The sequence below is a fragment of the Monodelphis domestica genome, chromosome 5 (genome assembly GCF_027887165.1).
Source record: "Monodelphis domestica isolate mMonDom1 chromosome 5, mMonDom1.pri, whole genome shotgun sequence".
NCBI classification, from domain to species: Eukaryota; Metazoa; Chordata; class Mammalia; order Didelphimorphia; family Didelphidae; genus Monodelphis; species Monodelphis domestica.
Genome location: NC_077231.1, coordinates 299,601,798 through 299,673,886, shown reverse-complemented (window position 1 = coordinate 299,673,886; position 72,089 = coordinate 299,601,798). Strand labels below are relative to the sequence as shown.

At 38.5% G+C, this 72,089-nt stretch overlaps 3 long non-coding RNA genes across 3 annotated transcripts; 1 reads left to right on the top strand and 2 right to left on the bottom strand.

The window, feature by feature from the left end:
• Positions 1 to 6,190: 6,190 nt before the first annotated feature.
• LOC130454670 (uncharacterized) lies at positions 6,191 to 9,399 on the bottom strand. Its single transcript, XR_008912496.1, has 2 exons — positions 9,244 to 9,399; positions 6,191 to 6,473 (listed from the first exon to the last, which is right to left on the bottom strand). It is a non-coding gene; the product is annotated as an uncharacterized LOC130454670 (long non-coding RNA).
• A 10,851-nt stretch (positions 9,400 to 20,250) lies between these two features.
• LOC103093076 (uncharacterized) lies at positions 20,251 to 61,449 on the top strand. The gene is made up of 3 exons (XR_001625285.2): positions 20,251 to 20,668; positions 37,297 to 37,616; positions 61,351 to 61,449. It is a non-coding gene; the product is annotated as an uncharacterized LOC103093076 (long non-coding RNA).
• Positions 61,438 to 70,231, bottom strand: LOC103093196 (uncharacterized). Its single transcript, XR_473618.2, has 2 exons — positions 70,067 to 70,231; positions 61,438 to 61,665 (listed from the first exon to the last, which is right to left on the bottom strand). It is a non-coding gene; the product is annotated as an uncharacterized LOC103093196 (long non-coding RNA).
• Between the last annotated feature and the right edge of the window lie 1,858 nt (positions 70,232 to 72,089).

Genomic DNA, 72,089 nt, shown 5'->3' with positions numbered 1-72,089 from the left:
CCTGGACCTGTGCTTGGCTAGGGGCAGCCAGCATGGAAGCTTGATGGCTTGAACCCTGGACTAGATCTTACCTTAAATTAGTAAGGATGAAATTGATCTCCCTCTCCTCCCTCTCCCTCTCACTCTGCCTTTGCTTCTCCCTCTCCCTCTGTCTTTCCTTCTCCCTCTCCCTCTCCCTTTCCGTTTCCCTCCTTCTCTCTCTCTCTCTCTCTCTCTCTCTCTCTCTCTCTCTCTCTCTCTCTCTCTCTCTCTCATATTATTAGTAAATGCTTATAACTCTGGCCAGACTACTCTTTTATTTGATATCCTGGATTATTACATTGCTGAGAATAGCCAAGTTTTCAGAGATAATTATCATCCAATATTGTTGTTATTGTGTACAATGTTCTCCCAATTCTGCATATTTCGCTCTGCATCAGTTCTGTACAGATCTTTCCAGCATTTTCTGAAATTATTTTACTTATTTCTTATGGCATAATAGTATTCCATTACTAACAGGCACCACAATTTGTTCAGCCATTCCTCAATTGATGAACGTCCCCTCATTTTCCAATTCTTTGGCACTACGAAAAGAACAGCTATGAATATTTTTTTTTGTATAAGTAGGGCCTTTCCCTTTTTTATGATCTCTTTGGGATACAGATGCAATAGGGGCATTACTGGACCAAGGGATATGCACAGTTTTATAGCCCTTTGGGTATAGTTTTAGATTGCCTTCCAGAATGGTTGGATCAATTCGCAACTCCACCAACAGTACATTAGTGTCCCAATTTTGCCATATCCTCTCCCAACATTTACCATTTTCCTTTACTGCCATATTGGCCAAACCAATAGGTGTGAGGCAGTACCTCAGCATTATTTTAATTTGTATTTCTCTAATCAAGAGTGATTTAGAACATTTTTTCATATGATTGTTGATGACTTTGATTTCTTCATCTGATAATTGCTTATTCATATCCTTTGACCATTTGTCAGTTGGTGAATGGCTTATATTCTTATAAATTTTACTTAGTTCTTTATAAATTTGAGAAATTAAACCTTTATCAGAGACATCTGTTATAAAAATCCCCCCCTTTGTTGTTTCTCTCTTAATCTAGGTTAGATTAGTTTTGTTTGTACAGAAGTTTTAAAATTTAAAATAATCAAAATTATTCATTTTACACCTTATAATACTATCTATCTCTTGTTTGGTCATAAATACTTCCCTTCTCCAAAGATTTGCCAGGTAAATTCTTTTGTGTTTCCCTAATTTAGTTTTGGTATCATTCTTTATATCTAAATTACATGTCTATTTTGACCTTATCTTGGCATTGGGTGTGAGATATTGATCTATCTGCCATTCTTGTTTTCCAATTTTCTCAGCAGTTTTTGTTAAAGAGAGAGTTCTTATTCCAAAAGCTGGGATTTTGAGGTTTATCAAACACTGGTTGCTAAAATAATTTATCTCTGTATATTATGTATCTAATCTACTTCCATTGATCTACCATTCTGTTCCTTATCCTGTTCCAGATTGTTTTAATGATTGCTGCTTTATAGTATGGTTTGAGATCTGGTACTGCTAGGCCTCCTTCCTTCACATTTTTTTTCATTAGTTCCCTTAATATTCTTGACCTTTTGTTCTTCCAGATAAATTTTGTTACTATTTTTTCTAGTTCCACAAAATAATTATTTTATAGTTTGATTAGTATGGCATTGAATACATGAATAAATTTAGGGTACAATTGTCATTTTTATTATATTAGCAAAGCCTATTCATGAGTAATTAATATTATTCCAATTATTTAGATCTGACTCTATCCATTTGAAAAGTATTTTGTAATTGTTTTCATATAATTTCTGTTTGCCTTGGCAAGTCCCAGGTTTTTATATTATTTAGAGTGATTTTAAATGGAATTTCTCTTTCTAATTTTTGCTGCTCGACTTTGTTGGTAATATATAGAAATGTTGATTATTTTTGTGGATTTATTTTGTATCCTGAAATTTTACTAAAGTTATTCAACTAGTTTTTTTAGTTGATTCTCTAGGATTCTCTAAAGTATACTATCATATCATCTGCAAAAGTGAAAGTTTCAATTCTTCATTGCCTACTTTAATTCCTTCCATTTCTTTTTTTCTTTATTGCTAAAGCTAGCATTTCTTTTCTTTTTTTTTTTAAACCCTTACCTTCCATCTTGGAGTCAATACTGTGTATTGGCTCCAAGGCAGAAAAGTGGTAAGGGCTAGGCAATGGGGATTAAGTGACTTGCCCAGGGTCACCCATCTAGGAAGTGTCTGAGGCCAGATGTGAACCTAGGACCTCCCATCTCTAGGCCTGGCTCTCAATCCACTGAGCCACCCAGCTGCCCCCTAAAGCTAGCATCTCTAATACAATATTAAATAATAGTGGTGATAATGGACATCTTGTTTCACTCCTGATCTTATTAGGAAGGCTTCCCATTATAGATAATTGCTAAAGGTTTTAGGTCAGTGGTTCTCAACCTTTCTAATGCCATGACCCTGCAGTACAGTTCCTCATGTTGCAGTGACCCCAAACCAAAAAATTATTTTGGTGGCTACTTTAAAACTGTAATTTTGCTACAGTTATGATTCGGAATGTAAATACCTGATATGCATTATGTATTCTCATTGCTACAAATTGAGAGGTTGAGAACCACTGTTTTAGGTCTATACTACTTATCATTTCAAGTTATGACCCATTTATTACTATGCTTTCTAGTGTTTCTAATAGGAATGGTTGTTATATTTTGTCAAAGATCTTTTCTGCATTCATTGAGATAACCATGTGATTTTTGTTAGTTTAGTTATTGATGTGATCAATTAGATAGGTAGTTTTCCCAATATTAAACCAGCCCTCGATTCCTGGTATAAATCCCACCTGTTCATAGTGAATGATCCTTGTGACATATTGGTATATTTTTGGTAATGTCTTATGTAAAATTTTTGCATCTATATTCATTAATGAAATTGTCCTATAATTTTCTTTCTCTATTTTCTTCCTTGCTTAGGTAACTGTACCATATTAGTTTCATAAAAAAGAATTTGGTAAGATTCCTTCTCTTCCTATTTTCCCAAATAGTTTATGTAGAATTGGGATTAATTGTTCTTTAAATGTTTGATAAAATTCACTGGCCATGGATATTTTTTCTTAAAGAGTTCATTCATTGATGGCTTGTTCAGTTTCTTTTTATGATATGTATGATATTATTTAAGGATTCTGTTTCCTCTGTTGCTAATGTGGACCATTTGTATTTTTGTAAAAATTCATGCATTTCACTTAGATTATTAAGTTTATTGGCATGTAACTGGTCAAAATAGCTTTTAATGATTGCTTTAATTGCCTTTTCATTGGTGGTGATGAGTTCATCTGTTTCATTTTTGATATTCATTATTTTGTTTTTTTCTTTCCTTTTTAAAAATAAAATTAACCAGCCCTGTTTATTTTAATTTTTTTCATTAAATAAGCTCTCAGTATTATTTATTGTTTCAATGGTTCTCTTACTTTCAATTTTATTAATTTCTCTTTTAATTTTTAGGATTTCCAATTTAATTTTTAAATGAGGATTTTTAATTTGTTCTTTTTCTAATTTTTGTAGTTGTAAGCCCAATTTACTGATCTGCATTTTCTCTATTTTACTTATGTAAGGGTTTAGAGATCTAAAATTTCCCCTCATATTGCTTTTGATGTGTCCCATAAATTTTGATATGTTGTCTATCATTGTCATTGTGTGAAAAGGGAATTCTTTATTCTCTTTGTCTATTCTGAGTTTACACTTATGACAGGGAAACCTTCATTCCCTTTGTCTATTTTTGAGTTAACAGTTTGGTTAACAATAATTTAAGTACACCTACTTAGCACCTCACTAGATTGTGAAGACAGGATTAACTCTTCTTTGTCTACTTTTGAATTGAATCAACAAAAGCTTGAATACCCTACCTTTCGCACTAGGTGGAAGAATTTACAAACCACTTAGAGAATTCACACCCTTAGAAACTCAATCAGCCAGGAATGTGTGAACCTTTTTGATGAGTATTTACTGCTCCAGAAGGTGAGAACTGGTTCCCACAGACACTGTCCCCTGGGCAGTGCTAGACAATTTGGAAGCTGTAATTGGCACCTGTGAAGAGTGAAAGGGACAAGAAGTCACCATAAAAGCCATGAATTCTTCAGTTTGAGAGAGACTTGTGGAGATAGTCTCCTGGGACTGCCTCCTGGAGATTGTCTTCTGGGGAGAGTTGGCTTGAAATCAACTTCAGAAGGTCAACTTCAGAGGTTAGTGGGCTTGAGGAGCCCACATATTATTGTCTTCATCTCCAGTCATGGAGCTACCTCTTGGAGGGAACTTCAATGAGTGAATAGCTGACTGTTCTTTCTTGACTCCTGGAGAGAGTTTAATTCCAGTTGAAGGTCAACAAGTTCTGGCTCAGTCAAGCACCAGAGCAATATTTAGTTAGATAGGCTAAATATCTTCTCTACCTTTCATATTACTCTACTTTCACTCTTTCCACCCCTTTTGTAAATAAAAGCTATTAAAAGTCATTTTGACTTTGAGCAATAATCCTTTAAAATGGTGACCACCATATTATTGATAATTTTCATATTTTAGTCCAACCATTAAATTTAACTCCTACAGTTGTCATTAATAAAATTATTGGTCATTTCTATAAATTTTCTTTGACCCATCTTTTTTTTTAGCATTAGATTACTTAGTCTCCAATTAATTTTGGATTTATCTTTCCATGGAGCTTTATTGAGTATAATTTTTTTATTGCATTATGTTCTAAAAGTGATGCATTTATTATTTCTGTTTTTCTGCATTTGGTTGTGAGAGTTTTATGCCCTAATACATGCTCAGGTTTTGTGTAGGAGCCATGTACTGCTGAAAAGAAGATATGTTCCTTTCTACTCCCATTCAATTCTCTCCAGAGATTTATTAGTTCTAACTTTTCTAAGATTTCATTCTCTTCCTTTACTTCTTTCTTGTTTATTTTTTGGTTTGCTCAGAGAGCCAGATCTAGAGATGGGAAGTCCTAGGTTTAAATCTGGCCTCAGACACTTCCTGGGTGAACCTGGGCAAGTCACTTAACCTTAGGTCTTATTATTCCTTATTTTCCTAAATCTTATTATTCTTCTGCCTCAGAACTGATAGTATTGATTCTAAGACAGGAGGTAAGGGTTTATTTTTGAAAAGCAGACTTTCCCCTACATAAGACATTTTTTCCTACTAGTCTTTTTTCAGGTTAGAAATAGCATATCTATCTGAGTTTTTGGAGGAATATATTAAGCTAGGTAGAAGCACAATAAAATAAGAAAGGCCTTAAGTTATAGCTTTTTTATTTCATGTAAATAACTTTTATCATATCAAGGAAAAAATCTTTTTATTCCTTTACCTTGAAATGATTTTCAAATATGAATGAATGTGAATTTCTTGAAGGAAACTTCTTTCCTTCCTTCAAAATTGTACCTTTCATAAGAAGCCCTTTCCATTCCTCCTTAAATTTAGCATTTTCCCTTTGAGGCAACCCTCTATCTATATATCTATATCTACATATTGCTTTTACATTTGTTTGCCTGTTGTCTCCCTCCTTTATTGATTGTGAGCTATGAATATTTTGGAAATTTATTGCTATATTTTATTTACCAACATTCTTCCTTAACATATTTTTATAATAAATATTAAGTGGAGTATTAAATAATAAAATATAATTTTATAATAATAACATTAGATGATGATCTTGGCTTTTAATTTTTTTAACCTTTTTTTGGCCAGGTTTTGGGGACAAAACCATATTTGGCTCACATATTGAGCAGAGTTATATTCCACCTTTCACTATATACAGAAATGGCTTTTGTAATATTGAGATTGTATGGCCCTGGTTGGGGGGGACCCTAAATCACTTTAAATCCTTTAGTTTGTTGATATGCAAATTTAGATAATATTACTGGTAACACTGACTTCTGGGAGATACAGTAATGTTGAATTGTTGAGGTAATGAGTATAAAGATCTTTGTAAAACTTAGAGTAAATGTCAGTGATTACCATCCCTACTCTTACTGATTTGGAAGAGTTCACTTATTAATCATTCCTATTCTAGCCCCTTTCAAGGTCTTCTTAAGGATACAAACTCTACTGGGTTATGACATCACGTTATGCAGAATATAAATAGGACGATTAAGGGAGAATCATAAATCTGATATGATAATACTTTATTGCTTCACAACTAATTTGGGGAAACCTCACCCTAGACATCATAGCAACATACAGCAATATACACAAAAGGAGTAAAATGATCTCATGGCCACAGGCTACCTGCTGGGGGTATCTCGCAGTTATGTAGAGAGAACAGGTGTAAGACATTAATTAGCTCACACATCTGCAGGGTTTTCTTCAGCTGACTGAGTAACCTTCGACAATTGACAGAAAATGAAGCCTTCTGGGAATGAGCCACTGGATGCTGGGCCAAGTTTAATAGGGCTGTGGGAAGAGAAAGGAGAGAATGATCATGACAGGTCAGTGCCCAGGCCAACTAAGATCTCTATCATACTTTTTTAGAAAACTGAACTGAGTGTGTATATGTGAATGTGTTTTCAATTTTAAGTTTATTCTCTCCTGCCTGCCATAAATCATAAATGAATGAACAATCATCAATTAAGCATTTACTATGTGCCAAAAATTGTGCTAAACTCAGGGCACACAAAAAGAGGAGGAAAAAGTCCTTTTTGGGACTTTCATTCTAATAGGGTAGATAACATTTTAAAAGAAGTGGTGCCCAAGGAGGGACACGTTGGTCTGGAAAAATTACAGGGATAGCGAGCGGATTCCTTGGATAGTAGACTGGCATATCTTATTCAAGAACAACAGTGGAATTAATTTAATTAGGATTCCAAAAATGGGAGTGAGTACAGAAAGGAGGGGGAAGTAGAACAGCAAGGAAATGGGGCAAAGTGAGGGAGAGGAGACGAGTAGGGAGAGAATTAAAGCATGACCGGATTTTCCTAAAATTGTGGTTTGGGAGAGGTGGTCACTAATTAATAATTAGTAGAGACCTCATGATGAAGTTTCTCCAGGATGGGGAAAGTAGTTGGAGGAAATTGTTGGAGAGTTGGAAATTAAATAAGAATGGCTAAGGATTTCCCTGAAATTCTCTGAAATTCCCTTTCCATTGTCTCTTGCCTGCCATCACTGGCCATGTTATATCATGGAGAATACTCTGAAAAGAATGTTTCAGCAAGCAATCAAATTTTTGAGAATTCATCTAGTTTTTCCTTCCCTATGAAGAGATGAGGCTTCACTGAATTATCCAGTCTTTTTAAGAGGCTAGTCCCCTGATTTTTCTAGAAATCATTCTAAAAGGCATGACATGATAGATCCTGTGAGAGCCCAAGTGATTATAACCTGAGACAGTCCTAACTGGCAAGAAACAGGAGAAGTTCAACTCTTCCAGGACCTTTGATGTCTTTGTATGGAACTGGATTCTCTTATCATGTGACCTAAAGGTAGGAAACTGAACATTTGCTCCAACCGGCTAAATTTGGAGGATATTGACAGTGCTTGCTATCCTTCAGCAATATGAAAAACATAGTTTACACTTAGAGTAAGGAAAATGAATTGGAATAGGAAGTAGATTGAAATGAACTTCTTCCCTGTTCTTTCTTCTCAAACATACATAGGAGCTTCATGTTTGTGTTCTGAGATCTCTAGCTTCTCTTTGTGAAGTAGTATCCCTCCCCTGACTCAGAAGATGAGGTGCTTTTTGACCAATGTATGGATTATAATATGTAGTTCAGGTATATGGAATCAGAGCTATGATTTTGATTGGAGCCTTGGGAAAAAACTCACCAATAGGAGAAGCATCCCAAAGGGGCAGAAAGGGGATACAGATGATTCCTAGTGGTGAAATTCAGAGAAAATCCTTTTCACCTCCAAATTGATGGTCTTTTTTGTTTAATCAATACTATATATTGGTTTCAAGGCAGAAGAGTTGTAAGGGCTAGGCAATGAGAGTTAAGTGACTTTCCCAGGGTCACACAGCTAGGAAGTGTCTGAGGCCAGATTTGAACCCAGAACCTCCCATCTCTAAGCCTGACTCTCAGTCTACTGAGCTACCTAGCTGCCCCCTGATGATCTTAAAAAATAATACTTCCCTTTTCTCTTAGTATCAGTTCCAAGACAGAAGAGTAGCAAGGGTTAATCAATTGGGATTAAGTAATTTGCCCAGGATTACTTAGTCAAGAAGTATCTCAAGCCAGATTTGAATCCAGGACCTCTCATCTCTAGGTCTAGTTCTTGATCCACTGAACCACCTAGCTGCTCCCTCCTCACATTAAAAAAAAAAAAAAAACATCGATTGTAAGTTCAATAGGGTCAGTGAGATGAATACAAAGGTGAATATGATAAGGTCAGTAGCAGATCAGTGGCTCAGTGGACTGAGAGCCAGACCTAGAGATGGGTGGTCCTGGGTTCAAAGATGGCTTCGGATTCTTCCTGTGTAACCCTGGGCGAATCATTTAACCCCAGTTGTCTAGGACTTATTGCTCTTCTGCCTTGGAATCAATACACAATATTGATTCTTTGATGGAAGGTATGCATTTTGGAAAAAATAAGAATATGATATGTTTATCAGAGAAACACGAAGTGCTCTAAATTTATCAAAGAACTCCAAAGCTAGAAAGAAGCCTTAACATTTTCCCCTTCATTGTGCAGATGAGGAAACTGAAAATAAAAAGGGTGATTTCCTCAAATTCATGCATCTAATCAGTGATATCAGGACCCAGACCCAGATCTCTAGGTTGATTACTCTTTCTACTTTCCTATAATGTCTTTCTTCAAATCATGGCTTCTTCCACTTTGGATATACTGTATTACCTTGCTCAGATCCAAGTGGCAGGAATTTTTGAGAGTCTCTGATGATGTCTTCACTATCATAGTTACCCCTCTAGAAGGAATCAGGATGGAGGGGAGGAGGGCTTCATTCATCTAGTACCCTAATTCTGAGAGGACACTTTGGATCCTATTAATTGGACATCCTGCCTTTGCCCTATAACAGGGTATACTGGTTGTTTTATTTTTGCCTACAAGTAATAGAGCAAGCATATGTTTTGCTATAGAAAATTCTATCAGGAAAAAGAGAGACTCACATTTTTTAAAATGGGCTTCAAAAACTTCAAAATGAAGAAAAAAGGTTCATCCCTTTAATGAAAGACTAAAATAAAGAATGGGTTTAAACTGCTAAGTTGCCACTTACCTTAGGTTCAATGGCACTGCCAACTGCCTAAGAGAAGCATTCATCTAGGAGCTTTAATAGACTCTGCTGAACCTGGTGAGTGATGAATTCATGTTGGAGCCCCTATCCAGCTTCCTTTCCCTAAGGTGTCAGGCAGATGGCCTGGATACTCTCTATGATTCATGGCCATTACTCAAATTCTCCTTAGCATTCCCCCAAAATAAAACAAAAATTGTCTATTGTGCTGTCATAATACAACTCATTTGGAATCAAGGTGGAATTGCATTACATATTACTTATTGCACATCAGCTAAACTTAAATGTGCGGCACAGAAAACCCAGACATGAACCTACAAGTAGCAGATTTCCACATTCTATTTGTGTTTTAATTAAATCATTGTCATTCTATTTAATCTGTTCAGGTCATAATTTAGCTCTGTAGTTTGTTGTTGTTGTTTTACCCATATCTAAATGTAAATTCTCTTAAGCATTCTTCACAGGGCTCCTGGCCTTTGGTGAAGAGATCTCATTGTCTCATATTGTGAGATGTTTTGAAGTTTAGCAGATGGCTCATTTTACAGATGATTGATGAATAATACATTCCTAGACTCATGAAAAATAGATTTAGAATTAGAGTGGCACAAAATCAAAAGGCACTTGGGGTGTGTGCATGTCTGCATACAGGTGTGTGTATTTTTCCAAAGACTAGAGATAAAGTAAAAGTGAGCCAACTTAGATGGGCTAAGTTCTAGTTGGATTCTCAATAAAGGGCTTAGAGATGAATAATGTTGGGAAGCTTTGGGTGTTTTTTCAAGATTCTATAAGGAAAGGGAGGAGACCCCATGGAAAGAATTCTGGGATTAGAATAAAAAGAAAGGGTCTCCGAGGCAGTTGGGTGGCTCAGTGAATTGAGAACCAGGCCCAGAGATGGATGTCCTGGGTTGAAACCTGGCCTCAGAAACTTCCTAGCTGTGTGACCATGGGCAATTCACTGAACCCCATTGTCTAGCTTGTATTACTCTTCTGCCTTGGAACCTATACCCAGTATTGATTCTAAGAGGGAAGGGAAAGAAAGAAAGAAAGAAAGAAAGAAAGAAAGAAAGAAAGAAAGAAAGAAAGAAAGAAAGAAAGAAAGAAAGAAAGAAAGAAAGAAAGAAAGAAAGAAAGAAAGAAAGAAGAAAGAAAGAAAGAAAGAAAGAAAGAAAGAAAGAAAGAAAGAAAGAAAGAAAGAGAGAGAGAGAAAGAGAGAGAGAAAGAAAGAAAGAGAGAGGGAAAGAAAGAAAGAGAGAAAGAGAGAGAGAAAGAAAGAAAGAGAGAGAGAGAAAGAAAGAAAGAAAGAGAGGAAGGAAGAGAGGAAGGAAGGAAGATAAAGGAAAAAAGGAAGGAAGGAAGAAGGAAGGAAAGAAGACTATGAATTGGTTCCAAGGTGGAAGAGTAGTAAAGACTAGGCAAAAGGGGTTAAATGACTGGCCCAGGTCACACAGCTAGGAAGTTTTGTAATAGGGGACTATTTTCAATGGTAAAGTTAATAACTAAAGATCAGGCTGTTATCTTCTTTCCTCCCTTCCCCCCTTATTCCCTCCACCTTCTTGTTGATTCTCCTTCTGGTTTCTCTAAATCAACTCAGGGTGAATTTATGATGTCTCAAATGAAATACTCTTTCTCTTCTCTATCTAAGTAAGGGATTTATTGAGGAAGACAGGAAACAATAAAGAAATAGAAGGAAAGAGGGTTTGGGGTTTCCCCTAATACTAGAATGAGTCTTGGGTTGAAGGATGGTGGAATATAGTTCAACTTGGAGAAATGGGCTGATAGATCTGGAAGTTCAGTCACTATCACAACAGAGCTAACCAGTGAGAGAGAGAGAGAGAGAGAGAGAGAGAGAGAGAGAGAGAGAGAGAGAGAGAGAGATGGACTTTGTCCTTCTTTCTTCTGTCTTCAAAAGCCCAGAGACCACCTTCAGGCTTCAGTCTCCAAAAGACAAAGGAACAGTCAAAAGGTCCAGCCTTCAGTTGGTTTGCTCCTTCCTCCAACTGCTCTTTCCCCATCATATTCCAAACAGAATGCTCTAATTTGAATGACAGGTCATCAGTCTCAGCTACTCCAAGCTCTACTACCTGCTACAAACCATTCTCAATTTCTCACTTCCACAGTTTCCAAAGTCAGGTTTGAACCCAGGACTTCCTGTCTCTGGGGATGGCTCTCAATCCACTGGGCCACCCAACTACCTCCCCCACACCCTCAGTATTGATTCTAAGATGGAAGAGGAAAGTTTAAAAAAAGTCTTAGATCCCTCATATTGCTTACTTTGGTGTGACTTGAATCAAGCCACTTCACTAGCCCTTAGTTCCCTGTCTGTAGAAAGAAGGTTGGATTACATTACCCCGATATCCCTTCTAGTTCTAAATCTGGGATCCCAGAATCAATTATTGAACCAGGACTTTCAGTCTCAAATGATTCTTTCAGAGCCTTACATGTTTTCAAATAGAGATATAAATAATTTACAACTTTTTCAAGGTTAAAAAAAATCACAGGCATCCATTCCATATGATAGTAGTTATAACCCAATTATGAAATGACTGAAAAATACAATGGCAAAAAACTACTAAGTATTGAGTGATAAGTAAGTTTGTATTTAATTATTCACAACAGTATCACCATACATTTCTAAACTAGTCATTGATAGAGACAGTGTTTCATAAATGGCTAGCAGCAGGGAGATGCCATTCAAAATCTTCCTCTGACAAAAACTTCCTCTGAGCAAGTGATCTCATCTCCCTAGGCTCTAGTTTGCTCTTGTGTCAAATGAAGGGGCTGCATAGATTTGCCCCTGAAGTCATCTGCTTCTTCAGGCACTCGCACTCATACCTATGTCTTGCAAAGGGTAGAAATGTGAGGGGTTTTTATAAAAAGTTGCACTGGATTATTTAAGAATAGGGTCACCAGGAATTCAGTCAATTTCCAAAGAGATTTATTTTAACAATTTATTTATAAAATATAGAAAGAGTGAAAGTAAGAAAATCAGAGAGAGGATGGGGTAAGGTATCTAGCTTACACACTAAGTATTTGGCTCCTGCCCCTGGCTCAACCCAGGCAGAGCTAAATAGCCCTTAGCTGGAGGGACCTCAGCCTTGAGTGGAGGACCTGAGATGCAGGGAGCCCCTCTCAAGAGGGTAGGTGTCTCCTGAGGCTAGTCCCTTCAGAAAATCTAGGAAAGGAATCAGTCTTTTTCACTCATCCCACATGGTAGTTTTAAGGAAAGTAGGAGCAGTCCTAGATCCTCAGTTAGAGTTCCTCCAAAGACCTCTTCACAGGAAGTTCTTGGCATTTTTAAAGACCATTTCTTTTCATCACTTCCTGTGACTTTCTTCCATTTGGCATGTACCAATTACAGCTAAAGTTTTGCTTAGGACTGCCCAGGGGCCAGTCAGTTGATTCTGATTCATCACCCACTATCGCACATGTAGGTCACAGACCTCCCCCACTGAAGTATAAGTGGGGTGTATATGCTTTTGGTGATTAAATCTAAAAATGGGCAGGGGAGAGTTAATTGTATCTTCACAGTCTACATAAAAAATATTTTCCTCATTGTATGGAAGGTCTGTTTAATAATACTATTTAACATTTATACAATTCTTTCAAGTTTATGAAAGATTTTTACATGTTATTTCATTTGCCTAACTCATATCCCTTTGAGTTAAATACTACTATTATCCACATTTTATAGATTAGGAAATTGAGGTTGGGGGAGGTTAAGTGACTTACCTAGGATCACATGGCTAGTACACATCTGAGGAGGGCAACCTAATTACTCTTGACCCGATGTCCACAATTTTATCTGCTCTATCATACTGCTTTTATTTATAAAATTGAGATCAAAATGATAAGGTTTAGAATACACGTACATCCATGGAGCTATGGATAGAATTCTGGGCTTGGAGTGAGGAACACCTGAGTTCAAATCCAACCCCAGACACTTATTACATGTATAATCCTGGGCAAGTTACTTAGCCTCTATTTGTCCTAATTCACTAGAGAAAGGAATTCATAAATCACTCTAGTATCTTTGCCAAGAAAACCTTATGGACAATATGATCCTCAGGCTCATGAAAAGTTGGACAGAACTGAACAATGACCATAATTGTGTTTGTCCTGAAGGTCTAGATTCCTGAGACTGAGACCCATTGTGATAAAATATCTTGAAGAAAACAATTGTTGAAGTGATCTAAGTTCTGTACTGTAATCTGTCAATCAAGGAAGAGTCTCCCCCGCTCTCTCTGTCTATCCCTCTCTTTCTTCCCTCCCTCCCTTTCTCTGTCCCTCCTTCTCTTTCTTCCCCCAACATCTCTCTCCCTTTCCCTTCCCTTTTTCTCTTCCCCTTTTCTCCCCTTTCTTCCTCTCTCCCTCCACCTCCCTCTGTCTGTCTTTCTTTTTGGAGTCCTGGCATATAAAACAAACTAATAGATTAAAGGAAACTTGATTGCTTTAAAAGCTAAAACAAACCTATCCCAAACAAATATGATCCATCTACTTTCCCAAGTCCCTTAGATAATGCCAAGTAAGCCTTCAGTAGATGTCAATGTCCATTGGCCAAAGGAAGACATGTCAGGAAACGGACATTATTACAGGAGCAAAACCAATCTGAATATTCTAGAGAGGAATCATCCTTCAAAATAACAATAAAAATCATGGTGTTTAATGTACTTATAGAACACTATTAGGATCAAATGCTGGTGTCAGTTGGTGAAGTGAGTTTGGTTATTATAAAATTTTTTAACTCTAAGGTGCTACTATACTATAAGGCATTCTATGAGAGATAATAGATTGCAGAAGAAGGAGCACAGAATTTAGGTTCAGAAGACCTGGGTTCAAATGAGGGCTCAGCCACTTCTACTGACCTTCTATGAGTTTCTTAACCTTTTAGGCTTCTATTTCCTCATCTAGAAAAATGGGAGTGATCAATTAAATGACATCAAAGGTGTTTCTACATTGAAATTCTATGCACATGCTTCTACATGAACATTGGCTAAAGAAGGAATGTTGGCCGACTTCTCTTTATAGAAGAATAGTTAGCAAAATCATGAACCAGAGTTTTGTTTCTACTCTATTGTGAATTGTTTTAAACCTTTATTGGAAGTGTCAGCATGTAAAAAAACTTGTCTGAGTATGGGTTCTTTCTTTAAATATGCAACATTTATGAAATTCAAATTGCTTGCTAATTTTAAGCAGTTTCACTTATTTATGAGTAGTAGTAATGTTAATAAAGGCAAGACATATTTTTTAAAATTTATGAATTTGGACAAGAGAACTACATACCAAAGAATCATAATTTTGCTGGTTGGAAACTTCAGTGGATCTGTAACCTTACTGTATATGTGTGTGTGTGTGTGTGTGTATATATATATATATATATATATGTATATGTATATATATATACATATTTATATATTTATGTGTGCATGTGTGTATATGTATGTATGTATATGTGAAGGGTAAAGATTGTGATCTTTCCATGCCTTTTCATTCTATCTGACTTCTGTGCTTGTCTTCCTCAAGACCTCTATAGAAGATCAAACCAATGAATGAAGGGTCTTCCTTGACATCTCTTGGCTTTGTGTGGATACCAATAAGGCATGCATGTTTTCCACTATTTATCTGTTACTCTTGCTAAATAACCAGTCCATTTCTTTATCTGGTGAACACCTACCTACTTGAAGATGTTTTGAAAGTTCCTTTCCTGGTACAATTTCTCATTGTTAGATGTTTCATTGGACTTTTACCCACCATAAAACTATTCGTTGTCCTTTGGAAGACCTACAATATTAATTAGATGCATGCTTTGGTGTTTTGTGACTGGTAGCTTTGCAGCAGTGCCAGAAGAATAGGGAAAAGAATAGTCATCAATAATATTTATTAATCAGTCAGTCAGTCAGCAAGCATTTATCACTCACTGTGTGCCTATGTAAACAACTAGGGATACAAAAAGAGATGAAAGACAATCCACATGGTTAAGGAACTTATATTTGATGGGAGAAAAAGAAGTCAAACAATTATGTACATATAAGAGCTATACAGGGTAAATGAGAGGGAATGTCAGAGGGAAAGCAACGGACTGCTAATATGAGCCTTCTCTGGAGACTGTATCTTAATTAACGATTATCAAATATAAAAGAGTGGATCAGAGAAAGAAGAGGTATTAGCCACTTGTGGCCAGCTCTTCCTTTTATGCTTACAGTCCCCTAGCTGTCTCTTCTCACTGTCTTTTCCATGCCAAAGAGAGCTTTCTTTTGCAGGGACCTGAAACTTATGACCTCTGTGATGTCACTTTTCTGGGTCTCTCTGATTGGCTGGACTTGACCTCAGTCTGGATCAGAGGCCAGTCTTCCAGGTGCCAGGAGTCATGTGGGACTAGAGCAGTGGTTCTCAACCTTTCTAATGCCGTGACCCCGCAATACAGTTCCTCATGTTGCGGTGACCCCAAACCAAAGAATGATTTTGGTGGCTACTTCAAAACTGTAATTTTGCTACAGTTATGATTCGGAATGTAAATACCTGATATGCATTATGTATTCTCATTGCTACAAATTGAGAGGTTGAGAACTGCTGGCCTAGAGGCTAGGTCTTCAGGGTGCCCTCCCATAGTGCACATGTCCCCCGTATACAGATAAGCCTTAGATATTGTTCTTAATAACTCAGTTAGAAGGTGAAGCTGAATAACAACCCCCAAAGAGTAGGGCTGCATAATGGTAATTTCTTACAGGACTAAAGTGGTTCATTCCATTTGGGGATTGCTCTAATTGTTAGTACAGTGGAAGAACCAGAAAAAGCTTCTTGCAATAGTTGGGATTTGTGCTGAGACTTGAAGGAAGCCAGAGAAAGCAGAGGGAACTTTCTAGTATGGGGAACAGTTAGTGAAAAGGTGCCAGAGAGGAGAGAAACAAACAATACAAAACAACAGATGAGGAACACATCGAATCTACTCTAGAATGATGTGTAAAAGCCTGTCTTTTCCTCCTCATACTTTCATTAGGAAGTCTTTGCTTGTGGGGGACCATAATTTCCTTCCATCTTCTATTTTCATTTATCCCAATAATATCAACATAGATAAGGCTAGTTCTTAAAAACAAGTTTATTTATTTGTTTATTTGTTGCATTAAAATCCCCAGGTAACTCCCTCCCTCCCCCCCCCCCCCCCCCATTAGAGAAGGCATTATTTGACTAAAAGATCTACATATATCTAAAACTATGTCTTACTTATTTCTCTATTAGTTCTTTCCCTGGAGGTGGACACACACAAGTCATTCTTCAAACAATATTTCTGTTGCTATTTCTTGGTGCTGCTCTTTTCACTCTTCTTAACTTCAGGTAGGTCTTTCCATGTTTTTGTTTTTAATTTCACCTTCTCATCATTTCATATGGTGCAGTAGTGTTCAACATAATCATCTGCCACAACTTGCCTAGCCACTTCCCAATGGATATGATGCCCATTAAATCACTGGGTAAGGAACACAATTTAGACTTCTAAGAGACCAGTTGATGTTTAGAGATAATGTCTTATTCTTGATGCCCTCCATTCTCTTTGCATTCATCCTGCCTTCATCAGTGCAAAAATAGAAAGATGCCATGTAAGTCTGAGGACCATTTGGTATTGTTTTTGTTACCTGGGTTGCTATGGCCTACTAGTGCCAGGTCCCTCCTACTTAGTTAGGCTGGTCCTGGAAAAGAGACATGATTTGTCACCATTCCTGTGCCTGGAACTTTTCCAACTTGGTAGAATATTTTGACTTAGTTCTTTCAGAATCCGGGGGGCACCTTCAGACCAGAAATAACCAGCTCATTTCTTTTTCTGGTCACACATCTATCTGGTGATGTCTTTTCAGTTCCTTTCCCATGCCAATAATGAGGCACTGGAGTTGGATCTGGGGGAGGAAGGCCTGAATGTTCCTTGATTAGGGATATTATTAGCTGGAGTTCAACTTTTAGTTATGCCACTGACACATGCTCGGCGAGTACTCAAGCTCTTTTGTAATGTAGTGTCTTGCACACATACACATGATTCCTTGTATGTAGAGCTACTCAAGTGTGCTCAGTGATATTCCCCAAGGCCAGGGACTGTATCTTCACAGAATTACCAATCAACAAGAGCTTTCAGCTTTCACTTAGCCCAACTGCCATCTAGAAACAAATCCTTCCTGATAATATATCTGCCAAGTGAGCTTTTAGACTGTTTTTTAATATGTTCAGTGAAGAAAACTTATGAACCCCTAAAGTGGCCCATTCCATTTGGAGATTGCACTGATTGTCAGAAGCTAATTTTTTCCTTACTTTAATCTTTTCAGCATCCACTTATTTGTCCAAATTCTGCTTTCTGGAGAATAATAGAACAATTCTGATATTTTTTACATGGGGGCAATCATTCTTTTTTAAAATTACAAGTTATATTTATTTATTTACTTCTAAATTTCCCATGGTTACATGATTCTTGTTGTCTCCCTTGCCTCTTCTGTCCCCTCTCCAAGAATTGACAAGCAATTTCACTGGGTTATACATATATAATTACTCAAGTTCTATTTCTATAATATTCATTTTTTGTAGAGTAAACTTTAAAATCTCAAACCCCTAAAACATATACTCATATAAATAAGTGATAAATCATATGTTTTCTTCTGGATTTCTACTCCCATAATTTTTTCTACAGATATGGCTAGCATTCTTTCTCATAAGTCCCTCAGCATTGTCCTGGATCATTACATTGCTTTTAGTAGCAAAGTCAATCACATTGATCATCCCACAGTGTTTCAGTTACTGTGTATGATGTTTTCCTGGTTCTGCTTATTTCACTCTGCATCAGTTCATGTAGGTGTTGCCAACTGTTTTCTGTAATCATTCTGTTCACCATTCCTTATAGCACAATAGTATCCCATCACCATCCTATACCACAATTTGTTCAGCCATTCCCCAATTGAGGGACACTGGGGTAAACGTTCTCATCTATCGTTGCCCCTCAATATTGCAAATTGTCTTGCACATTGCAGATGTTTATTAAAAACTTGTTTTGTGAATGTACAAATAAATGGATGGATGTCACTACTTGATATATTATAGTGCAGCAGTTCTCAACCTCTCCATTTGTAGCAATGAGAATACATAATGCATATCAGGTATTTACATTCTGAATCATAACTGTAGCAAAATTACAGTTTTGAAGTAGCCACCAAAATAATGTTTTTTGGTTTGGTGACCCCAACATAAGGAACTGTATTGTGGGGTCACAGTATTAGAAAGGTTGAGAACCCTTGTTATAGTGAATGGTCCAATTCTATTGAAGTTATATAGCTTGGCTTCTTAACCTGGGTTGTAAACTAAAAAAAAAAAGTTTTTGATAATTATATTTCAATATGATTGGTTTTCCTTGTAATCATCTCTTTTTTATTTCATATATTTAATTCTGTATTTTGATATGGAGCCCATTGGCTTCATTAGGATGCCAAAGGGCTTTATAACAAAAAAAAATGGTTAAAGAGCTTCTATTTTGTAGAGTTTATTAGTTTATAGCAACTGGTTTCACCCCTAGATGATGACCAAGAATCAATTTAGTGGTTTTCTCCATTGAAAGTGAATATGCAGAAGAATTCAAGAACATAAGTCATCTTCTCAACTAAATAAAATTCTTTATTAGTAAACGTACCTGGTTCCTACCAACAACATGGAAATGGGTTTGGATCAAGGACACATGTGATACCCAGAGGAATCATGCGTCGGCTATGGGAGGGGTGGTGGGGGGGGGGAGGAAAATTTGTTTTTAATAAATAATGTTTGAAAATGACCAAATAAAACAATGCTTAAAAATGTACCTGGTTCCTCATAAATGTAATTATCTGATAATTGAGACTTTAAAGTAAATAATCAGCCAAGATATCCATGATTTTTTGCAATTCCCCCCATGATAAGTTCCCTATTTTGATTGAGTTAGTTCAAACAGTTAATTTGCTACATGCAGCCACTGAACCAAGTGCTAGGGATTTAGGTTATTATACATAGTTGGGGGTAGCTAGGTGGCTCAGTGAATTGGGAACCAAGCCTGGAGATGGGAGGCATTGGGTTCAAATTTGACTTTAGGCACTTCCTAACTGTGTGATCGCTTCTCCCCCAAGTCACTTAACCTCCATTGTTTAACCCTTACCACTCTTCTGCATTGGAACTAATGCATACTATTAATTCTAAGTCACAAAGGTAGGGTTTAAAAAAATGCACAGTTAAGTATAATGTACTTTGGAAGAAGGGTCCTGGCAATTAGGGAGAAAATAAGGATTGATATAGTAAGAAACTTTAGTGTGCTAACATAGGTCAGACTTTCTGGGCATTTTTCTACCCTTTCTCTTCTTTCCAGTGGCATAAAGTATCTCCATATCCCTTGTGGGCAGCAAGGTAGTACAGTGAAGAGAGTGCTGGGGCTGAAGTTAGGGAAACTCATCTTCCTGAGTTCTGATCTGACCTCAGACTCATACTAGCTGTGAGACCCTGGGCAAGTCACTTAACCCTATTTGCTTCAATTCTTCAAATGTAAAATGAACTGGAGAAGAAAATAGCAATGCATTCTAATATCTCCACTAAGAAAACTCCCAATGAGGTCATTAAGAGTCAGGCAGGCTTGAAAAATGACTGAACACCAACAAAATATTTCCTGAAGCTAGTTTTTATAAATTGGTATTTGTGCTTTGAGTTGTATGAAAAAAAAATTCTCTTCAGGTTTCCTCTGCCTTAACTCTACCAGCCTAAAATTAAACAGAATAATAAAATGGTCATTTCCTGGTTTCTTTTTGTCTCTCGGTGATTCATTCGTCCAATCAAAGGATGGCTGAGACAGAGTCAAGAACTCAACTCATTAATACTTCAGACAGGCAAGTTTTAGTTGCTCTTCCTGAAGAGGAGTTATTTAGTGACCTCTGGTCCTTTTCAAATTGACAGGAAAATTGGTTGCCTAGAAACCACACAGATTTCCTTTGACCCACACAGACACGCCCAAGCATCAACATTTTAACAGATAACAATCTATAGTTTTGTATTATGTGCCCTGACCCTTGCATTATGATGTTGCTGCAATTCTAGGTGCACAGATGGTCTTCATTTCCACTGACACTAATAACAGCAACAACCACAGCCAAGACCCACCTTGGAAAAAAATAATTAAAGGTCAAGAGTCAAGTTACTTTTAGTGTTTCCAGGCTTGTAGCATAGGTCCTCGATGTCTTAGTTTCCATATCAGTAAAAGAAGCTATTTTCTAGTTCAAATTGGGATCTATTTTAAGCTTGAAAGAGCAGCTTATGTCATGGCTTCAGGTTATTTCTTTTCTTCAGAGATATTCTTTCTGAAGAAATTTTCCTTTTAAAGTGCCCGAGACCACATCTCTGTACGCCATTTCTTTTCATCAAGATGGTGATTTTGGTGAGTTATTTCAAACTCTGAAATGAAATTTATCAATTAGGTCACAAGATGTTGCCTGGGATGGAGTGGCTAAGGGTGGGACAGCAATCTCTAGTGTCTGGAAAAGATCGAAGTGTTCTAGATGTGTGGATCTGTTTGTATCATCAGAACTAATGAAATTTTACAAGAAAGTTTCCCTATGCTATGTAATTATCAAAAGGTTTCATGTTTAATGAATGAGTTCAGAAAAATGGACAATTTTGCCTATGGGTAAGAGGACCAGACCTAGCTCTAGAGTTAGAAGGAAGTGCTGAGTCCAACCTCCTCATTTTACAGGTGAGAAAAATGAGAACCATATTTGGGGAAGTGACTTGTCCAAGGTCACATTGGTAGAGTAAAGGAATGTGGGGAGGAATGTTGTCTAGCCCTAGATTCAAAGGCAGCCTACATTATTGAAGCATTGGGAGGATTCATGAAGGAATACCCATAAGTCAGCTGAACTTCTTGAAGGGAAGCAGGTAGGAAGATGGACAAATACAACAATTTCAACATAGGCTGATATGGTTCCAAATTCTACTGTAAAGGGAAAAAAAATCACTTAATTCCAATCCCCTAATTGGAGACAACAAATAATGGAATGAAGAAAGAGTCTCTGTGTCTAGACCTAAAGGAAGTCTGGCACAAAATGAAGAAGGCAATCCTTTCCAGGTGGCACTGTCTAGAATATCTGCACAGAAGAGTGACAAATGGATGTTGTATGAGGTTGATCTGTAAGCTTTAATGGTCAATTAATGCTTTGCAGGGCTTGAAATTAGCTAATGAATGAATCGTCATGTAACTACCGAAGCCAGAGGAAACAGAAGGGTGAAGGTTGCATGGAAGAATCAGGAGGAAAGGAAAAGTTTAGGGGAGAAAGAGTAGAATTTCCTTCCTAATACTCAATTTTTTATTTCCTGTCAGACTCTTCCATCTCCATGGAGTCACAGGGTCTTTACTCTAGAATTGAAAGGATCAAAAATTTAGGTTCTTAGAGATCGTCTAAGACTGATCCAATGTCCTCACTTTACAAACAAGAAAACTGAGGTCCAGACAAATTAAGTGACCTGTTCAGGGCCCTACAGTTAATAGAAAATGAAGCCAGGATGTAAACATGTGTCCTCTGACTCTTAAGCTAAGGCTTTATTCCTTGGCCACTTGCCAATTTAGCTCTTTTTCCTAAGGCTTGAGTAAAAGAAATGGAATCCCATTGTCCTTACCTGGCAAGGTTTGAAAAGTCGAGTCCTTTTCTTTTATTCTCTTGGAGAACAGGCTTCTCATAAGTGACTGTAAGAACAGAGGAAATCTCTGATGCTTCAATTTGACGAAACCAAATTCCCAACTTACCTTTATCCTAGAATGTGAAAGTGGCAATATCCTAACCATTGTTCGACTCATGTGATCGAGGCTAGTTTTTTTTCTTAAAAGATATTGAGGCTTAAAAGATATTGTGACATGCACAAAACTAAAAATTACAACAAAACCTGGTAGAGGGCTATGATAGTTCTGCTTTCATTCTCACTTTTTAAACTTGCCATTCATTTTTGAGGGGCTTTTTTTTGTGGGAGGCTGGGAAATGACATGTACCTCACATTGTTTCCTTGTGACTTTAGTGCCCTTTGTCTCTATAATCTGATAACTTTTCTTTCAGAGTGTCTTGGAGAGTCTGAGTTATTGCTATGGTGATATTTATTTTATTTTATTTTTAATTTAAAACCCTTACCTTCCATCTTGGAGTCAATACTGTGTATTGGCTCCAAGGCAGAAGAGTGGTAAGGGCTAGGCAATGGGGGTCAAGTGACTTGCCCAGGGTCACACAGCTGGGAAGTGTCTCAGGCCAGATTTGAACCTAGGACCTCCCGTCTCTAGGACTGGCTCTCAATCCACTGAGCTACCCAGCTGCCCCCTTATGGTGATATTTATTAAAAAAACATTTAAAAAAATTTTATGGGTCATACTCTAGCAAGGCCTTTAGGGACATCAGTTCAGTCTGGGAGTAGTGTGATTCAGGAGTGTGGATATGTTGTCTCTCTGCCCATAAAAGATAGTGAGAGCCTTGTGTTTAAGTCTAGATGCCCAATCAGGTCTTCCTTAGTATTCAGTAGGAGAGACATTTAGTTTTAGACCCAAAATACAACTAGGTTGATACTATAGGTCTCTCAAAGTAAGCTCTTATTAGCTGCTGTTATATACTTGAAAATAATAAGTAACTGTCATTGCTCTTGAACATGATGTATTTACATGTATATTTGTATAAGACTGTGTGTGTATGTATGTATGAAACCCCAAAGCATTCTAATATCAGTTCACAGAATGATGGGATTGCAGATTTGTGAGGGATTGCAAAAGCCATCGAGTCTAACCCTTCCCTGTACCAGAATCACTTTTAATGCCTACTTGACAAGCAGGCACATCAGCCTTTACTAATAGATTTAAAGAGAGGGGGGGGATTCCCTACTGCCCACCTCCTTGGCACTGGATGACCTATATTCCCCCCTCTTCCCCTTCTAGTATCTCTGTGTATCTCTCTAAAGCTGGCTCTAGCTTTCTCTTTCTCCAACTCTGTCTCTCTGTCTCCCTATTTCTGCATGTCTGTCTCTGTGCCTCTTTCCATCCTTCTTCATCTCTTTTTGTGTGTCTTTCTATCTTTGACTATCCATGTTTCTCTCTATCTCTGATTGCTACTCTTTGTGCTTCTTTCTGCCTCTGTTTCTCTTCCAGTTTTTATCTCTGTCTCCCCTTCAACCTCTTTGTCTCTTTCTGTCTCCATCACTGTTTCTCTCTGCCTCTGTCTCCCTCCGTCCACTCCACCTCCACTCCTTGCAAGAGGGCTACATTTTGCTAAGGAGAGAGAGGCCCATAATTTGCTTGCCATTTTTCTCTAGCAGAAAACTCATCAATCTCTCTTTCCACCATTACTATTTATGTTTAATAACAGTAAAGCTGAAAGCTCCTTTCACAGCTCAGGTTCTGCCAACTCAGAAAACTTAGCCCATCATGAAAAAATAAACACAAAAACACAAAGGCCATATATAACCTTTGGCTATTTACTCAGCTCCTTCACAAGCTAATGGGTTTCCAGGTAGATGGAGCACTGGCCCATGGCTCTGCTCTCTCTGCATCATTGCTTTTATTGGGGATACACTATGATGAGTAAGTAGAGCAGAGGCATGAAGGGGGAAGTCTGTAGGCATCTCACAGTAGTCAAACTTCTGTATTTGAGGTCTACAGAGATGTGGTACAGCAACAGTTGAAATTTGAAAAAAAAATCCAGTAAGGAGCTATATTGTTTATATGGCACCAATCAGATTTTTTAATACCTTCATGGAATTGACAATAACTCATTCATTAATTCATTCAGTACATCATTTTGGGGTACTCATAATGTGTAAGGCTCTGGGTTAGACTAGGAAGACCCTTTGTTTTAGAATCTTGTAGACAGAAAATATTTTTGTTTTTTCTACTTTAAAAATTCAAAGAATTTTGAGAATCAGAAATGACCTCAGTAGACATTTGGTTCAACCTGTGTGCCAAAGGAATCCCTGCTTTTTAAGTACCTACTATGTGCAAAACACTGGGTTAGGCACTTGGCAGACTAAAAAAAGCAATTAAAGACAGTTTTTGCCTTCAAGGAATTTGAATTCTATTGAAGCTGGAGGGGAGAGTGATAAAAATGGTACTATAACATATTTTCAGATGTTTACAGTTCAAAATAGTGGGTGATGGAGTGGTGGTAAGGGAGGCAATACAAAGTCCTTAAAAAAAAACCCTCTAGGACTAATTGAATAGCAAGGGAACTCCATAATTGGTGTGAATCCTGGAAGGCTCCATGGAGAAGGTAGCACCTTAGGTGAACTTCAAAGGAGGATAGTTCTGAAGGATATAGACCAAGAAGGAGTAAATTCTAGGCATAGGGCATGACTTGGATAGTTATATAGAGGTTAGAGATTTAAGACTGGACTGAAGAATGAGTAGTAATAATTTTTTGGGGGGTGGGGGGACTGGAAGGAGGAGTACCTAAAGAGAAATAATGTAGAAAAGAAGCTAAAGACAATAATATTTAGTATTTATGAAGAGCCAAGTATAAGCCAGCCCTGTGCTAAAGGTTTTACAAATATCATCTTATTTGATCCTCACAACAGTCCTAGGAGGTAGATGCATTTATTACCCCCATTTTATAGCTGGGAAATTGAGACAAACAGGTTGAGTGACTTGTCCAGGATGATACAACTAGTAATGTATCCAAGACCATATTTAAACTTGGGTCTCCTTGTCTCTAGCCTTAGCACTCTATCCACTGTACAACCAATCTGCTTCTTTTTCATTTGAGGTAGATCATATAGGACCTTTAAAGCTAAGCTGTAGGGATTGTATGCTGTTTCCCCCTCATTAACTCTGCTATAAGAAGTTTAATAATCATGTTTGATTATCACAGTATTTTTCTGTCTCACCAATATCAACTTTTGTAACCCTAAATGTATTATGGGTGGACAGCTGGGTGCCATATTGGACAGAGTACTGGTGCTGACATTAGGAATACTCATCTTCCTGAGTTCAACTCTGGTTTGAGTTCTTAGCAATGTGACCCAGGGCAAAAAACTTAACCTTGTTTGCCTTGGTTTCCTTATCTTGTAAAATGAGCCAGAGAAGGAAATGGTAAACTACTCCAGGGTCTTTGCCAAGAAAACCCCAGAGGGTCTTGAAGAGTTGGATATGACAGAACAGCAGCAACATTATGATCACTGTGGACAAAATAGGGTTAAAGGATGGTGACTGGACCTACAGGTTTCATTGATATGATATGAAACTCCCAAATGAAAAAAACTTCTTCAAAACAGTACCTTCTCTGACACATATACTTTAAAAGAGTAGCCTCGAATGCTGTAAGAACTTAAATGCCAGGTTTACTCTACTAATCTGTGTCAGAGAAAGGACAAAATAAGCACTCAGTAAATATTTGTTGAAATGATCTCAAATAATGAGTAATTTTCTTGTGTGGTCTCTTAGAACCAGTTTCCTTTTATTATAATGACTTCCCTATATTTGGAGAAAATGTTCATAAATTTCAATTTTTCCATTATTCCAAATCCATTATTTGCCAAGTTGGCACATATTTTTGGATTCATCCTTAGCTCTTCCCTCTACCTTATACCATATATAAAATAAAAGGTCTAGTCTCATAGATTCAACCTATATAACATCTCTTATATCTCATACTCATAACTCAAGCATCCTAGTTCAATGCTTGTTGCTCACCCTATTACAATAGACTCCTAACTAACTGATGTCTTTCTCTAGTATCTCTCTTTTCTAATCCATCCTCCACACACCTGCCATTTTTATATTTCTTTTTTTTTTGGTGTAATTTTTTTAAATTTAATTTTATTGATTAATTAAGAAAAAATTTCCATGGTTACATGATTCATGTTCTTTCCCTTCCCTTCTCCCTTCTCCCTCCCTTAGCCAACTAGTAATTCCACTGAGTTTTACTTTTGTCATTGATCAAGGCCTATTTCCATATTATTGATATTTACATTAGGGTGATTGTTTAGAGTTTACATCCTCAGTCCTATCCCCACCAACCCATGTGATTATACAGTTGTTTTTCTTCTGTGTTTCTGCTCCCACAGTTCTTTCTCTGGATGTGGATAGTGTTTTTTCTCTTAAGTCCTCCAGAATTTTCCTGTATCACTGCATTGCTGCTAGTGGAGAAGTCCATTACATTCGATTATACCTCAGTGGGTTTGTCTGTGTACAATGTTCTCCTGGTTCTGCTCCTCTCACTCTGCATCACTTCCTGGAGGTCGTTCCAGTCTCCATGGAATTCCTCCACTTTATTATTCCTTTTTGCACAATAGTATTCCATCACCAACATATACCACAATTTGTTCAGCCATTCCCCAATTGAAGGGCATCCCCTCATTTTCTAATTTTTGGCCACCACAAAGAGCGCAGCTATGAATATTCTTGTACAAGTCTTTTTCCTTATGATCTCTTTGAGGTACAAACCCAGCAGTGATATGGCTGGATCAAAGGGCAGGCAGTCTTTTTTATATTTCTTAAGTAATGACCACATTACTCAGCTCTGCAAGAAACTCCAGTCATTCACTATTGCCTGTAGAATAAAATACCAACTCCTTGGTTTAGCATTAAAAGTCCTTTGCAATCTAGCTCCAACCTACTTTTCCAGACTTATTATACATTATTCTCCCTCTGTGCTGTTTATATTCTTGACATTTTGTTTTCCACCTCTGAGACTTTGCCCAGGCTGTGCCCCCTACTGGAAAAGTATTCCTTTCTTCTCTCTACCTCTTATACCTTAATCTTTAGTTTCCTTCAAGTTTCAGTTCAAGGATTACCTCACCCTCTAATGTCTGTCTAATGTTGCTAGTGCTACAGCTTTGGAATTCTGTTGGTATTACTTTTGTATATATTTTATATTTAATCTGTGCTCATGTTGTCTCCACAAATAGAATGCAAGTTTACTGAGGGCAAGATTTATTTCATTTTCATCTCTGTACCTTTTCCCCGTGCTTCACACAGTACCTGGCACAGAGAAGCTTATAATAAATGTTCATTAACTAAATGCATCATTGATGTACAGTTTGAGTATCAGTTTATGACCCTTACTTCCTAATTGTATATCCTCTCATTAGGGCAGCAAGGTGGTGCGGTGGATAGAGCACTGGAACTAAATTCGGGAAGACTCATCTTCTTGAGTTCAAATCTGGCCTTAGACACTAGCTGTGTGATCCTGGGCAAGTCACTTCTCCTTGTTTGCCTCAGTTTCCTCATCTATCCACTGGTCTAGAGAAGGAAATGACAAACCACTTCAGTATCTTTGCCAAGAAAATTCCAAATGGGGTCACAAAGAGTCAAACATGACTGAAAATAACTGAACAAACAACGGCAAATCACCAGGTGGAGACTGCATTTTTCAGGGATAATCAATTTTAAAGTCTACATTGGTCTTTCCTCGCTTTCAGAATTACATTAGAGAAGTGGGGCCTGCTTGTTTCATCCCATTAGTGCCTCAAACTATCTTCATGTTATCTTTACATTTCAAATTACCCTCCTCAGCAGGAAGTATTTTGCAAGATCAGTCAAGTTAGCATCTGACATTACCAAAACGTTGTCAAGTAAATTCAGCAGACATATAGGTTGGTCAAAACAGCAATGATTTAATGAAAACACACACTCTCAGAGACCTGAATCAATGCAGCCTTGGAGGCATGATGGAAAAGGCCTGGGAAATGCTCTTGTAGCAGATAAAAGCAGAGGGTTTTTTGTTTGTTTGTTTTTTAATAAAACTCTTACTTGGTCTTGGAGTCAATACTGTGTATTGGCAGAAGAGTGGTAAAGGCTAAGCAACAGGGGTTAAGTGACTTGCTCAGGGTCACACAGCTAGGAAGTATCTAAGGCTAGATTTGAACCTAGGCCCTCCCATCTCTAGGCCTGGTTCTCAATTCACTGAGCTACCCAGCTGCTCCCTGTTTGTTTGTTTTTTAAAGAAATAGCACAGTGTAGTAAACCACGTCTGAACCATAGAACCTCAAATCAACCCCCCCATCCCCCCAGGCATTTGTTGATTATGTGGCCCTGGCAAGTCTGTTTGTCGTTCTGGATCTCAGTTTCTATAATGAGGGGGTCAGATTAGATGACTTCTAGGGCCCCTTGCAGCTTAAAATAGATGGTCCTTTGATCTGAGTTCGAATACCCTATCTATATCTATTGTGAAGATAGAATTAACTCTCTTTGTCTATTTTAAGTTAATCAAATCAAGAACTTGACGAGCCCCTACTTAGCACTTAGCTAGCCATTAAGTAAGAGTTCACAAGGCACTTACTAGAGAAAACTCACACCTCCAAAGGCCACTGCCCCCTTCCCTTTCCTCCCCTCCCCCACAGTGCTAGGCAAACGGAAAGGCTGAAATTGGTTTCTGTGAAGAGGAGGAGAGACAGGCCAACCCAAGGACTGATCTATTCCTTCTGCCTTGGTGAGCCCGCTGAAGGGAGACTCTTGGAGGCAGTCACTTTTTCCTGGACTTCCTGGGCTGGAGAGGCTTGCTGTGTGAGTGATTTGGGCTAAAGTAAGAGGCTGCTGGTGGTGAATTTCTAGCGGAAGACGCCACCAGGACTTCTACGTGGAGATCCAGGACTTGAAGGAGCCCTTGCTGGGTGCTGAGCTGGACTTCTTTGGGTCACAGACCAGACAATTCTCTACCTCCTTCCTGTAGTTCCCACTTTAATATCTCTCCTTTGTTGTAAATAAAGTTGCTAACAGTTTTTCTGACTTAAGGGTTAATATTTTATTAACAGTGATCACGATCTTACTTTTATAACTCTTATTTAGTCAAAACTCATTTTAAATCTTTATATCCATCCATCCATCCATCCATCCATCCATCCATCTCTCTCTCTCTCTCTCTCTCTCTCCCTACCTCCCTATCTATCTATCTATCTATCTATCTATCTATCTATCTATCTATCTATCTAGTTTTCCTGGTTAAGTTTATTTTACTGCATTAATTAAACAATTCCATCTCTTCATCCTGTAAGACCCAATCAGCCTTGGTACTCACATTCAGCCCCTCTGCCCTGCTGATTAGAAGGCCGAGCCATGAACTCCTCAAATTCCCTTTAAGGAGGGAGCAGGGCTTGAGTTGGAAAGTTTCAGAAACTTGCAGCTTTTCCGTGGGGACCTCCTCCAAGTCTGGGAAGAGGATTCCTTGGAGATGACTGCAGACTCATGGTTTTTCCTCTGGGAGCTTTCTAGCTAGAAAGTTTCTAGCCGGGAGCTTTCTTTGCTGGGGATTTCTGACTCGAGGCTTTCTGGATGGGGATAATCCAGGACGAGGATTTTCGGTGAAGGCTTTGTGATGGGGTCCTGTATGGCTGAAGATCTTCTGCCTGAGCCCTTTCTGTCCAGAGGTTTTCTGGCTGTAAACTTTCTGGGTGGAGGGTTTCTGGTTGATGGACTTCTCATTGGAAAGTATCAACCCTCTTTAAGGTGAAGTGCGAGGGATCCTGCCCCGGGCTCTCGTTTCAGAAAAGAGTCCGCGGAGGTGGCGGCTGAAGCTATGCTGAAGGGAAGTGAGCAAACTGGGAGACCTGAAGTGAATCCGCTGGCTGGGCAGGAGGGGATGGCCGGGCGGGACCTCGACATTGCCAGTAAACCAGAAGACCCACTAGATGAGGCTGAGGAAGATTAAGACAGAACCGGAGTAGGGCAGCAAATCGGCAAAGAAGACTTCAGAGAAGACCCCCGTCAGCAGTACAGCCAGCCCTTCCACATCAAAACTCCTGCTGAGTCAGGCGAGGTGCAGCGGCCCAGCTCCAGCTTAGGCGACGGTAGTGGGAATGGTCACAGCCCCGTGGCTTCTGAAGCCTCCCGAGCATCCAGAGCCATAGCACTCGCTTCAGCCTTCATGACCTCCTCAACCTCTACAGTTGACAAAGCCTCAGAGCTCTCAGCGGGGACGGAGGGACAGCGCCGCCTATCGTGGAATGCCAAATGGCATGTTCTTTCTGTGTGAACTCGGGGCAATCTCTTCCTTCTGTGGATGGGTCTCAAGTTTTCTCAGTTGTAAGACAAAAGGGCTCAACTAGGGGAGATCGCTGAAACCCTTTCTAGATGGAAATCAATGATCTTTGAAACCCAGATTTAGTTCTGATGGCTTGCCATTCGCCCTAGCCTGTGGTTTTCCGTTGCCAATACTTGTATGAGGGTATAGATGTCCAAGGCCTAGTAATAGCCCAAATTGTGCAGAAGGTGACATTTGTCTTAAGCCCACCTCTCCCTCCTCCTGTGGGGTGTGAATCAGACTTTCTTTGTCTAGTCAGCAACTTTTATACTGATCCACCAACACCCCTACTTAACACTTTGTAAGCCATCAAGTAAGAGAAGGAGCAAGTCACTTGCTAAAATGACTGATAACTCCAGAACTCAAAGCACCCCTACTTAACACTAAGTAAGAGTGTTCTCAAGTCATTTGCTAAAGTGGGTGATAACACAGTGTCAAAAACTTGTGAATCCTATGATAAAAGGTTGCTGCCTTCAGAGGTCTATGATGAGAGTTAACACCTTTAGAGAATGAGAGGTGTGAATCCCACAGACACTGCCCCCCTGGGCAGTGCTGGGCAATTTGGAAGCTGTGATTGGCCCCTGTGAGGAGGAGAAGGGACAAGAAACCACTATAAAAGCCCTGAACTTCTTTGGCTGGGCAGTCTTCTGGAGACAATCTTCAGGAGGTGCTCTTTAGCCTCAATCTGGAGCTTGGAGGTAATTTGGGACTTGGATTGCCTCTTGGGTGAGTGAATTGCTGGCCTTCCTTTCTTGGTGTCTGAAGAGAGATTAGTTTTGGAGAGGCCTTCACTTCTTGGAGGAGGTCATGTGGGTAGAACTCCAGGTCCTCTGGTCATGGGTTAACAAGCCCTCCAGGCTGAGCCTAGCACCAGAGCAATATTTAGTGTGATGGGCTACACATCTTCTCTACCCTCTTTGTATTTCTCTACTTTCACTCTTTCCACCCTTTTTGTAAATAAAAGCTATTAAAAGTAATTTTGACTTGGGGCTATAATGTTTTTGAATTGGCAACCACAATTTTAATTTAGAATTCTGACATATTGAGTCAACCCCCTAAATTTAATTCCTTACACTTCTCTGTGACCTTCCTTTTTCTGATGACCCCATGAAGGAAGTATTTCTCTGCTCATGGTGGTTTTCCTGGTAGTTTGGTGTCAAGGAGATAGATCACTGAACTTGGACTTATAAAGTGTTTTTGAAACATTAAAGTACTACAAAAATGTTAGGTATCAACACCACCATTATCATCACTTTGAACATATTCTCTTTTATTCCAAATCTAACTCCTTCTCCAGGACCTAATGCAATTCTTACCTCTTCAGTGAATCCCTCTGACCCACAATAATCTTTTTTATTCCTAAACTCCCATGGCATTTATATCTTGATTACTTGTTTTTAAAACCCCTTACCTTCCATCATAGAATAAATATTATTGTGTATTGGTTCTAAAACAGAAAGGTGGTAAGGGCTAGGCAATGGGGTTAAGTGACTGGCCCAGGATGACACAGCTAGAAATGTCAGAGACCAGATTTGAACCCAGGACCTCCCATCTCTGGGCATGGTTCTCAATCTACTGAGCTACCTAGTTGTTCCATATGATTACTTTTTACTATGCTCACTGCCCCCTTCCACCAAGTATGTTTAATTTCACCTTGCCCATAAGTTCCTTGAGGACAATTAGTCAATTGACAAGTATTGGTTATTCACCTACTCTGTACTGGGCAATATGTTGGCAATAAATAGATAGGATGTAAAGAATGAAACAAAGCCTACTCTTAAGAAGCTCGCATGGCAGAGTACATAACTTAAATGTCTTTTGCACTCAAGCCTATCACACTGGAAAGAATGATGAACATATAGTTAGAAAGACTGGGTAAAAATCCTAACAGTTATGTGATTTTGGGTAAATAATTTTATAACTTTAAGCTTAAGTATTTTCATCTCTGAAATGGACATGATAATTCTACTTACCTTATAGGATTGTCATAAGTTTTAAGAGAAAATGTGGAAAGATGACTGTGATACACTAAACAAATATAAGCATTTGTTGCTGTTGTCATTAGTGTTGAAATGATATTTGTCGAGTTGAATTTAATTGGGACCTGAATAGAGAAATGGCAGACATTAGAAATGCATTCCATCCTGGCTGACAAGTGATAGGAGATCTGGGAACCATAATATCCTTTTTGCCTATTAAAGTTCCATGTGGCCAGAAATGAGAAAGACAGTTCACATCAGTATGGAAATAGCTTGCATTTGATAGAAGAGAAGATAACATGACTGGGATATGGAGGAATAATTGTGGGGTAAACAGAATGGTTTTCTTTGGCAAACTCTACACATCAATGGAATGGTGGTTACATATACTTGAGAAGAGTTAATGAACCAATAGACAGTTGTCTGGAATCATTATGGCCACTGGCCCTCAATTTTGCATTTGCTCAGAATTTCCTAGTAGTTCCCAGACATTCCCAGACATGCCAGACAGCAAAACCACACCCTAGAGGAAATGCTGGCCAGTCAAGTGACAGAATACCACAATATTTGAGCTCTCCTCTTCCTACTCCTACTATTAACCTATGAATCCTTGACCATATGGTGGCTCTGTTCTCTAGCCTTGAAAACTACAGCATCCTATTTATGCAATTTAATCTTTAATCCTAAAACTCCATTAATTCACCAGCCACTAATTTATCACTAATAAATGCTAATGGGTTGACTTATTGATATCATATTTGGTTATTCAGACATATGGCTGAAGATTATAGAATAGCCTGTTCACTGAAGAATCGAAATGAAAGGGAGAGGAGTAGAGCAAATGAACTCATTTATTCATTAAGGATTCTTAAGCAGCATTTGTTACATGCCAGACATCACACTAGCCTTGGCAATATAAAGGAAAAACACAGATCAGACCCTACCTTCAAGGAGCTCACATTTTACTGGGAGGAAATGATGTGTAGTTAGATAGATATATACAAACAAAAATACACAAAGTAAATTTAAATTACAATCAGGCTGAAAAGCACCAGCAAGCAAAGGGAGCTAGTACAAGTAGGCTACAACATATAACCTAATGGGACCTATCTCCAGGAAGTTGTATAAAAGACACGGACAATGACATGTATGACTAGAAAAGGAAGTCCAGTCATGCAGTGAGAGCAAGGGATGGCAGATGGCCAATGCAAACAGTTGTTTTGGGATTTGTAAAACATGAAGAGAACCACTGGAGGGGTTCTAGGATATTGAGTTTTGAGGTCCTGATCTGAAGGATTTGGGGAGGAACATAAACTACACAAGACAACAAAGCATAGTGAGCCATGGCTTGTATAAATAGTGTAACCATACTGGTGAAATATTCTGTGGAACTTTTGTGCAAGTATCCAAATACTTGATGGAGTTGGCAAAAAGTTTCTCACTCTAATATGTTTCTACTCTCTTTATGTTTCAATCATTTTTTGCAACCATTTTTTTTTAAGTGAAAAGATTTGCTTGGCAAATGAGAGGATATCAGTATACAAAGTTTACCTCAAGGAAAAATTTCCTAAGACCTGTTCAAATGTGGGATGGGCTATCTAATAATTTAGTGAACTCTCTGTCACTTGAGGTGAACAACTAGAGCTTGTAGGACCATTTCTCAAGTATATTTCAGAGATTTTTGTTTGAGTACCAGGGAGCTTCTGAGAACCCTTCCTTCATGGAGATTTTTGGGAATACTACTTAAAAAGTGAAAACCCAAAATGATTTTCAATTACTTTAATAGTTGCTTCTCATTTCCATCATGAATATGATCCCTATGGATGATCTTTATCAATAGTTAAAGAGTTCACAAACTTCTTTTAAACCAAGAATCAGGATTTCACTTTCTCACTGCATTCCTGTCTGTGGTGTTTCCGGTCATGATGAAAATAAGGTGCGTTACTTTTTTTTTTAATAATAGACTTTTTTTACTGGCTCCTTGACTCTTTCTTTTGAGTGCAATATAGTGAGATTTAACTTTTTGAATTTCAGATGCTTAAAGTTCAATGTAAATATTTAGAAATATTCTTCTGCTCATCCTCATAGAAATTCAAACCTCAAAACTTGAGATTCTCAATCCAACAAGAAGAGTCCTAATTATTTTCCAAGTGGCTTGCAACTTTATAAAGAATAATGGTTTATAGTTTTATTGTATTTTATAGTTTGTAAAACACGTATTTCACAAGTCCATAAGATAGGCTACATGAATATGCTGTTTTTAAAGATAAGGTGATTGAGGCCCAGGTGAGTGGGGAGGAAAAGGAAGAAGAGACTTGCTCATGGCTGTACTGGGCAATATCAACCTCATTAGTCACCAAAGAAAAATAAAGATGACATTACTAACATCTTCTCAAACATTGGAATTTTTATTTATTTAATATTTATTAAGAACAGAGTTCTTAAACATTGGAATAACCCATTGAATTAGTCTCAAGAATTCCCTTTCTTGGAGGTAGGTATTTACAAAGACAGATTTTTATCCATGTATGTTGGAAGAAGAGCTGTTTTTAAATTTTTAAAAAGCCATTTAACTTAACTTGTCATTGAGAAAACTGAGGTGTCCAGTACTTTGCCTAAGAAACCCACAATCAGATACAGTATCAGAGGATCAAAGAGATGGAACCAGACTAAATAAAATGAACCAATCTTTGGTTCAGACCCTTTACTTTATTTAAAGTTGTTTATTTATTGTTTTTTTTTAAATAAATATTTATTTTATTTTACTTTTAATTTTATTTAAAAAGGAGGAAACTGAAAGGCACAGAAGTCAAGTTAATGACCCAAGTTCACACAGTAGGACAATCAAAGCCCAAAGACTAAAACTGTTTAATTTATGATTTAGTCTAGAAGTTTTCACCACAATCAACCAGTTAATTAGGAATTATTTGATTTGGATTAGATTTGTTATTAGAGAACTTGGGTTCCATACTGGGCCCTGACACTTGGCATCTTTGTGACCCTAGAGATGAGTCATTTGGCTTTTCTAGAACTCAATTCTAGAAATGAAGTATATTGAACTACTTGGCCTAAGAGTTCCTGATCAGCTCTAAATTATAACTTTTTGATCTAATTGAACATTTTCTGTGGGCTTCCTTTTGTTTTAGAATGCTATAAGTTATACAAACATAATATGGTAGGTATAGTAGAATAAGTGCTGAATTTAGAGGCAGAGATCATGAATTCAAATACTATATCTTTTGCTTACTACTGGGGCCTTGGATAAATTACTTAATTCCCCAGACCCTCTCTTCATCCATAAAAGGAACGGAATAGACTAAGTAACCTTTATGATCTCGTCAAACTCTAAATCAATTGTTGTTTCCATGGTCATTCCCTCTCCTTAAAAAGATTATAACACAATCACTAATATTATGAATCTACTGTATGTATCTTATTAAAAGAAAAACAATAATATAACCATATTTTTTCTCATTTTCATCTGTATCTTCCCTTCTACCAAAAACATAGAAAAAGTGGAAAATAACCATTCAAGTTGGGCTTTGGTTTTATAATTAGGGGTCAGCTTTTTTCCATTCCATGCCCCCCTCTTCCTAGCAAGTTTTAGCCATCATTGACCATGACTTAGCAATATGGCATGCCAGGCTTGAATTGAATCATTGGGTCTCAAGGAAGTGAGTAAGTTCTTGTAATGGATCCAGGGGCTAATAAACAAGCAGCCCAGCTGGATCCAATATAATTTATCATGAGGAAGAGGGTAAGGCCACTTCTCTTCCTTTTAGTGAAAATTATACCTACTGGTTCATTAGTCTTCAAGTGACACTGGCCATCTCTGTCCTAAGGTAACCTTGGATGAATGGTGAGCAAGGTCTGGAATCCTTCCTTTTTTTCCACTTATCCAGCTACCTTCTTCCTAAACCATCATTCAGAAATGGTCAGACCATTGGATTGTGGAGTTGATTGTCTAATGGCCTGAATAATAGGCAACCTTGTACATAAAATGAGAGAGTGGAACTTTCATTATCTCCATTAGAAGCAGATACTATGGGTCTTCTGATAGGAGGCTCCTTAAAGGATGTTTTGGAATTGCATACTTCTTGAACAAAGTTTCTTCAGTGATACAGTGCGTCCAGGATTCATGAAAAGAATCACCATGATAGCATTCTGGGGTTTGCCCCAAGATATTGGTTAAACACAATGCCATGAAATGTCTCTTTATATGTCTATGACAATCTGTGCCACTGAAAATTCCCCATTTTTGTGTCTAATTAATGTGAACACTGGGTGGAAGCTTTTTTTGCTTTTCATTCTTTCTGATTTTAAGGATCCAGATATTAAATTGGGACTTGGAATGGATTACTTGCTTCTGATAGGGCTGAATCTGTGCTTTCTAAATCTTTGTACCTTAGGCTGTCACTATTCACATACTCTTTCTAAAAAAGTCTGTGGTTCACTCATGGCTCATGTGTTGACTTGTTTTGCTTGACTACACTTCATATTGAAAGAGTAAGCTTATATTGATGGTAGAGGGAGTTGGTGGGTAGTGATCAGAGATACAAAAAAGAAAAGAAAGCAAAAAGCATTAATTAAACATAAAACAAATAAGAAAAAATTAAGAGAGGGATCTTCAGAGAAGGTGGGTAGGGTTTTTTCTTACTACTGTACATTTTAAAAATCTGGACATAACAGAAGTTTAGTTTTGTAAACAATTGTCTTTTGTTTTCTATATAGAAATGCTTTTATTTTTTTTAATATGTCATTTGTCAGATCGAGGTACATGACCACCATGTTATTTCTTGAATCATGGGGAAACAGTATAAATGAGGTAGAATACCTGAGTCTGAATTGTGATGCCAATGCATAATAGCTATATAGTACTGGGCACTCAGCCTTAGTTACCTCGTTTGTGAAATAAGGATAAAAATACCTGCACTATATTTCATTATTCTGACTCATCTGGCCTGGGCTCTGAGGAGACCTTGATATAGGCCTAGTGAGGACTATAGCTGGGAGATGTCCATGGTGCTGATTTAACTTCTCTTCTTTGGTAGTGGGGAATACTGGAGTGATGGAGCAAAGGAAACATTTCAAGCCCTAGAACAGATGAAGAAGAGCAGGAAAACTGTCTTGCATCAGGATCTGGAGTGCAGAGGAAAGAGCCAGGGGTGGGAGGCAGAATTGAAGATATGTGTTAAGCAAACACAAAATCTCATTCTATTAAAGAAGTTAGTTAAAAAGTTTGGAAGAAATTTAGATGTGGGCACATTCTCATCAACTACCTTGGACTCAGACCAGAAAACATGCCCTGAAGGACTTCACTGTTTCAGCACCAGAACTCCTTCCCCTCATGAAGTCCCTGTTGTTCTTTTTGGTGAGTGCCTTCCATTATATTCCATCTAGGCTAACTCCAACCATGCTTTATTTTAATCCCTACTCCCACTCCAACTCTTCTCTGTAGAAGAGACTTTATAGTCTCTGTATTGACAGGGAATTTGGTGAGAGGATGGGTTTCTGAACATTCCTTCTTTACACTGAATCCTATCATCCCAAGACCAGAGAGCAGGAAAAAAGAGTGGAGTCAATGGTGCCTGCTACTGGCTGGGAAAAAGGGGAAAGGCAGGTAACAATTATAACTATTCAAAATGGACTGTCATTATGGAGGTATTGAGATCAATATCAGTGGATGTTTTCTAGGTTGGAGACCATTTGGGTATGTGGTAGAGAAAATCCCTTTCATGTAGGGATTGGACTAAAAGGACTTTAAGGTTCTTTCTAACTCTTGCATCTTTTGATTCTAGGAACCAAATGAATTAGAAGTCAAGTAAATAAAGACTGGTGGACTTGAGTGTTCAAAACTCTGGACAAAATTAGGTTTCTATGATTTTATTAATTTTGAGTTGTAAAGGACAAGATCTAGATCTATCTCCTCATTTTACGTAGGGGAAAACCCAGGAGGCCCAGGGAAGTTAAATGATTTGTTATGGTAATGCCGCTTGTTATTGGTAGAGATGGAATTAGAATCCTGGTCTTCTGAAATCTTATGCAGAAAACTTTCTACCGTCCCATTAACTGGGCTATTCTCATCTCCACTGACATGATTAATTGGGAGTATATTGCAGTTTTCCTCACTGCTCATTACACTACAGCTGTATTGAAAACAAACATTTTCATTTAGGCTGGCTTCCCACCGCCCTCTGTTCTCCTACATTCTGGGCATTTAGTTCCCTTGCCTCTGAACAACAGCAACATCTCTCTGCCTAAGTGATGGGTAGGGCACTAAAGGGAGTAGGAGAGCTTGGCTGAGCTCAGTGTTCTCAGGCAATTGGTTTATTGAACACCTGTGGGCTGCACCTTTGGGGTGGACTAAGGAGAGGAAATTCTGTTGCTTCCCAGAGGCTTTTATACCAATATCCAAGATACCAACTCTCATTTGCACTTTCTTGGATGGAGTAGGGGCAAGTTATTTAGGATCACAGCCAGTAGAATGACTACGGGCATAAATGGGAACCTGCCTAGACTCTTCTGGTTATAGTTTTAATTCATAGAACAGGAAAATGACTAAAAGGCATTTGTCTTTGCTCAGGACAATAATTCTATTCTAGTTTATAACTAACCATATGAGCCAGGTAGGGTAAGAGAGGGGGACATATGGATGCCATCCAGTTTTCCCCTATTTGTTGAGTGGTATTTACCAAAATTATCCAGGTGGCATTAGTCTTGTGGGCAAATGTAGCCCTGAGTCAGTTTTTCCCTTTTCAGGAAAGCAGACATAATGTAGGTTCTTAGGCTCCTAGATTTAGAACTAGAAAGTTCCTTGGGGGTCATTAAACACAACCCTTTTAATTTAAAGATAAGGATACTGAGGCTCCCAAAGGTTAAATCACAGACCTAGTAAATAGCTGAGACCAGATTAAAACCCAGGTATTCCTGATGCAAAGTTCATCTTTCTATCCATTCTACAATGCCAACTCCCATAAGTATGGACACATGTAACTGATGATAGCAGAGTTGGTGGCCCATTTCTACCACCTTAGGGTTTGGAGTCCATTCCTTATGCTATTGTAACTTAGTCATTTTCAGTTCTGTCTGACTCTTTGTGACTGGGGGTTTCCTGGTAATATCTTGTTGTCGTCTAAGATGTCAAGCAGCTCATAAAAGATAGTCTGAAATTGGAGCCGTGGGTTAAAAAAAAAAAACACCTGGGCAAGTTCTTCACTTTTTTCATTTCAGTTTCCTCAACTGTAAAATAAGAGGTGACTTTATATGTGGCCTAGATTACACTGCCCCCACCCTGGTTGGTTTCTTTTAGCTCAAAATCTTTGTTCCTGATAGTTACCATTCTTAGCCAAGATTTCATGGTTCTACTTGTGAGCTGAAGAGGGAGAGCACCTATTCTTCCCCTTACATGCTTTCCAAATGATATCTTGGGGAGTTATATAAATAATTTTGGAGATGTCCATGATGAATAAATAAGTGATACTTAGGGTTGGGAACATTTCAAAACAATTCCCTATCTGGGCTTTCTGAATCTCTTGGTTGTTCTTTATGAGGACAACAGTAGAAGCTAAAACACATATTTTAAGTTTTTGGTAAGTAGCACAAAATTGAGTGTTGCAGAATGGTTTATTCAGATTTCTTAACTGTCTTATACAGGATGGAAAAACATATTGTTTACCTAAAAGACAGAATCCCAAGTAATTATTAATCTGTTTAAAAAGTTTGATGATCCATAGAGCACTCTGCTGGGTGGTATGAGGAACTTAATGGTAGATCATGTATAGTCCATGTCTTTGAGGAGACTACAGTCTAGTAGGAGGGATAAGAGATGAATAATTCTCATATAAGAGATAATGTGTGAATGTGCTCAGGTACCCCAGTGGTAGCATAATGAAGACTGATTGGTAGCCAGGCTGGTCTTTACCAGCAGCATTCTCTGTCTCTGTCTGTCTGTCTCTTTATCTTTGTCTCTCTCTCTCTATCTGTCCCCCTCTTCACATCTGTCTTCTCTCTCAGCACTGCTGTAGTTGACTATATATACAACTATCAATCAATCAACAGACTTATTAAGTTCTTACTTTGTACAGTGTCAGGCCTTTTCTTAGGGCATTGAGTATAAAAACACAAAAATGAAATAATCCCTGCCCTTAAGATGCTTATACTCTATAGAAGGCCTTATAAACATATATAATATCAAAAAAAGCAAAAATAATAACTAGTATTTCTATAGTGTTGTAAGGTAAGACACAGTTATTTTATTTTCACAACAATGCTAGTAAAAGATTTCATTATTATCTCTATTTTACAGGTGAGTAAACTGAGGCCAATAGAAGTCATGTGACTTGATCAGGTTCACACAGCTAGTAAGTGTCTGAGTCTAGTTTTGAACTTGTATCTTGGGGGGAGGGAAGGACAAAGGATTTAGGGAGATCAGGAATGGGGCCTCACATAGGAGGTGGAATCATTGGATAAAACTAAGGATCCTAAGATATAGAGATGAAGAAAGAGTACATTAAAAAGGCCTGGAGACAAGAGATGGAGAATTATGTATGAGGAACAGCAAGAGGATCAGTGTGGCTAGACTGAAAAGTGTGCAAAGGGGAATTAATTGGACCCAAGCTGTGAAAAGATTTCAGTGCTATGTTTAGCAATTTCTTGGTTACTCTCAGGTCAGTAAGGAACTACTGGAGTTTCTTGAGCAGGGAAGTGATTGTTCACAACCATTTCTTTGCATTAGTAATCCCACCTTGGCAACTATGTGGAGAATGGATTGGTGTGGAAAAAAGGGTGAGATAGGGAGTTCTGTTAGTGAGCCGTTGTTCAGGAGAGGAGTGATAAGGGCATCAATGGGAGTGGGAGCTGTGCCCTTAGACAGAGGTTTGAATGTAAGAGATATTGAGAAATTAGAATGGACAAGACTTAATCACTGATTGCATATGAGAGAGATAGTAAGAGAGGAGTTAAAGATGACACCAAGGTTGCAAACCTGAGTGACTAGAAGGATGATAATGCCTTCAATAGAAATGGGGAAGCTTGAAAGAGGAGCAGGTTTGGGAGAGTAGGAAAGATAATGAATTCTTAGAGGCAGCAAGGTAGCATAGTGAATAGAGCACCAGACCTAGAGTCGGGAGGACCTGATTTCAAATTTGACCTCAGGTACTTCTTAGCTGTGTGATCCTGGGCAAGTCACTTAACTCTAATTGACTAACCCTACTCTTTGTAGAAAGGAAAACTGAACCAAGCTCTGGATTTCTGCCACTGTGGTGGAGCAGACAGCAGTTAGAATATTAGAATGAAGATTGATGGATAGCGATGACAGTGGGTAGGGGGAGGGGAGACTTAGAGAGTGACAGTTGCTCCCCAGGACTCTCTTTCCTGGCCCTCAGACTGAAAGCAGTTCTCTCTCCCTGTCTCTGGATAGAAGTACCTCTGTTCCTGGATTATTCCCAACTGTGTTCTCTACCTGGATTCCTGTGATCATGTCATAGAACTAAAGGATTTAAGGGAAGTAGTTTGAACTGTAAGGGCCCAACCAGCTCTGAAGCTCAAAACCTTTTCTTCCTCTTGCTGTCTACTGTTAAAGACTTTGAACTTAAGAAAACTAGCATATATTAGCATATATAGGAATAAAGAAACCCTCCACCAGCCTGTGAGGCCTGGCCTCAGCTCAAAAGCTGAGAGAGACTCAAACCCAATCTGGGGCAAAGTATAGGGCAATTCCTATTCCCTCTTCCCTGATATCTTCTCAATCTAGACTTGTTCTTAAATTCATCTCGAGTTAAATAACCCACAGTCAGATAAGAGGAGGACTATCATTTCAGGGGAACATAAAGGGAGCTGAACCTAAGGACAGCCATTCAACCATAAACAGTCCTTATTGGACCCTGCAGGGCAACTTTGGTCTGGGGGGAGGCTTGTCCCTCAGGGGGGTCTGAGCTTACCTGCTCTGGGTTAGCTTCATTATCAATCAATAGAGAAGATGTCCCCTCAGGTTATTACAGTTGGCCCATTTCTTGGGAACCCCATTTTTCACAGACAGCCTCTCAGCAGGGGGTGTCTCTCCTTTTACATCACCAGCATCCATATTCCCTCTATCCCTGCAACTCCTCCATTCCCTGTTACAAACCCTCCTTATCCCCTGTCCTTCTTCAAATCCACATCAATTCTTTAACTCTTACATCTTCTATCCTAGAATTGATACTAAGAAAGTAGCTAAGAGTTTTAAAATAAGATAAGTAGTCATATTTTTGCCATGATGATGTTAAGATGCCTTATGGAGCATCCAGCTTGTGGTGGCTGACATGTACAGGTTGTGCTACATTGAAGTGATCTGAAGGCTAAAGAGAGAGGGAGATGTTGGGATTAGAGAGAAAGCAGGGTCTCTCTGGGTGGAAAATGTGTGTGTATATAGATTGACAACATTGCTTTGTGTGGCTTTGTGAATTGATTGGAAATCAAAGGCAGGTGATTCTTGCTATTTGTACCCCCTGAAGTCAATAGCTCTCCCTGCAGGGAAGGTCGAAAAGGTTGGATCACCAGGTAATGAGATAGAGACCATGTTACCCAGCAGTCTCACCAGGATGACTATACTATTTTTTTTTCCTTTGCAAGTCTCATCAAGGGACTAATTAGCAGAGTCTTTGCCTATCTTGATTAAACAATTAATTATCTAAAGGAAACTATCAGATTTCTCAGGTTGTGGACACAGGTAAAGTAAGTGATTTTCCGGTAATTTCTTTTTTTTTTAAACTCTTACCTTCTGACTTAGCATCTATACTACTTATTGGTTCCAAGGCAGAAGAATGGTAAGGGATAGGCAATTGGGATTAAGTGACTTGCCTAGAGTCACACAGCTAGGAAGTGTCTGAACCTAGATTTGAACCCAGGACCTCCCATCTCTATGCCTGTCTATTAATCCACTGAGCCACCTCACTGCCCATAACCATTTTTCTGATGTCAGTTAAAAAAAAAACACATATCAGTTCACTGTTATTAAAAGTAAGATCATGCTAATTGGTCTTTTAAAAAAAATCAGGGCAGAGAAAGAGGCATGGTACATAACCAGAGCAATGGCTTGGAAGTAGAGTTTGGACTCAATTCCAATTCTGCCATCAATTAGTTACATAACCACAAATAAGCTCCTTCTTTCCCTGGCCATCAATTTAATTGAATAAATACATAGCTATCATTTATGTAGCACTGACCATGTGCCAGGCACTGTGCTAAAATTTTATAAATATTATCTCATTTTATCTTCATAACAATCCTGAAAGGAAAGTTTATTATTTCTCCTATTTTACAGATGAGGAAACTGAGGCAAACAGTGGGTAAGTCACTTGCCCAGGGTCACATAGTAAGTATCTGAGGCTGAATGTGAATTCATGTTTTCCTGTGTTGTGTTTTCTGAGCCTCTCTGATTTATTACTCATTTAAATGATAGACACTGGGCTAGATTCTAAGAGTACTAAGACAAAACAAAACCATTTCTACCTTTAGGGAGTCTATTTTCTAACAGTGGACCCAACAAAAACCTATATAAGTGAAAACAAAATATATACGTAGTAAGTTCTAGAGGATTGGCACAGGATGAACATGGAGGGTTATTCATTAATAATAGAACAGGGCTTCCAGAGGGCAAAGTAGAAGGATAGCAGAGAGTCAGCTAAGGACCCCAGAGGGATGGGATTGGCATGGTTGTATGAGAAATCAGGGAGCAGCGATCAGGGCTCAATTTAGGCAGCATACAATTTAGAACTACAGGATTCTGAGTAGACCCATAGAGCAGAAGAGAGCCATATCCTTTCTAGTTGTGAGGGTAATAAGACCTTAGTATCTTTGGGTGTAAAATAGGGGGATTGGGTTGGATTATTGCTGAAATCTATTACATTTCTGACATTCTGAAGCTTATCAAGGTGGAGAAAAGTGCTTTACAAGGTCTTTTACCTCCCCTCCCCCATTAAAGCAGATTATAGATGAAGAAATTTGAAGAATCACTTATCTATCTTGCATTCACTTTGCATTCATTTTGTATATATAGCTATATATGTTTGTCCTGGCCATCCACATAGGAAAGGCCAAGTGGATGATGAACATCTGTTGTCTTAGTTTCAACATGCATTTGAATAACACCCCATAGAACTTGTCCAACAATATGTGTACCTGGGACATAACAGTACAGATGGACAATGAGCTGGGTCCTGAGTTGAAAAGGAAGATAGCAGGATGGAAGGCTTTCAGGAAATGGGAGAACTACTTTATTAACTCCAGGAATTCCCAGGGAACCTTGGCTCATCTTTTTAATACTAGCATTTTACCTGTGTTACTACAGAGTAATAAGATGTGGAACCCTACAGCCCTTGAAGAAAACAAAGAAGAGCAATCAAGTGTTATGGGGTGGATTTGAGGATGTTGCAAGACATAATCCATGAGGAATCCCAAAGAAAAACATCAAGGATTTGAATGGCAGGAAGAAAAGTTGGACTGGTGATATGAGCAAGAGTTAGAGAGGGCAGAGTGCTCCATTAGTACCTTTGCAATGTTTAAAGGAAGGTGGGGAAGGTCTCCAACATGTTGGGTGGCCTCCATGTGGCAAGACTTTTGGAGAACATGGACAGGTGTCATAGAATTATATGGCATGCTTAGATTAGTATGTAAATCCTTCAATGGATGCAAGGGAAAGAACTATTTTATTTTTTGAATCCTCAGCACTAAGCACAGTACTTGACACATAATAGACACTTTAGAAACACATGTTGTTTGATTGATTGATCCAGAAAATTACTTTAACTATCTATTAATGCATCAATGATTATATCTCACATATAACTTCACATCCAGTTAACATAGAGAGAATTTATGACTCTTAATCAACCTGAGAACTCTGTGGATTAAGTACATAACTGAGGTCAGTTCAATCATGCCTATCATATCACTATATACTGTAGGTCAGAGTTCCAAGGAAGATTGTAAAGTTATCCTGAGCCGAATATATATGATGGGCATTCTGGTCTTACTGTGAGAATGTGTTTTGTGAGAAATAGCTTGGTTGAGTTCCTTTCTCACTTATTCTCTCCCTCCCCCCATATCCACCTCCTGTTTCTTTCTCTGTGCTGAATTTAGGAAAGTGGGAGGGAAGTCCTACCCACATTAAAGAAATGGTGGAGGAGATGATTGGTGGGGTAAAATAACAAAGAAAAGAAAAAAAAGGAAGGAGACAATGGTGGGAACTTGGAATGATCCCTGGATTTTGGCCATTGTGAATCAGGTTCAGTTAAAAAAAATTAGTATATGTTACCCTGGGCAGAGAAGAATACTTCTTGAAATATTTTGAGTCTTTTAAAGGAAATATAATTTTTGTGTCAATAGCTGTCTAGTATAATGCTTAGCTTTGCTTTGGACACTAATAGCAATAGGAAAATTGCTGTTTATAGCTTTTTTTTAAAACCCTTATCTTCTTTTGCCTTAGAATAGATACTGTGTATTGGTTCTGAGGCAAAAGAATAGTATGGGCTAGACAGCTGGGGTTAAGTGACTTGCCCAGCATCACACAGATAGGAAGTGTCTGAGGCCAAATTTGAACCCAAGACTTCCCATCTCTAAGTCTGGCTGTCTATCTGCTGAGCCACCTACTTGTCCCTGGTCTATTTTTCTCTATTTCAAGGTATGATCAGGAACAGTAAAATGAAGCCAACAACATTGTCTAGAAAACAGTAGCCTAATCTCTGGGTGTAAATCTTCATGCTATTTCACCCTAGAATAAAACCATCCATTGAATATCTATATTTGAAAGTTCATATTAAAAATTGTTTTCCTCCATCCCACAATCATTTTCCAACTTCCTCTGAAGTCTTCCTTTGTTTTTTAAAAAGGAGTTAAACAAAATCGCCAATAACAAAGTCTATTCTTAGAGAATATATCATTCTATATCATTAGAAAATCAGTTTTTTTACCAGGAAAAAAAAATGAAGAGTGTTTCAATGTCAGTCCTCAGAAACCAACATTGGCTATTCCACTTGATGTGAATTTTATGATGTTTTAGTGTAGTATTTATTATTCTAATCATGTTATATCTTGTCCTCCTGGTTCTGCTTTATTCTTTTCTGCACTAATCTATATGTTTTCCCAGCTATTCCTCCTTTATTCATATTCATAATTCCTTGTGGTTCAATATATTACATAATACTCACACACCACAATGTGCTTACTATTCCCTAATTGTTCTGCTCTCCCCTAATTAATGGAGATCCATTTCATTTCCAGGTTGTTGTTGTTGTTGTTTTATATAAACTGCATTAAGTACTGGTATGGTCTTTTGTTTGTTTATTCATCATTTCTTGATCTTGCCATCTTTTATGTCCTTGGGCTATATGTCCTGTAGTGGCATTGCTGAGTCAAGGTTATGAACACTTTAGTGATTTTTCTTGCATAATTTCAAGTTGTTTTCTAGGATGGGTGGGCAATTTATGACTCCATGCAAAGTCCATTACAGAGTATTTCTATATTCCTATAGTCCCTCCCACATTACTTATGCCTGTCTTTTATCATTTTTTCCAATATGATGAATGAATGAGGTAAAACTTCATTTAAAAACCTTTTCTTATGTGATTTGAAATATTTTTACATAGTTATAGTAAAGACTTCTTCTTTGCAAACTATTCATATTCTCTTGACTTTTTATCAACTGGGGAATGACTTTTAGTTGCATATATTTATATTAGTTCCATATGGAATTTTGGATTTTAGACTTTTAATAGTTCCTCACTGTAGAGACTCCCCCTCCTCCAATATATATAGCTTCTCTTCTCATTCTAGATATTGATTTTGTTTATAAACTCTGTATTTTCATATAATTGAAATTCTCTTTTTGTCTCTTATAAACTCCAGTTTTTGTTAAATGTGAATTTTTCCTGAACCATACTTTTAAAAACTTTTATTCTCCTTTTATTATTATTAAAACGTTTTTTTAATTTAGATTGCTTATATATTTGTAGTATAAGTTTGTGATATGAAAGGCTTTTCCCAACAAAGTGCTTTCTAATTTTTCTGTCAGTTTTTTTCGAATACTAGGTATTTACCCAGCATTTGGTTTTTCTAGAGCAAGAGGCAGTTTGGTTTCCAATATATGGCAGCTGCTGAGTGAGTCTTTTTAAAATAGCAATGATGAAAATGTCATTTAAAGACAATGGCTTGTGTCTGTGAGGCTTGACATTTTGATAATGAATTTGTTGTCACAGGCAATTAAATATAGTGCTGTTAGTATTCATAAATTCCGGTAGAATAGCAAGGTGATTAAAGATTTCAATTAGCACTAGATAGGGAAGGAAGAGAGGCAGGTTCTGATTGTCCTTAAAGACAGCAAGCATGGGTGATGAGTGTCAAGGATCAGAACCAGACGTGGACAATAGGTCATTCATGTCTCTCCCTCCACCCTGACATTCAGTCTAAGGGAGAATGTGTAATGGGTAAGAGAACATTTCATTTTGTCCATTAACAATGGAAAAGTCTCATGTCTTTCTTTGAACCAAGGAGATGCATTAGACTTCAGGCTCCTCTGTGGTTTGCAAACTATGATAGGTGGGCCAAATTCAGTTTTGAGTTAAGAATGGTTTTTTACATCTTAAAATTAAGTTTATATATATAAACATCAATCTTAGCTTTCCTAAGCACTTTGGACGATAGTTTTTCCTAGAGATGATTTCAAAGGTCCTTTTCAGCTCAAAAATTCTACCATTCCACCATTCTTTGAAGTTAAATTCTTTTGGATTGGTTCATGCTGACTACCACCTTCTTCTAGATATTTTCCCATCCATTGATCTGTATGGCTCTATTTTCTTTTGTCAACTTTTTGACCACTCTTTAGTTTTTTTTTCACTCATTCACATCTTTCTCCCATAATCTAATCCCAGGTAACCCATTAAGGCTCTGCTTCAGCTCCTTTTTTCTTGGGCCTTTTTGATGTCAGCTCTTCTGGGTTCACAACTATACTGATAATGCCTCTATTATATATCCAGATATAGTCTTTCTCCTGAATTCTCATATCATGTCTCCATCTGTCTTCTTAGCTCCCACAATCCATTAACTCCCAAACAGAATCTATTCTCTTCCCCCTTAAACTTATCCCTCTGCCAGATTTCTTTATTTCTGTTGCCAAAAACTGCTATTCTTCCAGTCATTTAGGCTGGAAACCTCAACTCTTCCTTCATTCTCATCCGCCATTTTCAATAATTGTCATGTTCTATCAAATCTTCTACAATATCCCCCTTATCTATCCTTTCTAGTACATGTATCCTGCCTCTGACCTAGTTAGATCCCTTTCCCCTGTCACTTGGGCTCACTTAGTCTCTAGGAATTCCCATCTCTAATCTATGCATTTTACATGCATCTGCCAGCAGAATCTTCCTAAAATACAACCCCAATTCTGCAACTCCCCTGCTCAAAAACTCTTCAGAGGTTTTTCATTGTTTCTAAAGCAAGGCTCTCCACAATATTGCTGTAAATTATTTTTTCACCTGCATTTAATATTATTTTTCTTCTCACCTTTATATTCTTGTCAAATTGGTTGACAAGCTCTTGCTAAGGTGGAAAGACCAATGCCCACATCCATGGTTTCATGCATGCTATTAGCCATGTTTGCATTCCCACTGCCTCTCAGAATCTTTCAAAGATTAGCTCAAGGATACCTTCTCTATACACTATTGCTTAATCTCTTCTCTCTCTCCTCAGATTGTCTAAATGAACTTTGGGTTTTTCCTTTGCCCTCATTACAATTTAGCTTTTATATGTCATCTTTTTTTAAAAATAATATTTTATTTGATCATTTCCAAGCATTATTCATTAAAGACAAAGATCATTTTCTTTTCCTCCCCCCACCCCCCATAGCTGACGTGTGATTCTGCTGGGTATCACATGTGTTCTTGATTCAAACCCATTGCCATGTTGTTAGTATTTGCATTAGAGTGTTCGTTTAGAGTCTCTCCTCTGTCATCTCCCCTCAACCGCTGTAGTCAGGCAGTTGCTTTTCCTTGGTGTTTCTACTCCCAAAGTTTGTCCTCTGCTTATGGATAGTGTTTTTCTCCTAGATCCCTGCAGATTGTTCAGGGACATTACACCACCACTAATGGAGAAGTCCATTACGTTCGATTATACCACATTGTATTAGTCTCTGTGTACAACGTTCTACTGGTTCTGCTCCTTTCACTCTGCATCACTTCCTGGAGGTCGTTCCAGTCTCTATGGAATTCCTCCACTTTATTATTCCTTTTAGCACAATAGTATTCCATCACCAACATATACCACAGTTTGTTCAGCCATTCCCCAATTGATGGGCATCCCCTCGTTATCCAATTTTTGGCCACCACAAAGAGCGCAGCTATGAATATTCTTGTACAAGTCTTTTTGTCCATTATCTCTTTGGGGTACAGACTCAGCAGTGCTATGACTGGATCAAACGGTAGACATTCTTTTATCGTCCTTTGGGCATAGTTCCAAATTGCCCTCCATAATGGTTGGATCAGTTCACAACTCCACCAGCAATGAATTAGTGTCCCTACTTTGACACATCTCCTCCAACATTTATTACTTTCCTTTGCTCTCATGTTAGCCAATCTGCTAGGTGTGAGGTGATACCTCAGAGTTGTTTTGATTTGCATCTCTCTGATTATAAGAGATTTAGAACACTTCTTCATGTGCTTATTAATAGTTTTGATTTCTTTATCAGAAAACTGCCTATTCATGTCCCTTGCCCATTTATTAATTGGAGAATGGTTTGATTTTTTGTACATTTGATTTAGCTCTTTATAAATTTGAGTAATTAAAACTTTGTCAGAGGTTTCTATGAAGATTTTTTCCCAATTTGTTGTTTCCCTTCTGATTTTAGTTACATTGGTTTTGTTTGCTTTTTAATTTGATGTAGTCAAAATAATTTATTTTACATTTTGTGACTCTTTCTAAGTCTTGCTTGGTTTTAAAGCCTTTCCCCTCCCAAAGGTCTGACATGTATACTATTCTGTGTTTACCCAATTTACTTATGGTTTCCTTCTTTATGTTTAATTCATTCACCCATTTTGAATTTATCTTGGTGTAGGGTGTGAGGTGTTGCTCTATTCCTAATCTCTCCCACACTGTTTTCCAATTTTCCCAGCAGTTTTTATTGAATAGTGGATTTTTGTCCCCAAACCTGGGATCTTTGGGTTTATCATATATTGTCTTGCTGAGGTTGCTTGCCCCAGTCTATTCCACTGATCCTCCTTTCTGTATCTTAGCCAGTACCAAATTGTTTTGATGACTGCTGCTTTGTAATATAGTTTAAGGTCTGGGACTGCAAGGCCCCCATCATTTGTGCTTTTTTTTCATTATTTCCCTGGATATCCTTGATCCTTTGTTATTCCAAATGAACTTTGTTATGGTTTTTTTTTCTAAATCAGTAAAGAAATTTTTTGGGAGTTCAATGGGTATGGCACTAAATAGATAGATAAGTTTGGGTAGGATGGTCATTTTTATTATATTGGCTCGTCCTATCCATGAGCAGTTAATGTTTTTCCAATTGCTCAAGTCTAGTTTTAGTTGTGTGGAGAGTGTTTTGTAGTTGTGTTCATATAGTTCCTGTGTTTGTCTCGGGAGATAGATTCCTAGGTATTTTATTTTGTCTAAGGTGATTTTGAATGGAATTTCTCTTTCTAGTTTTTGCTGCTGAGCTGTGTTGAAGATATATAGAAATGCTGATGACTTATGCGGGTTTATTTTGTATCCTGCAACTTTGCTAAAGTTGTTGATTATTTCAATTAGCTTTTTGGCTGAATCTCTAGGATTCTTTAAGTAGACCATCATGTCATCTGCAAAGAGTGATAACTTGGTCTCCTCCTTGCCTATTTTGATGCCTTCAATTTCTTTTTCTTCTCTAATTGTTACTGCTAGTGTTTCTAGTACAATGTCAAATAGTAGAGGTGATAATGGGCATCCTTGTTTCACTCCTGAACTTATTGGTAATGCATCTAGTTTATCGCCATTGCAGATGATATTAGTTGATGGTTTTAGATATATACTGTTTATTATTTTTAAGAATGATCCTTCTCTTCCTATGCTTTCTAGTGTTTTTAATAGGAATGGATGTTGTATTTTATCAAAGACTTTTTCTGCGTCTATTGAGATAATCATGTGGTTCTTGTTGGTTTGCTTGTTGATGTGGTCAATTATGTGGATGGTTTTCCTAATATTGAACCAGCCCTGCATCCCTGGTATAAATCCTACTTGATCATGGTGGATGACTCTTCTGATCACTTGCTGGAGTCTTTTTGCTAGTATCCTATTTAAGATTTTTGCATCTATATTCATTAGGGAGATTGGTCTATAATTTTCTTTCTCTGTTTTTGACCTTCCTGTTTTTGGTATCAGTACCATGTTTGTCTCATAAAAGGAGTTTGGTAGAACTCCCTCTTTGCTTATTATGTCAAATAGTTTGTATACTATTGGGATTAACTGTTCTCTGAATGTTTGATAGAATTCACTTGTGAATCCATCGGGCCCTGGGGATTTTTTCTTAGGAAGTTCTTTGTGTCTTATTGGATTTCATTTTCTGATATGGGATTATTTAAGAATTCTATTTCTTGGGGGCAGCTGGGTAGCTCAGTGGATTGAGAACCAGGCCTAGAGATGGGAGGTCCTAGGTTCAAATCCAGCCTCAGCCACTTCCTAGCTGTGTGACCCTGGGCAAGTCACTTGACCCCCATTGCCTAGCCCTTACCACTCTTCTGCCTTGGAGCCAATACACAGTATTGACTCCAAGATGGAAGGTAAGGGTTTAAAAAAAAAAAGAATTCTATTTCTTCTTCTGTTAGTCTAGGCAGTTTGTATTTTTGTATATATTCTTCCATATCACCTAAATTGGTGTATTTATTGCCATATAATTGGGCAAAGTAATTTTTAATGATTGCCTTAATTTCTTCTTCATCGGAGGTGATGTCCCCCTTTTCATCTTTGATGCTGTTAATTTGCTTTTCTTCTTTCTGTTTTTTAATTAGATTGACCAGTATTTTGTCTATTTTGTTTGTTTTTTTTTCAAAGTACCAGCTTCTTGTTTTATTTATTAAGTCAATAGTTCTATCACTTTCAATTTATTAATTTCTCCCTTAATTTTTAGGATTTCTAGTTTGGTTTTCTGCTGGGGGTTTTTAATTTGATCGCTTTTGAGTTTTTTTATTTGCATTTCCAATTGATTGATCTCTGCTCTCCCTAGTTTGTTAATATATGCACTGAGGAATATGAATTTACCTCTGATTACTGCTTTGGCTGCATCCCAAAAGGTCTGAAAGGATGTCTCACCGTTGTCATTTTCCTCAATGAAATTATTAATTGTTTCTATGAATTCTTCTCTAACTAAACGATTTTGGAGTATCATATTGTTTAATTTCCAATTAGTTTTTGATTTGGTTTTCCATGTACCATTACTGATCATTATTTTTATTGCCTTGTGATCTTAAAAGGCTGCATTCATTGTTTCTGCTTTTCTGCAGTTGTATGCCATGTTTCTGTGACCTAGTGTATGGTTAATCTTTATGAATGTGCTGTGTGGTGCTGAGAAGAAGGTGTATTCCTTTTTGTCCTCATTTATTTTTCTCCATATGTCTAGTAATTCTAATTTTTCTAAGATTTCATTCCCTTCTTTTACCTCTTTCTTATTTATTTTTTGATTTGATTTATCTAAATTTGATAATGATTGGTTCAAGTCTCCCACTAATATGGTTTTACTGTCTATTTCTTCCTTCAATTCTCCTAGTTTCTCCATTAGAAGTTTGGGTGCTATATTATTTGGTGCATATAAGTTGATTAGTGATATTTCCTCATTATCTAAAGTCCCTTTTAACAGAATGTAATTACCTTCCCTATCCCTTTTAATCAGGTCTATTTTTGCTTTGGCTTTATCAGATATCATGATTGCAACTCCTGCCTTCTTTCTGTCAGTTGAGGCCCAGAAGGTCTTACTCCATCCTTTAATTCTAACCTTTTGGGTGTCTAACCGCCTCATGTGTGTTTCTTGAAGACAACATATGGTAGGGTTTGGGGTTCTAATCCAATCTGCTATTCGTCTACGTTTTATGGGTGAGTTCATCCCGTTCATGTTCAAAGTTATGATTGTCACTTGTGGACTCCCTGGCATTTTGATATCATTCCCTAATTCTAACCTTTCTTCTTCAGCTCTACCTTTTTAATCCAGTGATTAATTTTAAATCAGTCCCCCTTGTCCCCTCCCTTGATATATTTCTCTTTCTAGCCCCTCCCTTTTTGTTCCCTTCCCCACCCCCTCTTCTTCCCTCCCTTTTTTATCTTCCCTCCCCCTTCCCCCTCCTTGGTTTTCCCTTCTCCCTACCCTTGTTGGGTAAGATAGAATTCAAGATCCCAATGGATCTGGATGTTCTTCCCTCTTAGAGTTGATTTCCCTGAGAGTAAGGTTTAAGTAAAAACTGTCTTCCTCTCCTTCTTATAGGAGTTTTCTTCCCCTCCCCTTCCCGTGTGAATCTTTGTGTGAGAAAGATTATTCTATTTGGTCTTTCTTTTCCCCATATTTACACATTACATTTCCCCCACATATTAATATACATAGATTAATATAAATATAGTCCTTATAGAAGAGAGTTTGAATAAAAGAAAAAGATAACATTTTCCTCCTTTTCCCTTTCCTTCATATTTACCTTTTCAGGTATTCTATGCTCTTTTTTTTCGATATCGAACTTTGTACAGAGCTCTGGTCTTTTCTTTGCAAAAACTTGGAAATCTTCTATTTTGTTGAATGCCCATACTTTCCCTTGGAAGTATATAGTCAGTTTTGATGGGTAGCTGATTCTTGATTGAAGGCTCAGCTCTCTTGCCTTTCTGAAAATCATGTTCTATGCCTTACAGTCATTCAGAGTGGAACTTGCAAGTTCTTGTGTGGCCCTGATTGGCATTCCTTTATATCTAAATTGTCTTTTTCTGGCTTCTTGTAAGATTTTTTCTTTTGCTTGAAAGCTTTGGAATTTTGCAATTACATTCCTGGGAGTTGTCTTTTGGGGATTTAGTGTAGATGGTGTTCTGTGAGCTCTTTCAGTGGCTATATTGCCCCCTTGTTCTAGAATCTCTGGGCAATTTTCTCTGATTATCTCATGTATTACGATGTCGAGTTTGATGTTTATTTCTGGCTTTTCTGATAGTCCAATTATTCTTAAATTGTCTCTTCTCCCTCTATTTTCTAAGTCTATGACCTTCTCGGTGAGATATTTTATGTTCTCTTCTAATTTCTTGGTCTTTTGGTTTTGCTTTATTAATTCTTGCTCGTTTTCTTCCAGTTGGCTGATTCTAACTTTTAAAGCCTGGTTTTCCTTTTCAGTTTGGTCAACCTGGTTTTGTAGATGCGTGAATTTCTTTTGCATTATTTCCCACTTTTCCTCCCAGAAGGCTTCCATCTTTTTGATCATTTCCGATTCAAATTCTTCATGGGTTTGTGGAGAGTTTCTGTTTCCTTTGGACGGTTTCAGAGCATTTACTTGTGTTTCCTCTTCTATCTCTTCTGTATTTTGTATTTTTGCTTCATAAAATGTGTCCAAAGTCTCCCCCTTCTTCTTGTTTTTCTTGGAGTGTTGAGGCTTTTCTGTGCTGTTTGCCATCTCTATCTGAGTGGGGAGGTCTAGCTTTTCTTATCTCTGTCTGGTGTTCAGAGGCTTTAGCCCCAGGCAAATTGTCCATTCTCAGGTGTTTCTGCTCTCAGTTCCCTCCAGATGCTTCTTCATTGCCTTACTCACATGCTCTGAGCCTGGATTGGCACTGTCCCCAAGGTATCTCAGAGCCTTTGTGGGCCAGAGAGGCCTGCACTCTGAGGGGGGAGGGGCCGAGGCTTCCCGGAGCTCCAAGGGCTCCTGATAGGATTAACTTCGGTTGGGTTGGATTGAGTGTGTCTTAAAGCAGGGACCTTCCCTGAGATTCGGACAGAAGGATCCAGCCAGGGGGCTACAGGTTCCCCTCTGTCTCTCTCAGTTTCCCGGCTGTCTGGTTGCCCCTGCTACTGGCTCAGGTTGTTTTCAGGATGTAGCTTTCAGAATAGCCGGCCCTGGGGTCCTTTTGCTGGCTCTTAGGCTCCCGCTGCTGCCTCGGACTCAGTGCTCTGGGTTGGGGGGGATGGGTCCTGGGACCTTCCTTCTGCCTATCCCTTAGATCCAAGTGATCTCGGGTTCTGGCTTTTGGGGGGCCGTACCTTTTGATCCAGGTCCAGGAGGTGGGTTCCCTGGATCTATCCTGTTGTTTGTTTGGAATTTCGGTGTCCTAGGAGCATAAAGTTTGAGATCGGTAAGGAAGGGGTTTCCGGAGATCTGAACTTTAGCTCTCTCTAAGCCGCCATCTTGACCGGAACTTTAAATGTCATCTTTTAAAAATTATTTCTAAATTTATTTTAATTGTGAACTTCATTATTAACAAGCACCTTCATTCCAATAGACAAAGAACAACAAAGAAGATGGTAAATTAAATTTTAAATCATAATAATAACAGCTAGCATTGACATAACACTTTAAAATTTGCCAAGAGCTTTATATATGTTATCTCATTTAAACCTCACCACAACCCTACAAAGTTGGAGCAATTATTTCTCACATTTTGTAGATGAGGAAACTGAGGCAAAGAGAGTTAAATAATGTACCCAGGGTCACATAACTGGTAAATGTCTGAGAGTATATTTGAACTCAGATCTTCTTAACTCCAAGTCTAGCACTCTATCCCTTATTATCCCTTTGTTGATGTCCTCTTGTGAATTTTTGTATTCTATTCCATGCTTTACATCATATTTTTCATATTTTACATATTTATGTATCTTTCATATGGTATATATTAAAATATAAATTATTTTAATTGTACATGTTATTTCCAACTAGGATAATATGAAGGTAGGGATTGTATGATTTAAAAGTATTTGTATAACTAGGTTCTGTAAAAGTCCTTTGCACATAGTAGGTATTTATGCTTGTTGGATTTGATTCTGAGCATGCTATATGCACAAGATGGTTTTTGTGAAAGATGAAGACACTTAAACTGTTTGCCAGTTCACTGGGGATTCAGTCTGGCACATCAATGCTACTGGACCCAAGTTTATAGCCACAGAAGTCTCCACTGATGTCTTTCCTCATGCCATATCTCTTCTCTACTCATAGCCTCACTTATGAGATAATCAACAATCCAGAAGTGATCCAGGGCAGGCATAATGGGCATAGGGCCACATTGGGCCCATGTTGGGGCACAGGGGAGAATTTGAACATTCCATCACAAATTAGCCATTCCAGTACCATGAACTTTGGGGTCACAATGGGGCTCTATTCATAGCCAGCCTCACCAGGGATCTCAGGGGTGATGGGAATGTGTGAACAACTATTAACTGGCTTTTGGTGCCTGCTGCTTTGGTTTTCATTAGTCTTTTTATGTATTTGTATTTCTGTGACTCCTGAGGTCTTTGAACAAGAAGCAAAGATTTAAGAAGAAATTTCCCAGGTCTGGCCCAGGAGAAGCCAAAGGTAGAAAAAACAAACTTTGGATTCTATTTTTTGTTTGTTTATTTGTTTTGTTTTAAATATATATGACTTACATATTTATTAGAGAACATTTTCCTAAATCTTCTGACTTCTCCAAAGAGAATATTGAATATCCTGTCAGTCCCTGGCTTGTTATTGTCATGTTGGTTTAGAACAAGAAAAATGGAATTCAAATCCTGGCTTCACCATCACTAGCTATATGACCCAAATAATGTCATCAAACCTCTCTTTGCTCCAGGTTTTAAAATTATAAAATAGGATTAAGAATACCTGCTTTAATTCCCACTTGGATTTGTGAGAATCCAATGAAATTATATATATATATATATTATATATATATATACATATATATATATATAAACTTCTTTTAGTTTACTTTTTAATTTCAGAATAGTCTCTATATATGTTTATGTATATAAATTATAAACACATACATAACAGTCACCATGGGAAACTTATCCATGGCAGAGGGAGAGGAAATAAAATTGTAGCTAATTAAGAAAGGTGAAAATTAAAGATAAGTATTTGAAACATCTAGGACAGCTAGATGGCACAGTGGATTGTGTATTTCCCCTTCTAAAGCCAGGTTGGACCTCACTTAGGCTATACTACCCACTGTCATTGCCCCATTACAGGTAGGTAAATCAGTGGTTCTGTCTTCACTCTGGCTTTATCAAAGTTTGTTTATATCAGCCATTCACCTGCTCATGACACTATTTCATTGATTCTGACGCTAGGTGGCACAGTGTAAAGAATGTCAGGCTCAAAGTCAAGAGGACTCATCTTTGAGTTCAAATCTGATCTCAGGCATTTACTAGCTATATGATCCTGGGCAAATCACTTTAACCCTATTTGCCTCACTTAACTCAGCTTTCTTGTTGGTAAAATGAGCTAGAGAAGGAAAGGGCAAACCATACCGGTATCTTCACTAAGAAAATCTCAAATGGGGTCATGAGGAGTCAGACATGACTAAAAAATAACTACACAACAACTGATCCCAACAATTTTCTTGATGCTGATGGGAGGTAGGGAGATAATTCATTTCCCTACACAAAGGCATACACCATTTAGCATCTAGGTCCCATTGGTTATGTGGCCAGACTTGACAGCTTTGGTGGCATATTCCACATGGAAATACCCTTCCCTCAGGAGAAAGCGGGCTTGAACTCTGACTGAGCGGGGAACACAGTGAAGGTAAGAATTGGTGGACTCTGGGGTCCGATGCACCCTTCACCAGCATCTCTCAAAAGGAGTCCATAAAACACTTTGTAAAGCAGATCATCCTCTATGAATAATAAGCATTGACATGTATGTGGGATTTCAAAGTTTGCAAAGCATTTTACATAAGTTATCTAATTTGATCCTTTAAACTGCTGTATGAGGTAGGTGTGATAGATATTATTAGTACCATTTCACAGCTGAGGAAATGTAGACTCAGAGGTTAAGGGATTTGCTCAGGGTCACACAGATGGAAGGTGTCAGTGATGGAATTTCTGCTCAGAGCACAATGATGGTAGAGAGCCCTTAACCCAATCACCATTCGTGGGTGGGAAGTCTGGAAAGAAGACAACAGTATCATGTTCATGGCAAAAGTCTAATTTGGGGAACAAATCTGGGCTTCGTGTTTTCTAGATGGGGGATACAGGTGTGAGGGCATTTTCTCCATGTCTATCACTCAGTAAAAAAGTGGCTTCCAACTGAATTAGTTTAAGACCAATAGCCACCAATTTTGTATCTTGAGGGCTCATCTGTAAGCTCCTTGAGGGCCGGGATTGATTCATTTTTGTCTTTGAATCTCCAGGGTTTTGCATGAAAACTGGTAGGTGCTTAATAAATGCTTGGTGAGTTATTCTTTCCTCATAGGATCATATATCTTGAGTCAAATGTGTCAATGCTGAAGGATGGAGGTCTGACATAGAAACTAATGAGACAAGAGTGTGGTGCTATAGTGAAGCTTTATTTTAGGAAAGAAGGGGCAAGAGGACAAGAGAGAGAAGGAGAAGTGTGGGAGAAAGAAGCCAGATGCTAGGAGAGGTGGCTGCAGAGGCCCTGGGTGGGGAAGTGGCAGGGGGGTGAGGAGGAGATCAGCACAGCAATGATGGCTTCAATGTCTCCACCTGAGTGGAGAAAGGTTGTAGCCCTTTATAGGATGGTTGTCAGAGATGAGGTAACCTGGATTGCCTCTATTGGTTCAGGTGGGCCAGTTCATTGGATGGCCCTTGAGGAGGTGTGGGGTCCCAATCTCTGGGGTCGAGGGGGGGGAGATGGTTCCCACACCTGATGGTTAGCAATGCAATATGGGCTAAAGAACAAGTTCCTGGACTTCTGCCAGGTGTTGCTGGGAAGCTTCTGTCCCAGACTTGGGCATCTGCTGGGGGAAGGATGGGGGGTTGGGATTGTTAGTTTTGGTAGGAATTGGGGGAAAGGAGGTTTTGGTCCCATGGTCTACTGGATGAGACCCAAAGGCTATCTAGAACAACTCTATATTTTTACAGATGAAAACATGAAAAGACAGAGAGGATAAATGATTTGTCCAAGGCCATATGGGTAGTAATTGGCAATCCTTGGACTTTCTCTGTTTTTATTTCCACAATACCATTATACTCTCCATTTGGTGATCATGTTCCCTCTGTCTCCTCTCACTACTGCCCCTGAATGGACAATGTGGCCATTTGGATTAACTCATGCCAAGGACAAGCACTACATTAATGCACAGGAGACTTTTCCATATGCTGTGTCAATCCCTCTCTGCCTGCTAACACACCAATTCCTCAGAAAACCAGACTTCATTTCCTTTTAGAGTGTCACACTGAGAGTAGCAAAAGGCAAATATGCTATCATCCCTGGTACTGACATGGCAAATCACTTCCTCCTCACATGGGCATAGGTCCATGCTTCTTCCCAAAGATGTCCATCTTCCCTTACTCCTTGAATCTCACCTTAAAGTCTTCCTCTAAGGCATTTGTTGTCACTGCCCTGATGTTCTCTTAAGGAGATATCCACTTTCCTTTCAGCAATAGGATTGCACACACATGGGTTTACAAATCAGCTTGTTCTTTCTGTGAGCAAACCGATCTCTCAGCCCTCACTATCTCATACAGCATTATATTCCTCTCAAAAACAGTCTTTTGACTCCTTAACCACCCCACCTCCAGCTGGATTTGCCACAGCCACAGGATGGCCTCATTTCAATTTTGGTTGAGAGCTCTATTTCCCACAAAACTGTTACTGAGTACCCTAAAGATTGTTATTTTCTCTTAAATTTCCAAGGGATTTCATGGAACAACATTGGACTGGGAGTCAGGAGACAGATTCTAATCCTGGCTTTGCCACCAACTAACTCTGGGCAAATCACTTCCTTTTCTTGGATCTGAGTTTCCTCAAGTATAAAATGAAGTAGGTTAGAATGATCTCTAAAGTTTTTTTCAGCTCCAATTATTTTGGCTTCATCATTCTTTTGCTCTTCATTTGGGGTCAAATAAGGCATTTTGGTATAAAGGAAGGTCTTTGATAATCTGTAAAGACCTATCAATATGCAAGATTCTGTTTCTTAATACAGAGAAAACAATAGGCCAGGCATCAAGAGATCTGAATTCTAGTGTCAACTCTTTCAATAACTAATTATGTGTTCACTCATTTTTCAATAGTATGCATCTCTTCATGATCCCATTTGGAGTTTTCTTGGCAGAGGTACTAAAGGGGTTTGCAATTTCCTTATCCAGCTCATTTTACAGATGAGGAAACTCAGGCAAATGGCGAAAGGGTTTGCCCAGGTCACATAGCTAATAAGAGTCTGAGGCCAGATTTGAACTCAGGAAGATATTTTCCTGACTGTGGGCCCAGCATTCTCTCCATGGTGCCACCAAGCTGCCCATTTAATTATGCAACTTTGTGTAAGTCACTCAATTTTTCTAGAACTAAGTTTCTTCATCAGTAAAATTAGGAGGATTGGTTTAAATAGCTTCACACAGGACTTCCAGACCTAAAAGTATATGATTTCACTCCCAAAGGACAGATGAGCATTCATATGAATGCATTAGAGGTTACCACCTCTTTTCCATGGTTGAGGACTGTGATGCCTCAGGAAGAGAAAATAATCTATTCATTAACAGGGTCATTGATACAGACCAGAAAGCAACTTCAGAAATCATTTAGCATAACTAAAGTGAGGAAAATGAGCCCCAGGAAGGTTAAGTCACTTGTGCAAGGTTTAGGGTGTGAATTCAGATACTTGTATTCCAGAGTCAGAGCTCAGAGTCAAAGAGAATGAGTTCAAGTTCTGTCTTTGCCACCTTCTAGCTGTGTGATCTGGGGCAACCAACCTCTCTGGTCCTCCCTTTCCTTATTCATTAAAATCCCCTTCAAATCTAGGCCTATGATTCTAAGTGTCTGAGGTGGGTTTTGAATCTGGATCTTCTTGACTCCAAATACAGAATGCTCTCTACGACACCATTCCACTTCTCAGTCAGCCATGTGAATGTTGTTGTCCAATTGTGTCCTTCCTCCTGATTTATTCTGTGCTTAGCATGTATTACTTTTGTATCATTCATATTTCTGTCTCAACAGATTGATTTCATTTCATCTCTCCAAGTCTCCTTGGAGTCTCCTGCTTTTTCACCATCCATCATCTTTACAATCCCTTGACGACAAATGTTCAAGCAATGGGTAAGCATTGGCATTCATAGGTGTCATGTTGCAAGAAAAGTACTAAGGACAGTGGGTTATTCACAGGAGTCCTTGGTGGGAATCTGTCATTATTCTTCAAGTGGACTTGGAGAGGCTGGGGGGTGGCAGGGAGGGGCATAGAGGTTTGTGAAGGTGAATAGGCTTATCTGTCATGATAGCCATTATGGTCTCTTGTTGCCTGCTGTTTATCAACATCTAGAATTAAATCAATATGGAGATAAATGAATTCTGTAATTCTTTACCTGTGTACTTCACATTGGGAATAAAAACACATTACTAGTTATTTCCCCTCTTAGAGCCATTATTTGGGATTTCTAGAGATTCATGATTTCATCAATATGGTTATTCTTTCCACTGATGAAAATCACAACCCATCATATGTTTGCTTGGTATTTTCCCCAAAGGTGCCATAATTTAATGATTGACTTTCTGGTTGAGTATTGAACCTCTTGTACATAGCTAAGGTTGCTCCTCACACAGTTGGTACATGGCTTGTCATTGGGCCTGTCCTCAATGATGGGACACATGGAAGTGAATAGTCTTCTGGCAGACCTCTAAGAGCCCTGGGTCACCTTTATGCCACAAGAGGCAATGCAATCGAGTGTTAGAAAGGACCACACTTATAGAATTTTAGAATCAGAATGAATGTTTAAGATCATTTACTCCCAGAATTCCCAACCTATGGAGCCCCAGTGATCTAAGATTTAGAACTGAAGATGACCTTAGAGGTCATCAGTTCTAACACTTAGGGCCAGAGAGTTGACAAGACATGCCCAAAGTTAGATGAAAAGGGATAGAACTAGGATTTGGGTCCAGATAGCTTGAACTTATTACAAGGAACCACTCAAGGGGAGGAATGTCTATTAAACCTGAAAGGAAAGATAGAGTCAGATTGTGAAGGACTTTAAATGCCAAAAAGAGTTTTGATTTTTACTCTAGAACCTCAGATATTTGAATTAGGTTCTTATAAACATAGTTACAAAATACTCTTCACACAAATAAAGTCAGACTAAACAACTGTATTAAAAAATCACATGACTTATTTGAGCCTCAGTTTCCTTTCCTATAAAATGGGGATAATAACAGCACCTATTTCCTAAGATTGTCATTCTAGCAATTAAGATGATGCTTCCCTAATGCTTTGTAAAACTTAAGATATTCTATACATGTGAATGATTTATGTGCATTATCTGTACATGCATGGAACACAGGACACAGAGTAGACACTTAATAGAATATTGTTGATTAATTGTTGATCATCATTATCCTCATTATTCAAGATGGTATGGAATTTAATTTATTCTGTGTTAATAAAGTGCTACCTTCCCTGCCTATGGGACACCTGAGAAGTGATCAGACATTTCCCTGGTCAGCTCTTTAAGGTCTCTAGGCTCTATAAACCCTGGTTCTCCCTAACATATAGGGTATTCTCAGCATTCCTTGCCACTGTACCATTCTCTTAACAACCTACCCAATATGCTTCGGGCTATTAACTCTCTCTCCCTTCTGTTACTTAATGTCTAATCACTCTTAAGTGCTAATGAAAAAGAAGTTGTGAGTGGTCCAAAATCCATCTTGTCTGTTGCTGTTACTTAACCTTTATGAAGCATGCATGATGGTTAAAGAGCTCCCTCATCACAACATCCCTTGGAAAGGAGCCAGGATTATTCTTTCTAGTATCTAAATAATAGATTTATAGAAAGAGGCATTAGGATATCATGAGAATCTGTTCCTGTTTTGGGTGTCCTCTTCCACAGAACCTAGGCAACTCCACTGTTGAATTCTAGAGCTAACTGACTTTTCCTGATCTTTTGGGTGATCATTTGCTGCCTGGTAGGGATACATGCCATATAATGTTTGTTTTCTTTTTCCTTTTTCCTTTTGGCTTTGGAGACTAAATGGTTTAGGGGAAATAATGCTAGAATTAGAGTCAGGAGACCAGAGTTTAGATCCTGACTGATACCTAGCATCATACTCAATATGACCCTGGGCAAACCTACCTCATTACTAAGAGCCTTGGTTGTTAAATGGGAATGACATATGTAAGTCATGGGATTTTTGTGACAAAAGAGCTTTGTAGACGTGAAAGCAGTACATAAATGGAATTTACCATAAAAGAAATTCTAGTAACTAATCCAAGGTCTTAGACCTTGCAGGGTGCAACTTATCACTGAATGGCAGAATTTCAGAACTGGAGGGAACTTTTTTATACCAGAAAAATAATCTCTATTATTACACAGCCATTAACAAGGGTCAATCAGTTAATAACCATTTATGAAGTACCAGTCACTGACTAATCACTGGGGATGCAATGGAAAGTGAAAGCCAGTCCCAAATACCTTAGAGTCCAAGATTATCCTGCCTTTGCTTGAAGACCTCCAGTGAGGGAAACCCTGACCTATCTAATAGCAACATATTCTACTTTTGGACATCTCCAATTGTTAGGAAGTTTTTTTTCTGATATTCAGTCTAAATATTCTTTTTTATTTTTGCAAGTTCCATCCATTATTCCTGGTTCTGACCTCTAGGACAAGTAGAATAAATCTTAATACCTCCATAAAAATGGCCACCTTCAAGCTATTGAAGACAGCTGTTAGATCATCCCTGAATTTTTTTCTTCTCTAGTCTAAAGATAACCATCCTTTTAATTGAGTCTCATATGACATGGGCTCAAAGTCCTTCAGCATCCTAGCTGTCTTTTTCTGAATATTTTCCAGCTTATCAGTGCCAGGTATAGCACATTCCAGAGCCACTGGGGATCAGAGGGTCTTTTGAACCTAAGAATAGGCCAGGGACAATGAGACACCTGGCACATAAATTAACCACTCAGCAAAACACAAAACGCTGTAATAAGAATCTCCTTTGTATTTGCCATTTGAATTAGGTTCTTATAAACACAGTTACAAAATATTCTTCACAGAAAAAAAGTCAGACCTAAACAATTCAACTGGATTTTTGACTCCCCTCTCTATGTTTTTTTTTTTGACTTGTGGGTATCTGTGACATTAGGTCTCATCTCAAATTTCCTGTCTCGTGCTTTTTGAACTGTCCCTTAAAGGACTTAGGCCTATTATCCTTCCCCACCCCCAGCTACCCTTGACTCTGAAGGGCAGAATTTCTAGGTGTGAATTTTAGATTTTCTCTACCCTGATTAGTCTTTAAAATCCTAGCAAACAGGAATGTATACTCCCCTACTTAAGGATTAAGTGTTAAGGAGGATGGCCTATGGCAGACATGTGCTAGCAAGTGACAAATAAGAAACAACTGACAGACCCCCTGGGCTGTCCTAAGTCAAGCTTAAGCTACCATTGGTACATGTGAGATGCAGGAAGTAATGTAAAGAACGGTCTATATATTTCACGTCACTTCCTCTCTTTGGCCTTTCTCATGGAGACATAGTTCTCTCTGGCTTGTGTGAATTGTGGCAGCATGCTGGGCATTCTGGTGGTTTGGCATTTTACAGCTTGCCAGTGAGGTGACTGGGAGAAGTTCTTAACATACTTGGTGAGTGGTTTAGTCTGATTCCTTTTTCCTTTACCTCCTAAAACACTATCTTCCTAGGAGACCCCTCGTCTCAGAATACACCTCATGGCTGGAAGCCAAGATAGTTTTAATCTTCTGAGAAGGCCTCATGGCTGAGTTCTGAACTTCCCTTGGCTTAGGCTAGGCCAGAGAAATCTTATACCCTTTTCTTCTTAATTTCTTCCCTCTTTTATAATTAACTACCATAAAAATCCCAAACTGACTTGAGTATTTTATTGGGATTGAATTAATCCCTGGCAACCACTAGTATAATATATTCAGTCAATAATCCCTAATTTTACCCCTTACATAGGTCCTTCTGAAGACTCAGTTTTACTCCAAAGCATCCCTTTAGTGGATGTGCAATCTAGGGCATTTGACTATATTGACTAAACATCAGTTAGACCTTCATGTTTGATCCAAATGGTGCCACTAAATTCCAGATGCAAATTGCTTGCATCTGTGAACTCCTAAGGGACTAGAGACTCTAATAAACTCACAAATGAGTTTCAAGGAGTTCAAAACAATTCAGTTAGAACAAATATCTACTGTGGGCAAGACATTGAGGATACAAACACAAGTTAAACCCCTCTCTTCAAGCAGTTTATATTCAACTGGGGGATAATACACATAGAACTTCTCTTTTAACTTAATCCAGATCCTAGGCAGGGAAGCACTAAAGCTTTCCTAAGAGGATTTCAAGCCACCCAGCACATGTCCATTTTGAACTGGATTTATCTGAGTCCAATCCCCAATAAGCAATAAATACTTGAGTGTTGATTAAGAGCTTGCAATGTGTCAGGCATTGTAATAAGATTTGGGAATATAAAGACTAAATGAGTATTTGTCCTTAGGGAGATTACAGTCTAATGAAGAAGATACCACATATAGAACTGTTGTGGGAGAAATACGCCAAAGTTTGTAGTAGAGTCTCACCCCAAGAATGGGAGACTCAAACTCCACTAAAACCTGAAATAAGAAAATAAAATTCTTCAAATATTATTTGAAGAAGAAGAGGTTTAACGTGGTATAATAATCTAATAGTCGGTGGAATATCCTGGGGACTAATAGAGTAGCCCAATGGGTGATGGAGTGGCAGCTCCATAGCCCTAGACTGATGGAGTAGTAGCTCTTGGGGGGATGAAGTAGCCCAATAGATAATGAAGTAGCAGCTCCAGGTATGGAGTCTGTTAGATTTAAAATGGTTGAAGGCCTTAAACTGTAACAGTTAAAAGAGTGATGTTGTAAACTGGAGTGAGTTAAAATGGTGGAAGATATAAATTGTGATAGATATAAGAGAGGGTGAGTAAATTTGACCGCAGAAAATATGTTTCACTACAGTGTCTTAGTTTTTAAATCAAATATAAGGTGGTCGCCAGGGAAATATTCCCAATTATTCAAATACCCAAGTCAACTGGGTTTTATAGAGATTTTAATTAATACAAATGTGGAATTAAAGAAAAGAGAGAAAGAGAGAAAAAGGAAATAAGTATGAAGGGCCTTAAGCCAACATGGCCTAGACCTGAGTCTTGAGAGAGATCAGTCAGTCAGTCTTTTAACACTCACCACAAGGTCTGTCTAAGCAAGGATTCTAGTGACACCAGGCCAGCTCCATCTCAGCTAACTTCACCAGAGAGCCTTCCAGCCAGAGACTGTTCCAAAGGGCCTCTCTCCAGAGCCTCCAGGGGGACAGAGTTCCCTCAGAGGAGCTTCCAGTGAGACCTCCTTAGAGATTGTCCTCCAAGAGCTTCCCTTCTCCAGAGCCTCTCAAGAGATTCCTCCCAAGCGATCCTCATCAGAGATCCTCCAAATGGATTTTTCTCCCCTAAAGCAGTCTTAAGTAAGTTCTCACATCAAAATGGGGAATGTTTCCCAGTAGGGAATTTGTTCCAATGGAGGATTCCTCAATGTGGAAATTTTTAACATTCACAAGTCTGAGAAATTTCAAGATTTACAAGTCATAATTCCAACTGTGGAGTAGCAACCAAAGGTGTGAATCAGGATTAGCATATTTATTGAAGGTCTGGGAACTTCCAGAGAAATCTTTACCTTTCCAGAAAACCCAGGAAAATGGGCATGGGCATATTCAGGTGGATGTGTTTTTTGGAATTTGACATGTAAGTCATAGGGAATTAGGAGCATGCACAGATTTGGGGATCCTTCTGGAATGCCAGAGTCCTTGGTGTGCATGTCCCATATTCCCCCACTATCCACCTTGTCATCATTTGTCAATGTGGGAGAAGTCTCGCTACTTTTCTGGAATGTGACCATGGTTGGGGGGGAGGCAGATGCAGCCCAGTAAACTACCATTATAGGTAATTAATCATATCTAACAATTCAGAGCTAAACTATTTGCTAAAGTAAATATGAGTAATTAATAAAATAGATTAGGCAAAAGCTGGTAACCAGTATAGAACATTACAAATCCAGTGCAGGTGATTGATGAACTGATCACCAATACAAATTCTGTAATTCATGCTTGACTAATGCTGAAACCAGATTTTCAGTTGGTGTTTAACTAGTGCTAACTGGTAAGAACTATAAGATTTCAGAGTATAAGGGTCCTGTTCCCATTACTTCCCCTCATTGCTCACTGCCAGGGGCCCCCATCAGAACTAAGTTCATATAAAATTTATGCAGAGTAGATGGAAGGTAATTTCAGAGGTGAAGAACCTCACGGATGGGGAAGAAAGTTGGGACTGGGAAAGTTCCCCTTCAAAATCTGGAATTTCAGCTGAGTCTTGAAGGAAGACAAGGATTCTAAGAGTTGGAAGTGATGAAACAGAGTATCCAAGGCATGGGACACAGCCAGTACAGAAAACATGTCAATGAGAGATGAAATATCATATGTTATTGATGTAAGTAGACTAATATAACTTTATCAGAATTTGTGGAGGGGAGAGCAGTGTAAGAAGGGAAATGTAGGAATGGATCAGGTTCTGAAGGGCTTTAAACATCAAACAGTGAAATTTATATTTGATCCTGGAGATAATAGGGAGACTCTGGAACTTATTGAGTAGAAGGATAGGGAGGGTGGCATGGTCAGATATGTTTTAGGAAAATCACTTTGGCTGCCCAGTAGAAGATAATTTGGCACAGGGGAGAAGCTTATCAGAAAGCTATTGCAATGTTCCAGGTGAAAGCAGGTGAGGGCTTGAACAATGGTGACAGTTTTGTAGAAGAGAGAAGGGACCTCAAAATGTCTGGGGTCTCTGTTTAGTTCCTGACTAGATTAAGTTAAAAGAGAAAGCTCTATGTTTATCTTATTCATCAGGAAAATAGAAGCTGACTGAAGGCAGGATCTGCTTTTGTGTTTGTGTCTTCAATATAGAACTGCTTCCTTACCTTCCAACAGTTTCAGGTCTTCTAGGCTTACAGATATGGGGTGGGATTGATTGCCACCATGAGTTGTCTATGAGCTAAGCTAGCCTGATGGAAACCAGTAGCTCTAGATGAGACTTGGGGCTTCCCCAAACCCCAGAAAGTCTTGGAAGCCCACTTTAAGAGTTCCTATTATCCAACAGTAGACATTTTAGTTAATAAACCTTTGGCTCCCTCTGGTAGAGTCTGATTGGACTACAGGTCTTGGCATCATATTACCAAGGAAACAAAATAACATTATAATAGCCTAGAGACCACATCGACTCAAGACTAGAGTAATGCTGATCTCTTCTATAACCCTAGTGAATATGGGCAGGGTGGTGACGAATTTGGAAGACATTGAAAAACTTTGTAACATCTCTAAAGTTGAACAAAACACCTTTTCTCTAAATTCCTTATTAGAATTTATGCTTCCAGATTTCCCTCTTGCTCTAAGGAACCAAACTCTCTGGTTTTTTTTTTTTTAATTTCTATTGCACTAGGACTAGAGGCTAACTTTGTGTTTATTACTCTCACCCTTATCTCCTATACCAGCTGCTAGGCAATTTCATACTATACAGAGAAGTTCTTATTTTTCCTCAGCAAACAAGACATCTAGGCAGACAGGTGACCTTTAAAGTGAATATGGTCATATATATATATATATTTTTTTTTTTGGTCCAGGTTTTTTTTATTTCATTGGTAGAAGGAACTCCTGGTGTGTAAACTACTTTTACTGTTGTTGTTTTATCCAGCTTTTTAAAATTTCATGAATAGAAGGAACTCCTGGTGAGTAAATTGCATTCACTATTGCTGATCACTCTGTATAATGAATATGCTGAGGGATTTGCCCATTGTCATATAGTCAGTATGCATCAGAGAAATGTAATTCTTATGCCAAGGCCAGCCCTCTATTCATTATGCCACACATCCTTTCTTCTATATTATATACTATGGAAAAAACTAATCCTCTAAAGCATTAGATAGCATGTTTATGGCCCAAAATGTCCATGTTTGCACCATTTTTTTTCTCTAAAAATGTCTGATCAGTCCCAGGGAATAATGGCACACTGGTGGGATCTGAAGACCTTTACAATCCCATGGGAGTTAGGTGATGCTAAAATTGGCAGAGATAACCGTGAACTCCATAACAGAACCACATTAAGCTTTTATTTCAAAGTTAAATGTTTTTGAAGGTTGTTCAAATAAAAATATACACATCAGTTTACTTTAGAAAAGTAAAAGAAAATGAAATATCTCAAGAATCATAAGAAAGATTACGATATGAATGTGAAACTGATTCCAATGAACCTCCAATTAATGGTGTTGCAAAATAGGAGTAGTCCAGAGCATATAAGCCTGGTTGCTATGAGACTATAGTACACCTTTTATTTGATAGGACTCCAAACTTGAGTCAGCAAGTTTGAATCTTGCCTCAGAAACATACTAGCTCTGTTACCTTTGGCAAATCATCTGGCCTTCCTAGATCTCCCTAGACCTGAAAAATGAGAGGCTATCCTATGCACTATGACTTCCTTGGGACACTTGGGAAGGGAGCATCATCCCTTTTGGGAATCCAGAATCCAAGATGGCAGTTTGTCAGTTTCCACTATGAATCCTTTCATTTCTTGATAGGGTGACTAGAGAAGGGAACAGTGATACAGAAGATGGGCTAGTAAGGATAGGGGGGAACACCAAGAACAGTGTGAAATACCATGACAGCAGAGAAGATAATAGTCCAGTCACAGGGCTGCCTGTCCTCCAGAGGTGAAAGTGGGTACCCAGAAGCAAGGCCCCAAAGCTAATGGATCCCACAAAATGGACTTCAGCAAAAGAACTGAGTCCTGGAACTCCTCTTCTAGTGGATGCAGGATCATGAAATGGGAATATGCTGAGTGAGGAAGCATCACTTCCCCAGAGGAAGTGTCTCCCCTATTGTGGCACCATGGGATGACACCATAGAGGTGTTGCCCTAGTTACCTCTGCACAAAACTCTCAATTAGTGGTCCTGGGATATACCAAGTTATCCAGAACACATAAGCTTGGTTGCTATGTGACCAGAGAAGACCTTTTACAGAATTATTTACTGGTTGCCTTAAGGGGACCTGTGGGACAGAGCTTTTCCCTCTGGGCAATATTAACTGGGTTTATCGGAATTGCATCTTCCACCTTGAACTCATTAGCACCATGTTCTAACCCTCTGAAGTAACCATTGAGAATGAGCTCAGAATGGAGAAGACACCCAGCTGCTGGCTCTGGCTTGCCTTTTTTGTGTTCACTGATAATCTATTTCTTTGGCTTGCTTCTTATTTCCTTGTTGGGGGAGAGGGAAGAAGGCTGATAAAGTTTAGTACGCGAGCCTGAATGATCATCTTAGTCTAACCCTCCCTTATTTTGCATTTGGGAAAACTAAGGCGCAGGCAGATTGAATGACTTCCCCCACACAGGTAGTTCATAGAATTTGGTCCCAGGTCTATTGGCTCAAAATCCAAATCTCTTTTGACCACAGTATCCTGCCTAACACAAATGCATGGAGATTGTGAGCAACAGGGAGAAACTGAAAGGAATTTTGTGGGTGTTTCAGGCTAGAAATGACAGTGATAAGTTGTAGAATATCCAAAGGAAGGTGGTGAGGAGCCTCAAGATCATACCAGGAGGGAGGGAGTTGAAGGAAATGGGGAACCTCAGTGGGGGTACATGATAGCTTGCTTCCACTACTGGAGGGGCTGCCATGTGAAAAGGGGGTTGGGCTTGTCTGATTTGGGGCCAAAAGGTATCAGGATCACCAAGGGGAAATTTCAGAGATGCCAATATAGGTCTAATATTCTCCCCCCTTCCACCCCCCCAAAAAAAAAACCTTAACAAAATTGGAGCTGTCCAATATTGATACGCTGGGGCATTAAATAGCACATTCATATCCTAAAAAGTTCATGTCCACACCACTCCCTCCTCTCCAATAATGTGTCTGAGGGGCTCTCAGGGAATTATGACCCACTGCTGGGTTCTGAGGACCTTTACAATCCCAAGGATGAGTTGGGCAATGGACAGGAACAGTACCCATTCTCTTTAAATCCCCACACCCTGGCATAGTAGATGGAAAAGAATAGTCACTTAATATGCTTGTTGATGTATTCATTGTTTAAATAGGCTACCACAGGACCTAATAGCTAGATGTAATAGCTAACATGGCGTGATCTTAAAGAATCTTTTAAGATTCTTAGATATTTTTTAAAAAGTCTGGATGACCACTAGTTAAGTTTTATAGGGGACTCCTATTGTAAGAATATAAAGAATTAGGTTTTAAAACTAATATGAAAGTTCTAAAGTAATGTGGCTACTGATTTTAAAATATAGCTTAAGTTAAAATGACTTTTTGTAGCTTTATTTACAGAGGTGGAAAGAGTGAAAGTGGAGAAATATAAGAAGAGGGTAGAGAAAAATGTCTAGCCTATCACCCTAACTGTTGCTCTTGTGTCCAGCTCAGCCCTAGCAAGGCTTGGTAATCTTCATCCAGAGGACCTGGTGGTGTCTTCAGAAAGGGTTCCACCAATGCAGCCTCCTCCAGGAAAGGAAGGTCTCCCCAGAACCAATCCCTCCAGAAACCAGGAAAGGAAAGCCAGATACTCACTCAGTGTGAATCTTAAAACTGCTCAGACTATACCTTAGAAGATTTGGTTAAACTATTCCCCTATTGTAATAATGGAGATACTTGATCAGGAATGTATTGGGAATCTTAA